At 35.7% G+C, this 70,381-nt stretch overlaps 7 protein-coding genes and 1 long non-coding RNA gene across 10 annotated transcripts; 3 read left to right on the top strand and 5 right to left on the bottom strand.

Annotated features, from left to right (window-relative positions):
- Positions 1-4,458: 4,458 nt before the first annotated feature.
- On the bottom strand, positions 4,459-10,016 carry LOC111500225. Of its 2 annotated transcripts, none has more exons than XM_023151904.1 (4): positions 9,834-10,016; positions 8,930-9,252; positions 7,172-8,306; positions 4,459-7,004 (listed from the first exon to the last, which is right to left on the bottom strand). In XM_023151904.1, exons 2-4 carry the CDS (start codon positions 9,052-9,054, stop codon positions 4,773-4,775), a joined length of 3,492 nt encoding a protein of 1,163 aa, XP_023007672.1. In that variant the 5' UTR covers positions 9,055-9,252; positions 9,834-10,016; the 3' UTR covers positions 4,459-4,772. The 2 variants fall into 2 exon arrangements, with proteins under 2 accessions (XP_023007672.1, XP_023007673.1); XM_023151905.1 differs by lacking the exon at positions 9,834-10,016 and adding an exon at positions 9,730-9,833.
- A 4,529-nt stretch (positions 10,017-14,545) lies between these two features.
- Positions 14,546-20,806, top strand: LOC111500236 (chloride channel protein CLC-f-like). Its single transcript, XM_023151938.1, has 9 exons — positions 14,546-15,257; positions 15,463-15,868; positions 16,008-16,202; positions 18,113-18,567; positions 18,667-18,771; positions 19,319-19,552; positions 19,644-19,850; positions 20,086-20,306; positions 20,455-20,806. Exons 1-9 carry the CDS (start codon positions 14,826-14,828, stop codon positions 20,516-20,518), a joined length of 2,319 nt encoding a protein of 772 aa, XP_023007706.1. The 5' UTR covers positions 14,546-14,825; the 3' UTR covers positions 20,519-20,806.
- A 155-nt stretch (positions 20,807-20,961) lies between these two features.
- On the bottom strand, positions 20,962-24,258 carry LOC111500251 (probable WRKY transcription factor 2). The gene is made up of 5 exons (XM_023151955.1): positions 23,887-24,258; positions 23,020-23,508; positions 21,972-22,930; positions 21,737-21,895; positions 20,962-21,660 (listed from the first exon to the last, which is right to left on the bottom strand). The coding sequence occupies exons 2-5, from the start codon at positions 23,464-23,466 to the stop codon at positions 21,099-21,101; spliced, it is 2,127 nt and encodes a 708-aa protein (XP_023007723.1). The 5' UTR covers positions 23,467-23,508; positions 23,887-24,258; the 3' UTR covers positions 20,962-21,098.
- A 5,723-nt stretch (positions 24,259-29,981) lies between these two features.
- Positions 29,982-36,816, top strand: LOC111465127. 2 transcript variants are annotated; one of them, XM_023109431.1, is made up of 6 exons: positions 29,991-30,214; positions 33,293-33,488; positions 33,855-33,932; positions 35,278-35,486; positions 36,093-36,162; positions 36,506-36,816. In XM_023109431.1, exons 3-6 carry the CDS (start codon positions 33,881-33,883, stop codon positions 36,700-36,702), a joined length of 528 nt encoding a protein of 175 aa, XP_022965199.1. In that variant the 5' UTR covers positions 29,991-30,214; positions 33,293-33,488; positions 33,855-33,880; the 3' UTR covers positions 36,703-36,816. The 2 variants fall into 2 exon arrangements, with proteins under 2 accessions (XP_022965198.1, XP_022965199.1); XM_023109430.1 differs by lacking the exon at positions 33,293-33,488 and having other exon boundaries at positions 29,982-30,214.
- A 2,174-nt stretch (positions 36,817-38,990) lies between these two features.
- On the bottom strand, positions 38,991-43,782 carry LOC111465110 (calcineurin B-like protein 3). The gene is made up of 10 exons (XM_023109407.1): positions 43,623-43,782; positions 41,277-41,347; positions 41,042-41,187; positions 40,724-40,806; positions 40,481-40,540; positions 40,265-40,373; positions 40,077-40,129; positions 39,907-39,987; positions 39,652-39,764; positions 38,991-39,431 (listed from the first exon to the last, which is right to left on the bottom strand). Exons 3-10 carry the CDS (start codon positions 41,154-41,156, stop codon positions 39,374-39,376), a joined length of 672 nt encoding a protein of 223 aa, XP_022965175.1. The 5' UTR covers positions 41,157-41,187; positions 41,277-41,347; positions 43,623-43,782; the 3' UTR covers positions 38,991-39,373.
- A 1,682-nt stretch (positions 43,783-45,464) lies between these two features.
- Positions 45,465-47,600, bottom strand: LOC111465159. Its single transcript, XR_002714157.1, has 2 exons — positions 47,166-47,600; positions 45,465-45,746 (listed from the first exon to the last, which is right to left on the bottom strand). It is a non-coding gene; the product is annotated as an uncharacterized LOC111465159 (long non-coding RNA).
- Positions 47,601-48,035: 435 nt separating this feature from the next.
- Positions 48,036-51,200, bottom strand: LOC111500255 (heat shock cognate protein 80-like). Its single transcript, XM_023151961.1, has 3 exons — positions 50,829-51,200; positions 50,200-50,341; positions 48,036-50,116 (listed from the first exon to the last, which is right to left on the bottom strand). The coding sequence occupies exons 1-3, from the start codon at positions 50,949-50,951 to the stop codon at positions 48,279-48,281; spliced, it is 2,103 nt and encodes a 700-aa protein (XP_023007729.1). The 5' UTR covers positions 50,952-51,200; the 3' UTR covers positions 48,036-48,278.
- A 7,963-nt stretch (positions 51,201-59,163) lies between these two features.
- On the top strand, positions 59,164-63,093 carry LOC111500238 (subtilisin-like protease SBT5.3). Its single transcript, XM_023151939.1, has 11 exons — positions 59,164-59,258; positions 59,344-59,453; positions 59,543-59,640; positions 59,850-60,014; positions 60,109-60,211; positions 60,396-60,936; positions 61,149-61,246; positions 61,579-61,821; positions 62,004-62,118; positions 62,225-62,438; positions 62,514-63,093. The coding sequence occupies exons 1-11, from the start codon at positions 59,175-59,177 to the stop codon at positions 63,059-63,061; spliced, it is 2,319 nt and encodes a 772-aa protein (XP_023007707.1). The 5' UTR covers positions 59,164-59,174; the 3' UTR covers positions 63,062-63,093.
- The last annotated feature ends 7,288 nt before the right edge of the window (positions 63,094-70,381 follow it).

Raw genomic sequence — 70,381 nt, 5'->3', positions numbered from 1 at the left:
ACAAAATTGGGCGAAAAAAATATAGGGTTTGGATTTCCTCTAAAGTTGGATGTGAGGGTATCAAGATCATAACGTCGCACAGTTGAAAAAGTACAACCGTGACACTTTCGGTATCTGTACTAGCCACAGCACTGCTGTCTTAAGAACAGGGTTTAAAAAGTGGAGCAAATACCTTAGCTCCATGTTTGGTTGTTGCTCCTCTTGGTTAGGTTCACAAGCTTGGGAAGAGTGAGAAAGAATCTTCTCTTCTTATGATCAAGTTTGTCCGCGCCCAGAAGACGAACAAGCAACCCGAGCTAAGCTACTACTGACTAAGAGGGTGAACACTCCGACAGTGCTCAAAGAACATAACAACAATCATGTTGGGACATAACCATGCTCCTCAAACCTTGGCAGCACAAAAAACATTAACGATGATCGTTTGTCTTTGGAGCAAGATCTGATTGTAGTTAATAATCCAGGCACTTGGTAAACTAGTTTTGACAGTTGAATAATCAAGTGTTTTACGTAAATTCTAACCAATACAAGACATTAGTTACCATGATAATAATATCGACATACGTTCATGGTGTTGCTTGTGGCCGCATGCCTATATTACGCCAAACCCTTTATTTGATTTCATGTTGTATGTCTTACTATTGTATTTTCTGTTTGTATGATTATTCTGCGAAATCATATCTAGACCTACTAACCTAAATCACCTCAAAATTTACTATAGGGGTAGCATTTATTTGATTTCATGTTGTATGTCTTACTATTGTATTTTCTGTTTGTATGATTATTCTGCGAAATCATATCTAGACCTACTAACCTAAATCACCTCAAAATTTACTATAGGGGTAGCAACTAGTCGTCAACTCCTCCCACCTAGATTTTGTATAACTATTTGACGAAATCATGGCAAAATCATGTCTAGGTCTGTTAAACCTGAATCGCCTCAAAATATACTAGAGGGGATGCGACTAGTTATCAATTATTCCTACTCTCAGTTGTATAAAATTTAAGCCGCGGTGTTTCTTTTCTTTTTGTTTATAGCTATATAACGTTACTTTCAATCTTACTTTCAATCTTTCTTTCAACCTAACTTTCAAACTCTCTTTCGAAAATCTTTTTGTCTCGTTTTCTAAAACCTTCTTCTCAAAATGGGGCTAAAGGTTAGAGCATACATTGTCCAGTCATAAGCGACGAGAATCCAAATTGACTTGATTCACTCGGTGTTGGAAATGAGTACTGTACAATCATAAAATTTAGCTACTAAAAAAGTGTGATTGTGACGCCAACAGAAACCGTGTAAAGGGTAGATGGGGAGTGATCCAAGCATCTTATGTTGGGGTCGTGGGTCGGTGATATGAAATGCTCGAGAGCCCCACGAGTGGTGAATTGTTTAATATTGCAAGCTTTTGAAGAACACAGACTAAGGCACATGTAAAGTGGAAGCAAGTGGTCCACAATGGCTAGAGAGATTGAGAGGGAATAATGTCTTGGGAACTTTCTAGATTTCATTCTGCAAAGTATGTATTGATTAACCCTACCTATTAAGCTTTAGGACTTAGCAATAAATTAACATAATATTAAATCAAGACATCTCAAACCCCGAGTGGTTTGTTGGGCAAATTGAGTTATCATGACGATATTCTGACTATCGGACACCGCAAACGGGTTGCTATGGGAGCACCATTTTCGTAATTTCAAGTAATTGATCCGAGTCTCTTTTGAATCAATCTTTTTAGACTATATATATAAATAACTTCCAGCAAGAAAAGGTGATCTTGTGCTATACTCTGGTGATATCTTTTCTATTCCGAGGCATATAAACTCTGTCAGGCTGTTAAGATGCCTCAGCTACATACATCACTATACTCCCACTTGACACCTATCGTGATGATAAATGACTCATCTTACAGTGACCTTCTCTATCACTCCATCCTCACACTCCTAGTGGTTGGTTCGAGTATAACTCAATTAAGTAAATATCATAAACGAAGAGATCCAAATATGAGTATCTCGCCTTCAAATGTTGTATTGAACTTGAAAAGAAAAATCATGTTGATTTTCAAGCCCACACATGATAGGAAGTATTAAAAAGTTCTTTTGGTCCATGAACTTTCAAGTTTTGAGTTTAGTTGTGTGTTTCAAACTTTTAAAACGTCAATTTTAGTTCTCGTACTTTTGACTTTTGTTTATTTTAGGTTTTATACTTCTAAAAATTTTATTTTACTAGTACTTTTTTTTTTTCCATATATTCTATAAAAACGTCAATTTCAGTTCTTGTACTTCAAATTCAGTTTGTTTTAGTTTTTCTAGGTTCGAAAGGTTTGTTTTGGTCCATGTACTTTCGAGTTTCAAAAGTGAAGAAAAGGGATAGCCCTTCATTTCCATTCCTGTCTCCAAATATTCTCGACGCCCCTCTCCTCTCTCCTCTCTCCTCTCTTCTTTCTTCCCTTTACGTATATATAGTGAGATCTCACATTGGTCGTAGAGGAGAACCAAACCTTCCTTGTAAAGGTGTGGAAATCTCTCTCTACCATACGCGTTTTAAAAACTTTGAGGGAAGTCTAGAATGACAAGTCCAAAGAGGACAATATTTGCTAGCGGTGGGCTCGAGCTGTTACAAATGGTATCAAAGCCAGACAATGAGCGGTGTGTCAACTAAGAAAGAATGTTGGGTCCCCAAGGGGATGGATTATGAGATCCCACATTGGTTAGAGATGAGAATGAAGCACACTGAGCGGTGTGCCAGCAAAGCGAGGATGCTGGCCTCCAAGAGAGTGGATTATGAATCCCACGTTGGTTGAAGATGAGAACATTCCTTACAAGAGTGTGGAAACCTCTCCCTCGCAGAAGTATTTTAAAAACCTTGAGAACAAGTCCAAATAGGACAATATCTGTTAGTGTGTAAGTCTGAGTTGTTACAAATGATATCAGAGCCAGACACTAAGCAGTGTGCAAGCGAAACAAGGACGTTGGGCCCCCCAAAGGGTAAATTGTGAGATCACACATCAGTTGAAAAGGAGAACGGAATATTCCTTACAAAGGTGTGAAAATCTTTCCCTAACAAACACATTTTAAAAACCTTAAAGGAAAGCTCGAAAGGAAAAGCTCAAAGACTATGGACAATATCTATTAGCGGTAGACTTAGACTATTACATATATATATATGATATATATATAGATAAAGGGTCCGCCACCTTTACATGCGAGAACGTGCCCTCTCCAATACTAAAGGCCCCAATAAAAATCCCTTCCACTGCCTTAAATCTTCACATTGAGATCTTTTGTAGCAAGAAAATGATATCAATATACAAAAGCAAGAGGCACCCATGTTTGTTTTCATCAAAATACAGCTACCCTTATGATCAAAATGTGATCTTGACAGAGAAAGATGGGGACTCCATCATGAAGTTTGGCTTCTTCCGTTCCATTCATTGTACAACTAATCTTCATATTAAATACAGTAATGGAAGTTAAGTTAATCCAATGGAGCTTCATTATATAGTGATGGTTTCTGCTACTGATTTGACTATCAAGGAATCTTCTTTTTCCTCTTGTTTGTTTCTTCTTGTTCGTATTGAATCTGTGGAACCTTTTAGAGTAGAGCAATATAAACGGTTCTCATGAATTTAGACGGTAAGATCTCACATCGGTTGGGGAGGGGAACAAATTATCCTTTATAAAGATATGGAAACTTCTCCATAGTACACACGTTTTAAAAATTTTGAAGAAAAACCCAAAGAAGACAATATCACCTGTAAGATCTCAGGTCCGTTGGAGAGGAGAACGAAACACTCTTTACAAAAATATGGAAACCTCTCCCTAGTAGATATGTTTTAAAAATTTTGAAGAAAAACCCAAAGAAGGACAATATCACCTGTAAGATCTCAAGTCCGTTGGAGAGGAGGACGAAATACTCTTTATAAAGATATGGAAATCTTTCCCTACCAAACGTGTTCTAAAAATTTTGAGGAAAAGCCCAAAGAGGACAATATCACCGGTAAGATTCCTCATCCGTTGGAGAGGAGAACGAAACACTCATTATAAAGATATTGAAACCTCTCCCTAGCAGACGCATTTTAAAAATTTTGAAAAAAAATCCAAAAAATCCAAAGAAGACAATGTCACCTATAAGATCTCAGGTCCGTTGGAGAGAAGAACGAAACATTCTTTATAAAGATATGGAAATCTCTCCCTAACAAAAGCGTTTTAAAAATTGAGGAAAAGCCCGAAGAGGACAATATCACCTAAAAGATCCCACATTAGATGGAGAGGAGAACGAAACACCTTTTATAAAGATATAAAAACCTCTCCCTAACAAACGCATTTTAAAATTTTTGAGAGAAAATCCAAAAAAAACAATATCTACAAGCGGTAAGCTTAGACCGTTACAAGACCCATGAAGTTAGACAAAAGAGACTACTACTACTTATTGACTCGAAAAATGAACAGGAAAGACACTTTAAATAGCGGGAAAGCTTTGTTCCATTACGTTTCGGTCAAAGGTTCGAGACGATTCGATTATTCATCGAAAAACCACTTGTACAATATATATATATATTATCTACTCTCTTCATAGCTTTAGAACTGACTAATAACACAGCCCCTCTCTGAATCTCCATTGTATGTTGTATCTCCATCTGGTAAAATGTATCTGTCACCCATTGCTAACGTCAAAAAAACATTTGGCTACCGAAAAAACACGGATACTATCACTGATTCGATGGCAGGAACTTGATAGCATAACCTACAACGACGAGCAAAGATCTCGAGTAATTCTATTAAAAGACTCCCCTCCTGCAGACGTATGGCGGTTCGGAATTACAATCCCATTTAACAGGGCTGGCATGATCTTTTCGAGACGGGGTCGATTGAAAACTAGAACTGTGTATTGTTGCTGGTTTGTTGAGATTTGAAGCATCCTTTGGTTGATAACAAAATGGACTTACAAGGTGTTTTGGATCATTGGCAATGAATCTGGCTTGGGAGGCTGTGTGCTGCTTAAGAAACAATGTGGTAGGTGCTTGACCGTGTGGTAACGACATATTCAGATTCACAGGGCTCCCGAAGCCCCTCGAGGACGTTACATCGAGACTCTGCCCCAATAAGTTACCTGCATTTTGATGTGGCCAATGAGGATACGAACCAGAGGAGGCTTGATTTCGAACATGTTGCGAGGAACCGCCCGAAAAGCTTGGAACCTGACTAAGTTGTGGCTGCTTAAGTGACATAGCTACATCTTCCTCATCTTTGTTTACCACCATCAAGTTCTTTCCCATTAACCTCAGTACAGAATTAGACGTAACTGGACTAGCAGGCTCACGAGGACTCGAAAACTTCGGTCCCGGATAGGACTTGAAAGGCGACTTATTTACTGGGAACCCCATGCTCTCCGGTGTCGTCTGTCCAGGCCCTTCAGCCATAATATCAAAGCTGTTCGGTCTTCTGTCCATGGCTGGCATGGTTTCCGAAGTCATCGCGTGATGCCTCGTCAGTTGTGGTTCGGGATAAGTTACGTTGATGCCGACCCTTTGACAACAGCAAGGCTGGCCGTTATTTACGACGCCAAGAGCTCCCGTTTCAACTGGTAACTTATTGACTTTAAACATGTCACCATTTACATGAGGCAATGCACGAGCTTTTGGAGATACTGACCCGAACTTATCATGAAATACATCGGAAGATACTCGAGATGGATTGTTATGCTTAAAACAAGATCGAGATGCTGTGGTGTTAGAGATAGTTGATGTTGCAGAAATAGGAGAACCTGATGAATCCCCATCAATCAACTCGTGCTGATCGAGGCAGGAATGAACCCAGCTATAGCTCAACGAAGACGTTCCTCGGTATTCTGAGGATCTCATATCCCTCGGGGGGCTCGGCAAGAAAGATCCTGGAGGTCCTGGAATAGATATTGGATCGACCTCGAAAGACGACATTCCTCGCTTGGCCTCGGAATCCAGTTCTCCTTGAACATCATGTCCAATCATGGCACTGCAGTCTTCATCAGTGAAAAACATGTCTTGTCCAATACCGAAACCGCCTTTCGCTCCATCTGATGATCCATAGAAAGTGCATGAACAATTCTGAGTAGATTGTAGCGTGCCACACCGGGTCTTGACATTATTGTTCGTCTTACAAAAACACGTGAAGCTCTCGTTCGGAACTAATTTTGAAGAAGAATCCACACTAACATCTTCATGAAATGAGTTCTGTCTACTACCAAGTTCAAGTCCCTTGATGTTTTCTTGAAACTCGACATCTATTCGAATATGAGAATCCATGTTTTTCAACTCGTGACATCCGCCGTATTCAGGTTCCGAGTCCGAACTACTCAAAGCTATGGCTTTGCTCATTGCTTCTCTATTACTTCTGTTTTCCAATTCACTTACTTTGGTAACCTCTTCCTTTGCAGATTGATCACTTTCAATACTTCCATCTGATGAGCTACGGCTGTGATCAAAAGTAGAAAACCGATTAAACCGAGGAGACGGCTTAGAACCAGTAGACGACCGGCTACTGACATGGAACTCGTCTCGTCGGGAAGAGTTCAAATTTCTAACTTTCACTGCATTTTCATGGTAATTACTTGACAACTTCTTGTTAAAACCAGGTGGAGTTTGATATTTCATTTGTGTTGGAGAACCAATATCAACCATTTCACCAGAAAACGAACTTCTCAGGCTCCTCCGCACGGGAGACCGCCCTTTCTTGTCTGAAATATAGGCTTCATACTCCATGTTGTCCGTTCTCTCGCTGCTTTCAGGAGACGAAACACAATGCTCAACTTGACTTCTGTCAAACAAAGAGTCAGCTAAAACCGAGGGATCAGTATCAACATGCCATTTAAACGTAGAGGGTTGATAGCCTTCCTTTCTGGTGCTCACACTTGCTCTGGTTCGTTTCGAGCACGCCCATTGTCGTAAAGTTCCCGAATCGTGGGGTTTCGCTTGCTTCGTTATTTTATGTACCTCCAATCTACTACATCCATTCCGTTCAGTGTGTCCTTGAACCTTATCAGTCAATCAAGGATAAGCAAACTCAGTGACCATACTAGGATAAACGAGAATGTCGAAGCTATTCTAAAATAACGTTCGAGTTTAAGCATTGCATGAATCGTAAATAATTTATCATGACATGAATATTTCGGGTTCGAATAATGTTAAAACTCCATGAGTACCTGAGAAATGCACCGTTGAGAGGGAACTTTTCTACCTTCAGCAGCTACTTTAAGATACTTGTGATGCTTAGTTGAATGACCTTTCTTCTTTTTGGCTGAATGAAACTTCCTTACCGTTACTCCGTTGAGTTTCTTAGAACCAAGTTCATTTTGCGATATCGACAACGATGACGAAGAACTAAACTTGGACAAAATTCGAAGTTTCGTGCCATTGGCATCAATATAAACTGCACCTGCACTATGATCATCAATGTCCTCTGGATGAACTGGCATCACTTTCTGCTTTTTCCCTTCATTAATCTGACAATTTTCGATATTCTCAGCAGGAAAGCCCGACGAAGTGGCCCAAGCGGTACCATTTCGTCTGTCAAGCTCTTCCAACGTGCAAGAACGAGCTGTAGCGTAGATATCAACCATCAATTTCGTCTTCCTCGGCTTGATCCTAAACCGTGTGAGTTTGGAGTCTGATGTACACTTTGGAGTTGATGCTATAGAAAGACACTGATCAATATGAGCATTTAAAGTGGTGTTTGATGAAGAGGAGAACGTCTTGCAGACAGGGCATATTTTCGAAGCCATCGACTCCGATACCGTACTAAGACTCGCAGCAATATCTACAGTTGATGTTTGGTCAACGTGATTGGTCGATTTTCTGATAATCTTGCATCTTTTACTTGAGGTTTTGATCTTACTTTCGTTCTTTTCAGATGCTGGAAAACAAGTACGCTCCACTTCGGCCGGGGTTTCGGATAAAGTATCGGTTTTTAAAGATGAACTAGATGGTCCACTTGTGGAAACCAATTCTTTTTGGGGTTGTGAGATGCTTGTCATGGTGGAAGAGAAACCATTTTCTCCTTCACATCTGCATGAACTCGATTCCGTGCAAGTTCTTACTAGCTTTTCGTCGAACTTAGCATCCGATTGCTCTAGTTCTACAGGTTCTTTAGGCTCAGAGAACTCTCCATGAAGAACACTTGATGTTGAACTTTCACCCCGCTGGTTTCGGACACGATTCGGAGACTGAAACGGTGGTAGTAAATCCTTTACACCATGTTTCAAACAAAGCTGCAAATTCTTGAGGGAAAACGGCCAGTTGTTTTCGATATCCTTGCTCCGACAACCAAAAACATAATCTCTGCATCAAAACCATTCCTTTCCATTAACAAACTAGCACAAGCTCGAAACCTCGTAAGAACATAAGCTTTCAGCTTAGCAGTATCCAACCAGAAAGTTCAAGAATCAAAATCTTAAGACATTTGATCAAGAAATCAAATGAATGGTTCCAAAAGAGAGGTAGAATCAAATGTCATAGACCACTCGAGCCTGGTGATTACTAATTATCGAGTTCGTTAAACACACGACATGGTAAGAACAAAGAAAACAGATATTAAAAGTTTCCAAAGGCAGATCTAGAGAACCCATTGAGAAGCAAAAGTGTACAAAAATAGTAACAATACGAGTTCATGAGCCAGGCCCCATGGCGGGTGTAACGGCTCAGACCCACCGCTAGCAGATATTGTTCTCTTTGGGCTTTCACGCGTCTGGTAGGGAGAGGTTTCCACACCCTTATAAAGGGTCTTTCGTTCTCCTCTCCAACCGATAGGACTAAACCACAAGCAAGCAAGCGAAATTTACAATATGGATCTACCCCAACAGAGATTTTCCAAGATGGGTTCATATGACTTTGAGATCATCAAAGAGAAAAGAACGCACACAAACATGATATCTGTTCATCAAGCCAAAGTGTGAAGGGAGTACCTCAAGGAGAAGTTAGGGAAGGTGGAGTGGTCAAGAATGGCGGCGTTTTGAGTAGGCCTCTCATCATTGTTGATACTCAATGGCTGATATGAGGGATCTGGTGGAGGGTTTTCAATGGATAACATCTGATGAAAAGCTTCTCTAATGATTTTGTGCTGTTCTTAAAACAGTCACAAGCTCTTCCACTACTACTACTACTACTACTAGTTCTTATCTTTAACTTAGAGTTCAGCATATATATATAAAAACAGAACTACAGTTCTTTCACCCAAAATCAGTAGAACAAAGGTGAAGCAAACCCACCAGAATCATTATCCATTAACCTACAAAAAATGAAGAAATCAACATGAAATCATGAAATACAAGAGAGATCCAAGCAAAAAAAAGCAGAATAGAACACTCTAGAATCAGGTAGAACGTTATTTCATGTGATGCAAAGAAACAAGAACAAAATTAAGTGGGTTTTGAGTATCATTTCATGTGGATTCAACCCAGAAAAATGCTCAAAGTCATCAAAGGTCAGATGGGTAGACGAAAAATGACATGAAATTTGAAGATCAAAAAACAAACCCATCAAAGAACATGAAAACAACCGATTAAAGAAACCCATCAGTACAAGAACAAGAAAACCCCCAAATCTTGGTTTCTGAACAGTAGAGGTCAGAAAAAGAAACCCAAATCGATGAAAAACAGAACCGAGTGAGAGACAGCCATGAAATAACCCAAAAACAAGACGATTAAGCAAAAACAAAGAACACCCAGAAGAGGATCCACATAAACAGAGGAGGTAGAACACAAACCTAAGAATCTGATGATGAAATTAGCAGAAGTTCATGAGAAAAAAAGGGTGTTTGAAAGGGGGGAATGGAGAAAAAGAGAGAAAAAAACAGCACCACCCACTCACACATCAAACGGGCATCAGGTTCTTTGTCAAAAGCAGGCTTTGGAGCACTAAGCAAACCACGATTCACCCCTCAATCTGTGAATATGCGCCAGGAGACCAACTTTTTGGAGGAGAGAGAAAATTGAAGCAAAGAAAACAATAATGAAGAGAGAGAGAGAGGGAGAGGGAGGGAGAAGAAAAAAGTGTGTTTGGGTAATTGGGTGCATAATTTTTCTTCATTTTCTTTATCTCTGTTCAGTTTTGTAAAATACAGAGGAAAGCTGCCTCTGCCACTAACCTTCCATTTGTAACTCAATTAATTATATGTTCTACAAAATGATTTATTTTTTGGAACTAAAAGTAATTAAATTATTAAACTAAGTAATTTTTTATAATTTTAATATTGATAGGACGCATTTTCATTTATATTCTAGTAGATTAATTTTGACCGTCAACAAAAATTCAATTTTTTAAAAATATTTTGTGTCCGATAATTATTTGATTTAAGATTTTGATTTTTTATAATTAAATTTATAAACTCCATTTTAGTCGTATCTAGGGTTGGATTGAACTGTAACTCTATTTTTAAGTTGGTTGGGTTGACCCAACAAAAATACGTCAATAAGTGAACTGGCTGAATTTGTTGGTTTTTCAAAAATTCAACTCAACCCAAACTCAAAAAAAAAAAAAAATCCTACACGATTTTTTTGTTATCACTTTTTCGGAATATTTTCGCAATTTAAATTTTAAATTAAGTTTAAAAAATTAAGAAAAGCAGTTTTAGAATTTTTATTTTAGATTAGTTGATTATTAAAAACTGATAAAATTAAATTAGAAAGAAAAAAGAAAAAAGAATTAAAAATAAATCAAATAAAATAAAATAAAGATAGAAGAGTGACGGCTCCCCCGAAATGTCGGTTTTCAGTCAGTTCTTAGGGTTAAAATTGTCACAAAACATAATGGACACTACACGACAAAACCCTGTCTCTGTTTTGCCTTCCACTATTCCCTTTTTACCCTCTCCCATAACCTTGCAATTTCCTCTCTTCCTGCTTTTCTTTGGGCTTTTCTGTAATTTCATACTTCAAATTAGTTTAATGTCTTCCCTACATTAGTTAATGCCATTAGTTTATTTATGATAGTTTTTTTTAATTATTATTTAAAAAATTATAATTATTCACCTAACCTTTACAATCCGTTAAAAATTATAATTACCATTAAATATTTTTAATATTTTATAAAATTATGATTAGATTGGGTTCGGTGTAATTCTATTCTCAAGTTTATCTCATTGATTGGATCAAATAAACGTTAACCTCCAAACCAAAATAAAATTTAATCCAACCTTATCTAACCTTTATAATTTGGGTTGGGTAGTCTGAATTGGTCGGATTATCTCGACCAAAAAAATTCTAACTCATAAATTGAATTTAATTTCCAATTTTCTAAATTGGGTTAGAAAGTCTTAGTTGCTCGAGTTATTATATCATATATTACATTATAAATTTGATTCTAAAATTTTAAATTTATGTCTAATAAATTTCTAAACTTTCAAAAATATTTAATATGAAAAGCTTTTGGATTGGTGGTTTATAGAAAAGTACTCTCTCCAGATTTCCGGGAAAAGCATGAAAAAAAAGGCTCGAATGGTATGATCCCTCCGTCACCCCAGAATGAAAGGGGCGATCTCGTAGTTCTTGGTCTGTGAAGATACGTTGTTAGGTGCTCCATTTTATTTTCCCATTGAGGCCGAACCTAAACCTGTGCTCGAGAGATAGCTGTCCATATACTGATAAATGGATTCTCGAGAAGAGAGGAGCCAAGGTGGTCCCCCCGGACCGCCCGGATCCCACGAGTGAATAAAAAGTTGGATCTACATTGGATCTTACCTGAATCGACCCATCTCCACTCAAATTTTAAATTTTTAATGTTTTGTCTAATAAATTTTTTAGCATATTTAACTCAATAAATTATATAATTCAAAAAAAAAAATTCTAAATGATTTTCATGATCAATAATTGCAAAAATGAATATTCTAATAATAATTTCAATAATGCAATATATATATATATATTTAAAATTAGGAGTTTAAAAAAGGAAAAATGTGAATAAACTTTTTATTGTAAAATGAAATTATAATGTTTGTAACTAATAAGGTAGTTAAGTAAGATTTTTTTAAAATAAAATAAAATAAAAAACGGATAGCCGAACTCATACCAAATGTATTGGGTCGTGAACTCTATTTTAATTGCAACCCAACACCACATTTGATTGATTAGTCTTCGGCTCCATCTTTTTTGACCTCCAATCATCCTTCGCAGACCCACCATTCGCCATACTTTGTACATACAACCTCATCTTCTCCAACAAAATCGATTTCCTCTTTGCCAACATAGCCTCTTTCATTTTTTTTTCTTCCCAATTGGCACTTTATCCTTTACAAATTCTTTAACTTTAGGGATCCTCATCAGTGTTTTCATCAGAAATATTTGGAATCTCGACAAGTCAATCGATCTTCTGCAGAGATTTACCTTCAGAATCTGAACGCTGCATTGGCCTATTCGCCAACTAAGTCGCCACCAGCCTCCTCACCAAAATTGACTCTTTTACCCACTATGGCGACTCTTCCGACTTCAACATTTCTTCGTATCTTGCTCTGGGGGGGCGTGGCTCCATCTACGTCCATTGAAACTTCACCACCTGCTATAGCGCTGACTACTTCTCCATCGGCTCCACCTAGTGTTCCTTCGGAATCACCAACGTAAACTCCAGTTGCAAAATATGCTCAAGATATTCTTACTCGTGCTCATTTGCTAGATAGAAAATCAGTCCACAAGGCACAGACCCCATTTCGTCTCTGCCCCTCTCTTTCTTTCTTCGTCAAAAATACACCCTAGGGTATGCATTCTCTGTTTCTTCCCTATTCGTCATCTCTTGCTTTGACGGTCACCAAGTCCACCCTTCCTTCTTCACAGCCACTGTCGAACACTCTCTCTCTGTCTCTGCCCTTTTCTCGTAATATAGTCATCGCTCTAATTTTGGAGCCTCTACCTTGAGTCTCTATAGCCCACAACCCATGGTTATTTTGCAACACGATGATGGTTCTCTTTTCTCATATTCTACTCTCTATTGACCTCTCTTTGAATTTTTCAGATCCAAGCTTCACGTCGTTCAAATCTAATGCTCAGTTTGCAGGGGGTGTTAAAGGATATTTAGCATTCAATTACGGTTCCCATATGTACCATATTTGATATTTTATTGAAGGCAAATATATATTTGTCTTCCATTACGGTTTACCATAGGTATCATATTTGACCTTTATTATATGCAAATATACTGTATGATGTTCCTTCCGTTCCATTTCCATTTCCATTTCCATTTCCATTTCCATTTCCATCTCCATCTCCATCGTAATTTATTTGATAATTATAAATAGAGAATTCACTACCATTTCGGTGCGGTGGTTTTAACAAATATTTTCATTATGTGTCACAATTTCACCGTAAAGACAGTAGATCAACTCTCATATGTGGACAGATAAGGTGGCTACCCTCAAGTGGCGCCCATTGGGCCACGTGAAGACCAAGACAAACAAGTGTCATGATGCCACCAAGAAAGACGATCCATCATCCAACACACCTAGAAGAGTGTGCATGAAAGCCAAGTTGAGGCATAAGTGAGGTTGGAGAGAACAAGACAACACGAGTGTCAAAGACAAGCTTAAAGAGGGCCGAGTAAGGTTTTAGACCATAACCTCAGAAATCGAGGTTTCAATATAAGTTTTGACATGCTGCTCTAGAGTTAAATAAGTCTATATGAAAGATGAAAACTCACCAAATTTAATGTTAATAAGATATTTGACGGATGCTCCACAGAGCCATATGATCGCTTGCCAAAATAATGTCTACCAAGAAAGATTAGAAATGACTCAAAAAATGTACTATAGGAGAAGCATAGTGTTAAGTTCTCTACCACCTTTGGCCCTGTAACCTAAGCAATGTACTCTATGGCACACAAATGTCTCAAGTGACTTCCCTTGAAATGGGTCTTTCAAAGACAGTGTCGAACGACATAGGTATGTCGACGTTGTGCCCCTACCCATGTGTTGGAGGTTGATATATGCACCCGATATTCAGTACCAAGTCCATAAATGATATGACATGGACATGAGAGGATCCAATGGCTCGATAGAGCCAAGAAGAATGGATGTTCAAGGTGTCCCAATGATATGAACAACACATGGGCTCGTCTCAATGAGCATGACCAAATGAGCTACGATGGCCGATGACATCCCGGGACTTGAGATGACATTAAGACATGTGGGTCGTATTAACTGGAAACCTAAGATAACAAAATGAGATGTGACGTTGCATGTGAGAGACCTTGGCCCTAAGTAGAGGCAAGGTCCAGGCAGCATGTGTGACCAAACAAGGTTAGATTCTGCATGAATTATTTTTAATTAGTGAATCGAACTTCACATAAAGTCCAACAAAACCACAAAGACGGACAAAAGTATATATGAGCTTTAGATTTCCCATAAGAGCGTATCAAGATCATTACGCTCATAGTTAAAAATATACATCCTTGACACGATGCATCAATGAACTGACCTACTAAGACATTCATATAAAACAGCTCACATTTAGAACATGCAATCTGGCACTTTCAATTCAATTAACACATTCCAATCCAGTACCTACCCAAGGAAGAAACTCACCAGAATTTATACTAATTTGAAATCCAATACGGAACGTGAAGCGGCCTTGTTCTCTGTTTACGCGTCACTTCCTTCCGCCGGGTTCCTTCCCGGCTTAGCTCGCCGGAAGTTGAATTCCCAAATTTCCCCTTTGAAATTCGATTCCATTCATTACCCAATTCACCTTTTTCGTTGATTTTCCCGTTTCGATTCGTGGGTCTTTGCTAACTAACAAAAGGCTCACCGTCTTCGAACTTGGGAGTTCTTGGGCTATATCGGAAGGGGAATTTTCCGGTTATAATCGCCTTCTTAGATCTATGGAGGATCACAATGAGGAAAACCATGATTTAGAATTGCAAGATGGCGATGAACTTCATCCAATGAGAACTAACAGTGGAAAACGCGGAGCGTTTCTGGATCTGTTTCATCATCTCAATCGAGGCGGCAGCTTTTCTGGTCGTCGTCTCAATTACAAGCGTCTTGAAACGGAGAATCATAGCGTTAATTTCAACCCTTCTTCTGTTAATATTGTCGGTAGAAATCGTACGGCTTCTTCTTCTTCTTCTTCATCTTCATCTTCTTCTTCCGATCGTCACAACAATTCGCATTCTCTTCAAACCCCAACTGTAATCGATGGCGAAATCGACGACAATATCGATGATTCTGCCCCTCCTGAATGGGCTTTGCTCCTTATTGCCTGTCTTCTTGGTCTCGCCACCGGTCTTTGCGTTGCAGCTTTTAACATTGGGGTTAGTTTCTCTGTTCTGTTCTTAAATTTGCAGCATCTAATTATGGTTTAAATGATCGTTTGGTTTCTTGGATGAAGTTTTTGTAATCCCCATTGGGTTGTTCTGAAATTAATGATTTCATTTCGTTGTAATCTTCATTCTGTCAATGAAAGTATGTTTTAAAAAGAATGATATGAATGTTGCTGATGCCATGGTTCTGAAGTAGGTACATGTAATCCATGAATGGGCTTGGGCTGGCACTCCAAATGAGGGTGCTGCTTGGCTTCGCTTACAGAGAATGGCTGATACATGGCATCGCATTCTCTTGATACCAGTAACTGGAGGTGTTATAGTGGGTATGATGCATGGTTTGCTTGAGATACTCAGCCAAATAAAACAGTCAAGTTCTTCCCAAAGGCAAGGATTCGATTTACTTTCTGGAATTTTTCCTACGGTTAAAGCCATTCAAGCAGCCATCACTTTAGGTACTGGCTGTTCATTGGGTCCTGAAGGGCCTAGTGTAGATATTGGGAAATCATGTGCCAATGGATTCTATCTTATGATGGAAAACAACAGTGAAAAGATAAAAATAGCATTTGTTGCAGCTGGTGCAGCAGCTGGAATTGCTTCCGGTATTCGACTAATCTTTGTATATGCTATAACTCGTACAATACATATCCCCTCCGACCCCCGAAGTTTTGCTGATCTTTCCTCTTTGTTGAGGCGTCTACTTGTTCTGTGGCTAATTTGTTTTATATCCTTCTCTTTTAGGCTTCAATGCAGCTGTTGCTGGTAGCTTCTTTGCAATCGAAACTGTATTAAGGCCTCTACGTGCAGAAAATTCACCTCCTTTTACAACTGCGATGATCATATTGGCATCTGTTATTTCTTCTACAGTCTCGAATGTTTTACTTGGTGCACAGTCTGCTTTCACAGTACCTACTTATGATTTGAAATCTGCTGCTGGTATTATGTCACCCACTCCCTTTGTTTGGTTATTTCAATTATCTGATGTCGTCTTCTGTTTAGTAGGAATTTGTTGTTGCATGATAGTATAGGCATGTCGTAATCTATTCCATCCTATATTTCTTATTATTATCCTTGTGACTTTTAGATTTCATGAGGAACATTACAAGTTTCATGAATCTTGAGTAACAAAAGAGGTACAAAATAAAGGAAGGGGAAAAAGACTTAAATGTCACAGGTTTCTTAAAAATAACCACAATCAAGATTAATAGATCCATAATTTGTCAATTTTATGTCTAGTAGATCGGTAAGTTTTAAAAAAATGGAACCGAATAGACACAAGCCTCAAAGTTCAGGACTAACTTTGTAATTTAACCATATGTTCTTCGTAAAATGAAATGTAACAAGGGAAGGAAAGGCCTTCCTTTTATGGAAGGTGGATTACAAAAGACTTCACCAACCAACAGGATAAGTAAAGCTGTGAATTTGGAAGGATGTAAGCATTTACCCCAAGAAAAGCTATAAAAAGAACTAGCTGAATAATGCTATCAAAAGGTGGGGGTAGTTTGTTGAACACCCGATTGTTCCTTTCGCACCAAAGGTTCCCAAAAAATGCTTGGCTGATGTAAAGCCGTATAGTCCTCTTCTCGGCTTTGAGTCGATGGCTTAGGAAAACATGTGCAAGGAAGTCGGATGCATTTTGTTTTTTTTTTTTCTTTGTCGTGTAACTTAATTTCCTCCAACAAAGGAACAACTAGAAGTAGATCATCTTTTATTTGTACTTCCTGCCCAATCTACACGAGTATAAACTTTTGGAAGATGGTCATGCTCGTAAAATAGTATACTTCTAGAATTCCATTCTTGTATTTCAAGATTCTATACACAGCTTCAAAATGAGTGGTCTAGATAAGTGTATAAATAACTCACCATACTCGTTGCAAATGCAATATCTAAGCATATGTGAGATAAATAACTTTGTCTAGTACATCGACAAATCTTTGGTATCGATCTTTTTCCTCTTACTTGTTCAGCTTTTGTAGCTTGTAATTTTAAGTTGGTTTGATAGGAATTTCTACGGTTCAACATCCAAGTAAACTTTTCTCTTGAAGTAAGTCGATAACATATTTCCTTAGCTTAATGAAGATACCTTTTTAAAATCTTGAGACAGTGTGCCTATTAAGTACTTTAAGGCTCCCAAACTCACTTGCAAGCTTGTTCTTAAGATCTAGTAAACCTTCTTCATCATTACCTTTGAGAATAATATTACTTTCTCCTTCTGCTGTCGTATGCACAATTTTTTAAGTTTAAAGAGGACCAAAATTACATCCGCTGTCATATGCCACCACTTTTTTCTCATCTCTTTTTTGCTTTCCTCTTATTTTCTTTTCCTTTCCTCCTCCTCTATCCGGATTTAAAATTTTGGCTCTATAAAAGAAGTTTAATAGATACAATAGTCGTCTATGTAAGTAATTTTCAGATTTGCCCTAACCTTTTATCTTTAAACAAGAAACAACATGGCTTGTCCTTGATCTTTTATAACACGGGTTTTTACCTTGAATGCATTAGTTTTAATTAATTAGGCTCCATAAGGAAACTATTAAGAAAATTAGTGATAAATACATTAATTTTAAATTATTATTTTGTTGATAGCTTTAGACATATGGTCATGCCACTTCGAATGTTGCTTGAACATGTGGAAATGCCCACACAAATACCAAAATGGACCTACATGTAACCTGATCTGCCCACATTATTCTATTTGTGTGAAACCCACGAACATAAAAATAAAAACCACTCAAATACCCATTGTTTCGTTGTAGAATTGCCATGGCACAAGTGTATAAACTGATTAATACCATATAAGCCTATTAATTTTGATTCATTATTGATTACCTCGTGTTTCATTGTAGAACTTCCATTGTACTTGATATTGGGAATGCTATGTGGCGTTGTGAGTGTAGCAGTTACACGTTTAGTTGCTTGGTTCGATAAATCATTTGAATTCATCAAGGAAAGGTTTGGTCTTCCTCCTGTTGTCTGTCCTGCTTTAGGCGGTTTGGGAGCTGGAATAATTGCTCTCAAGTACCCAGGAATACTTTATTGGGGTTTTACAAACGTTGAAGAAATCCTTCATACTGGTAACCGTCCTTCAGCTCCTGGGATTTGGTTATTAACTCAGATAGCAGCTGCAAAAGTCGTAGCTACTTCTCTGTGCAAAGGTTCCGGGCTCGTGGGTGGCCTTTATGCACCCAGTCTAATGATTGGTGCAGCTGTCGGTGCTGTATTTGGGGGCTCAGCTGTTGAACTTATTAATATTGCAATTCCTGGAAATGCAGCTGTTGCACAGCCTCAAGCATATGCACTCGTAATTTTCTTTTTCGTAGTTTCCTTTTTGTAATTTTCTTTAGCTGGTTTCTTCCTACATAACTTTGTTCTATTCCTTAAATTTGATGCCATTATACAGGTTGGAATGGCTGCTACGCTGGCCTCGGTCTGTTCAGTGCCCTTGACATCCGTTCTACTTCTGTTTGAGCTGACAAAGGATTATAGGATACTCCTTCCTCTCATGGCAAGTATTTCGTGATATCTTTAGTACACTCTTCTACAGATGCATTTTTTTAAAGGAGATCCTTCAAGTAATTTGCTCATAATGCTTTAGAGAACAAAATTTATGGTAATCAAGAATCTAATAATGTGGATAGTGCCTGTATTTAGTATTTAATTCATCCTTCGTAATGGATGCCATGACAATATCTTTCGGAGTTATCTTAAAGGCTTCCTTTAGGGATATTTGTTTTCGAAATGTCGATTTCTAAACCTCTTGCTCGGTCTTGTCGTCAATTTTTAATCCAAAACCAAGAGTTCTTTTATCAAACTAATGATAAAAAGTTAAATCTTAGTGTGAGTTGTAGTTTTTACGCATTAACAGGTATGCAGTCGTTACTACACAATTCAAACTTAGGGAGCATACCAGTTGCAATTTTAAAACTCTTTGATATCTCATTCTTCCAACATGGTTCGATTATATTGGTTCATTATTCCGATCGCTAGACATTGTGAAGCATATACTTCTCGGGGACTGGTTCTTATTTTCCTTACTGCTGTCATATGAGTAGGGGGCCGTAGGCTTGGCCATATGGGTTCCTTCCGTTACAAAACAGACCAAGGAAATTGAATCATCCAATAAGCGGGGTTTCGCTAGAGGTTATACGCCTCTTTCACCTTCTGAACATAAAGATGGGGCATCTTGGAGATATGATAATATTGACAATGGCTTGGAGCTCTCTGAGATAGCAAATCCATCTGACCATGAATCTACTTATGATGATAATCTTCTCGATGACCTAAAGGTACTTATTTCTTCTCTCCCCTTACCTGCATCTATCCCTTAGCAACTTGCTATTTATCCTAACTTTTATTCTTGACACTCCTGCCTTTCAGGTTTCTCAAGCGATGTCGAAGAACTATCTGAAGGTTTCATTTTCCATATATTTGAAAGATGCATTAAAATATATGAAAGATAACCAGCAGAACTGTGCATTAGTGGTCGATGATGATGATTTCCTCGAAGGGATCTTGACATATGGTGACATTAAACGATATTTCTTCAAGAAATATGGTGATGCTTTGAAGGGTGATTCCCTCAGTGTATGTATCCATTATCCGTGCATTTTTTGTTCACTTTTATTTGCTCATTTTGCTAATACTTCTTGTCTCCAGGAAAAACTCCTTATCAAACATAAAATCATTTCCGTATGCGTGCATTGTTTTATGATCTGTACATTGACTAATGATCTTGTGTTGATTCTCAATATAATTTCTTCTTTTCGTTTCATTTGTACTCTTCAATACAAATAACAAAGAACCCCCAAAACCTTTGCAGGTGGATACCGGCCTTGTGTCCTCTATTTACACTCGAGGGATTAGGTACCGTGGGCGAGAACGAGGAATTCTAACATGCCACCCTGACACTGATCTCGTAACTGCCAAGGAACTAATGGAGGCTAAGGGTATAAAGCAGTTGCCTGTTGTTAAGCGTAGTAAAGAAAGGAAGAAAAGAATCGTAGCTGTTCTCCACTATGATTCAATCTTTAGCTGTCTCAGGTTGTTAATGAATCTTAAATTTTGTTTTCTATTAATAAATTATCGTTCACCCGGACGGTAATGGGTACTTGGACTTGAGTCGTTTCTCGAGATTTATCGTTTATGCATCTGGATTTTTATTGTAAGAGGCGTTTTTGTTTATGTGCAGAGAGGTCTTGAATCAAAGGGAAACTGAGAAGGTTGTCCAGGAGAGTGTTGCAGATGGTCATTAAGAAGCTGCGCAACATATTCAGAGATCAAATGTTGAACTACAATGATCTGATTTGGTCTTAAGAGAAGAGATATAAACTATATGGTGAGTAGATTTGTTATGCAATATTTTTCCAAGTAATTTAGCAAATTGTATCATAATACACAGATTAATTTAGAAGCGGAGATGAACCTTCATAGTCTGAGGAGTCCATTTGGTTTATTAGGGTATATACGAGTCGTCATACCTGTTCGGTTAGGTTTCAATGTAGCTGGTTCATTTTTTGTTCTCCTGATATGTAAGTTATAGTGGATCCATTTCAATGAATTAGCTCATTCCCATTTCTCATGATTTGCTTGCTTGTATTGTTTTCCGAGTATCAAAAGAGCTGCCTCATCGGTCGAAAAGTACAAAAGTTATAACAAAGTTCTAAAACATTTGTTTGATATTGACATAAACCAACTGTTTCCACAAGAATTATGTTGCCCATCGACTCATCGATCATCATATATGTGTATTCATATTATGATAACTGTGTGTACCAGTAAGAGGTTTTAGTTTCCTAGAGAACAAAGATTGGGAACAAAAGGTAAAATAAGAACTCACATCTCAGGCCCAAGTGGAAGCCTACTCATAATTTGCTGATACACTGTTGAACCATTGGAGAAGTTCAAGCCAAGATCAGATGTAGGTTCTAGATTGGGCTCACCTTTAGGCAACAAGAAACCCATTTCATGAACATTGTGTGCTTGTGCTAAGTATGGATGCATTGGTATAACAGGAAGCTTGGCTTGACCAGCTGATGCCATGGTCATGGTCAGGTTTAGATTTCTCAGTCCAGGTTGGTTCATACCAAAACCGAAGCCATGGGCATGGGCAGTGCCCATCGGTTGTCTTCCAGCAAGGCCGAAGGCTGGCCTTCCGACTCTTGGCATGTTGTTTTGAGGCTGTGGTGGCCCTGGCCTGTGAGCATGAGTAGCGGTCGAGTTTTGACCCGTTACTGGACTGGATGTGCATGAACTGATGTGGCTGCTATTCCGAGCAGCAGGAACATCGTGATTGTGCTTTCCTTCATATGTGGTTATCACTGACTTCAGGTCATGTGACGCTCGCTCGACATGCTTCCTCACTGTGCAGCCGGGATTCGTGCACTTGTAGTAACTCCTGTACACAAGCAACTTTGTCAAAGATAAACTTAGTGACAGGACGAGAGCGCACACAAACATGGAATTTGATGTACCTAGGATTCGGATTTCCCTTCACCACCTTCTGTCCGTATTTACGCCAACGATAGCCATCATCGAGAATATCTACTTCACTGGTAGTCTGAACAACAACTCTAGGCTCACGGATAGCTCTAGTAGCCCCACTCATTTCCGTTACATAGGCGTCGAGTTTCCTGATAGATATCGAAGCAAACCCAAGTTAAATTTCATGGTTCTTTTCATATGATTCATAAAATAAGATGGCTATACCTTTTCTTAGACTCAGATTCATCTCCTTCCCCCTCATATCCCATTGTTATACTTCCATGTGTTCCTCTATCATCTTCATCTTCATCATTAGAGAATGTGGATGAGGCATCAATGGCCTCAGCTGTTTCAATATGATTGCCATATTCAGGACCCAATGATGCTGAAGAACTCACCTCAAGGTTGCTATGCATCCAATCAGGAGTCCCTTTTTGTGAATCTTCCCACAGGGGAACTTCAGCATTCTGTTGGCCTGCTTGTACAGGGATGTCTAGTTGCATATTGATATGGGAATCCGATGCTCGTCGATTCGGTGAGGGTTTTACATGGTTATGCGTTCCTTTATAGATGATCTCTGTTATATGGCCTTCATGAGATCGCTCGACCTTCTTCTTGACCTGACAGTTCGGATGTGTGCACTTGTAATAACTCCGAGGATACTCGCTTCCTTTAACCTGTTTTTGTCCATATTTTCTCCAGTTATATCCATCCTCCGAGGGCGCACCACAACCACCACTGGCCATCGAATCCCCAGTGCCACGTTGCTCCCCTTCATCCGGTTGTTCATCGAGCGGTGACGAATGTTCACCACCACACACAGAATCGAAGGGTCTTTGATCATTCAACAAGTTCTTACCCCCATCGTCCCTCTCCGTGCACGACGTAGAGAGCCCCATTTGAGGATGATGATTGATTCTATTTTCGGGTTGATAAGAATTTTCTGAGGGTAGGCCCGGAACCTCAATTCTTGGACAAGATTGTGGAAGTGAAATTACTTTGCTTGCTGCACCATGAAAAAATGATGATCCTGATTCCACACTGGGTCTGAAAGCAAACGCTGAACCGTTATCATCGAATGGATTGTCGTTGCCTCTATTGTTCGCCTCCAACATCATCGTCGAGCTACGATAACTAACGTTCGCTACAAACGGGAACTTTCCCGTTGTGGGAGATTGCTGAGCCTGCAACAAGACAGATGAAGAACAACAAGTATAAACAAATTTAACATGAAGATTAGATATAAACTTCATAAATCAAGTGTTCAGCTTACCAATGAATTTGAAAGAAAAACTGGAGAATCAAGCAATGTAGTTGGACTCAAACCAGGCGGTATGGTCAAGTAAGGAGACTTCACTTCCTCTGTTGATCTAATGTTCTCTGTATTCAATCTTGGAGCATTAAATCCAGCTCTTGCTGCAATCCTTTCCACAAGTCCCCCACGGAATTTCTGCTCCGATACCGTACCGAACTCCGTCGACCGATCGCCAGAGTTTACACCAGGGATCCCGCCTCTTGCAATGATGTTTTTAGACACCGTGTGTTCTTGAGACCCGAGAAAGATTTTTTCGGGTTTATCAGTGCTGGTAATGTCCATTGTAGGTCTAGAACCAGCAACATCCTCCTCTAGGATTTGCATTGCTGAGAAGAAGGTTCTTGGGCTGGGACTTGGAGGCACCCAATCCTCAATAATAGCAACATTATCATCAGTCCTCCCCATTACTACTCGATCGATCCCGACCTCGAAAATCTCGACGAAATCCTAAGAAACAACACAATCATTTAACAATTTGAAGTTCAGCTGGTAATCTAATCTCCTTCACAACGAAATTAGGATTTTCATTATCAATCATAGCTCCCAAACAACACAGCTAGCTAAAATGTTGAACAGAACATCAACATGTCTGTCTGTTCTTGTTATTACTATCATAGTTTAAGAATCAAACCCCAGAAACCACCAAGAACATGAAAATCAATAGAAACAGACATATCAAATATGTCGTAAAACATCCAAAATGGTATCAGATCCGAAGATCCCGCGAAGATCTAAGCATAAAACATCGAAGCCATAACAAAATAGAACAGAATCAAAAGCAGACAGAATTGAGAAAATCAAACAACAGATTCGGACATGGATTACCTGAGTGAATTAGCGGTCGGAAACGGAAATCAAAACAGAGAAGAACAAGAAATGGGTTCCGACATCGAAAATGAAAAGACGGCAAAATCCCAGAAGATGAAACAAGGTTTAGGGATCATTGAACAAAAACAAAAAACAATCAACAATCCCTGCGGCTGTTCTTCCCTTTTTCTTTTGTCTGTCTCAAATTGGCGTTTTGTGATTGTGGTCAAAACTCAATTGATGAAGAACAATGAACATGAGTGGAGTGTTTGTATTCCGAGACAAAATTACAGAGCTGCAAAAACCCAGAAACGAAGATTAAAAAAAAAATGGTCGGACCCCTCTGAAGAGAAAAAGGCGAAGAGAAGGGATTATGTTTGGACGACAGGAAATGGAACGGAATCTTTCAATTTCAAGAAAGAAAAAAAGAAAAAAAAAAAAAAAAGTGAAAAGAAATTTTAAATATTTTTTTAAAAAAATATATTTATTTCCAAAAACTTCTTTTTGTATTATTGTCTGTCTTTTTTAAAAAAAAAAAATAACTAAATTATTCCATTTTAAAAAATATATATCCTTTTTTTAAGGGCCCATTTTTTAAAATATATTTTTAAAAAAAATATTTATTTATTTCCAATACTTCTTTGTATTATTTGTCTCTCAATTAATAATAATATTTTTTTGTGGGTGTTTTTTTCTTAAATTTTTCGTCAAAATAAAAAATGAGAGAAAAAAAATATAATTAATTATTTTATAAAATATACAATAATGGAATTGATTTGGTGCCTTAAAATCAGCAATAATATTATTTTTAATTAAACAAGAAAGTCAATAATACAAATATAATGTAATATAGATGTCTTAGGTCAATGGCCTAACACATGTAACCTATAGTTTTTAAATATAATTTTTTTTTAATTTTTAATTTTACTTTTTATTTTCCCTCTAATTACCCTTTTTTAGGATCCGCAACAGGCTGGGTCTGGGTCGAGATCAGTATTGTTAGATGTTAAAGTTTGTTCGGGTTGTAATTTTTTTTCAACTTAAATAACTTTTATTAAATAATAAACCCAACCGTAACTTTTTTGAGTTGGGTTCGAGTCATTTTATTCAAATTTTTTTTAATGAAAAGTAAAATATTAGTTCATAAAACATTTATTTATTTGTTCTCCGATCCAATTTAAATATATATTTTAAATAATTGTTAAAAAAATTATTTTTTTTAAGGTGGAGAGAATAAATAATTAAAAAGTAATTACGAAATTAATGTAAATAAAATAAATATATGTGTATATAATTGTATTTTTTAAAAAAAAAATTACAATAAATTTAGTTTGTTCAGTTCAAGAAACCCCGAAACCCAACTCAACCGAAATAAACCCGACCCAAATCATATAGATTGGGTTGAGTTGATCGAGTTTCTTAGGTCATCAAATTTTTTGAACATCCATAATCATTATCGAGAATATAAATTTTTAGTTATTATATCTCGAAAATTGGGTATAAGAGCTTAAAAAAAACGATATCTCCTTTGTTCCAGTGGTGTAAATTGGGGTGAAAGTTTTTTTTTTTTTTAATTATTTTGTAAATATCAAATACTTTAAAATAATTTAAAAGTTATTATCAAAATAAATTTAATTTGAAATTTAAAGAATAAAATAGAGTGATGTAATTAAATGTAAAAAAAATAATGAAAAAGTATTTAATTTATATTACAATAATTGAAATAATTGAAAGACATTTAATTTAAGTTATTATTTTAAAAGGGATAAATAAATATTCCCCTAGAGGAGGTTTGTTGGGTAAAAAATAGATATTCAACCACCAACATAATTAACATCTTTTTAGTCAAAATAAAAATTATCCAAAACTTGGAGGACCTATCATAAATTTAATGCTCTCGGTGAATATTTACCGCTTGAATTCATTTGAAACTTTTAGTTTCAATTGGTTAAGCGTGCGCAAGCTCATAGTCAGATCTACGTTTACGAGAACGATATTTACCTTATGTAGAGAAATACTATGCGTTCAATTTTACCTAAAAATGAAAATACAACACAAAGTCAGGACATCGATTTAAGTCCCACTTGACATGTTAGACATTGCATATGGCAGTATATTCCGACTTATGAGATTCTTCACGTGTATTTTAAATAACAGATTATTGTTCCGATGATAGATTCTGATGTAGAGACCATAGAATGATAGTTTTTAAATAGTTTTTCGGGTTGAATAACATTTCTTTTTATTTTAGATATTCATTGGTTCAACTAGTCGTCGAGTTGAAGTTAGATTTCATAACTTCCAAAGTTATAGTTTTAACGGGTTTTATAAAAATTGATAATTGATATTATAAGCACTATTTCCAAGTTCCAGATTTTTAATTTTCAAATAATATCTAATATTCATCGGTCACAACACATTCTGTTACGACTAAAGTATATTAGGATTGAGTTGAATTATGTCAATTGGATCCCATTTTTAATTTTAAAAAAATTCAACCCAACCAAAATAACTAATTTTTATGATTCGGGTCAGATAGTCCAGATGGATGAGATTTTCGTATTAATTAAAAAAAATTAAAATTTAAAAAATGGAAGGTAAGTCACTCAACTAAGATATATAAAAAAATATAAAGTTGATATATATATATATATATATATATATATATATATATTCTATATTACAATGATTGAAAGAATGAAAATGAAAGAAATTAAAAATACTTTATTCCATAAAGAGCAAATGTCACTATCAAAAGTTTGAAATAACAAAGTTTAGCCTTTTGTTTTAGGCCAACTCCCACCGGACAACGACACAGCCGGTGAACACAACAAATCATCATATATATTATAATAAATATTAAAAATGACAAATATTTGTCAAAAATTATTTTAAAAAATTAAATTCGCACATTAGAAAGTAACAATAATAAAAAAAATAAATGAATTATTTTAATAAAAATGACTAAATTAATAAATTATCTTAAAACTTTATACACTAGAACTTTTAAAAAAAATTAAAAAATTAAAAATATTACTGTATTAATGATGTTTCAAAAATACCTTTAAACTTTACAAAATTTCATTAATACCCTTCAAATTTTTTAAAAATTCAAAAATACATTTATCATTACTATTATAAGTATAAAACCATCTATAAAGGAAGAAAACTATTTAATAACCTTTCATAAATTATTTCTAAACTTTTAAATGTTACTCGGAGTATTTTTAAATTTTTTTTTAAAAAAAGATATTAATGTTGAAACACTCCAGAAAATTAAAGGGTATTTTAACAAAAAAAATAATAGTTTAAAAATATATTTTAGAATTTTGTTTATTTTTTAGACAAATTAAAAAATCAAATATATTTTTATTACTTAAGCCTAAAAAAAAATTGTGTTTGTCTGTTTGTGTGCCCGGTCGGCAAGCAAGTCGGTCGGAGCCGGTCAAAAAAGGAATTGGCAATTTAGACCAAGTCTCTGTCCTTTCTTGCTAACGTCACGGACTGTCACCAAACTTGCATGAACGGCCACATGTAAACGCGTCACGTGGAAGCCTACGCGTGGTGTTCAGCACATAGTTAACCACGCGCAGTCACCTATGTTACATTATTACCAACTACTTGCCAAAACTGCTCCCACTTTGCGACCGTTTTACAATTACATGATTTTTTTTTTATTAATGATTTATTCATTTTATTTTTTGCAAAATTTAAATTAATTAATAATTATAAAAAATATATAGAGCAACATGGTTACGTTACCTCTTCCAAAACAAGTCTAGAGTGATACCTCTCGTTGTAAGAAATATTTTGAGCAATTCTATGTTGGGTGATCTTCTAGAAATTTTCTTGAGATGCACGTGAGTGAGGAAAAAAAAAAGCATATTGGAATTACTCGTCTTGGTCTATGGGGATAGTTTTCATTCGTAAGAATAAAGGAATAAGTAATGTAACCATGTCGTAAATGAGACAGGAGAATTTCGGGATTATAAGTGTTAGATGAAAGTCCCGCATCGGCTAAGTTAGAGAATGATAATGAGTTTATAATCAAATAATACTATCTTCATTTGTATGAGACATTTTGTGAAGCCCAAAGCAAAACCATGAGAGCTTATGTTGAAAAGGGACAATATCGTACGATTCTGGAGAGGACATGATCTTGTTATTTTTGCCTCGAAAGTATGCTAAATCGAACCGTTGAAAATCCAACCATGCACTTTGAAAATTTACAAAAGTGGGTTATTATACATTAAATATAGACAGTTACATTTTTGTACATCGATTTCATATTATAACTCCTATTTATTTCAAATCCAACCGTTGAAAAAAGTTCAACTTAAACTCAAATTTCTATGAGTTCATCTTGTTTTTTCTAATCGGTATCTTTAAACTTGCTATCCATTTTGATCGAAAGGTAGCCATCTTGTTTGAATTCTAAGCCTTATGTTCGTTTATATTTTTAGTATTGCAAACTATTTGGGCTTGAATGAACTTCGTGTTATCACGTAGGTAAGGGTATAATTGGTCATTTAACAAATAAAAAAATAAATATAGAATATTATTTTAATAATTTACAGGGAAAAAAAATTCATTAAGGGCAGTTTTATTCATGGATGAATGATATATAATTGACTATAAAAGTTTTGAATAATATAAATGTTTCTTAAAAGCAACATTATTTTAAAATAACTTAAATATTAAATAATGCAAATTTAAAACTCACCATTTAATTAACCAACCATCTCTCCATAAAAATAATAAAATTAAAAATTTTAAAATTGCATTTTTAAATTTTTTTAATTTCAAATTCAATTTTCATCTTGTGCTAATTTTTTTTATTAATTTTCATTATTTTTCGGAAAATTTCACATCATAATTATTTTGAATTAATAAATTAAAAGGCGAAGTACTTATTTAGTAATAAAAGTATAATCATAAAAATTCGTAGAATATTTTGAAATTTAGGAATTGAACAGAGTTAAAATTACATTCTTTTTTCCTAAATAATACAACAGAAAAAAANAAAAAAACAAAAAAATGCATATTCTATATTAAAGGTAATGAAATTAATACAAAATAATAATAAAAAAAATTATATTTCTCTTAATTTTTAAATTTGGATAAGATTAAAACAAAAAATAATAAACAAATTATTAATTGAAATTTAAAGGTTTAAAACGTTGATTTTTTTTTTTTGGACAAAATTCAAAAAATAATATATGCAATAAATTTATTTGTAACTTTTAAAAAATGGCAACCTCAATAAATATATGTCCATTTATTCCCTCTTTTTTTTTTTAATAATAATAATAATAATAATATATAAATATTAGTTAGTTTAAAAACTCTATATTTAGTTCATAAAACTTATAACCCACTTTTAGATTACCTTTCTAAACAAATTTATGAATCTATAGACACAAAATAAAAAAAAATAATTAAATCTATATACCTAACATATAAACACGAGTGGTATATGCATGTCATACAAACACGACAATACAATCGATAATTGTGTAGCCGAAAAAGAAGATTTGTAGTTAGACATATTAAATCTATATACCTAACATATAAACACGAGTCCTTCTAGCATGTTTTATCCTCACTCACATGCCCACTGGCTTCTGCATTGGTTCGTCCTCGAACTAAATCTTACTGAGAGAGGTATTTGCTCTGATACCATTGTAACGACCCATGCTTAGTGTCCCTTACTCGTATTCCCATGATATTCTCTTAATTGATACGAGGCTTTTTAGGAAAGTAAAAACAAAACTACATACTCAGAAGAACTTTGTTTTACTTGAAGTAATTTTATCATGAGAATTTTGTTAAAATGCATTTGAGTGAGAACAAAATATATTGAAAAGACTCGTGTTGGTCTGTGAAGATAGTCTAAGTTAGGTATCGTGATCATGTTAAAGGGGAATACCGAGGACATCAGGTGCTGAATCCGATTAACCGTTAGAAAAGGTATTAATGAAAATTTTGAATATTGGAAGGTATTTTTAATTTTTTAATTTAAAAATAATATTCAAGAAATTTGAGAGTTATTTATGTGAATAGAAATTTAAGATTTATTTATTTATTTATTTAAATAGGAAATAATTTCTATCCATAATCCTTGCGCCAATCGGAGTGGCGAAACAAAGGGAATTTATATTTGACCGCCTCTTCCTGCCTTTATCTCCATGAATTCTCGCCAGGAGCTCGCCGCCATCTCCCTTCAAACGAGGCCTTCTGCTGCCTAACCACCTTCTTCTCTCTCTTGAAAGCTTTTGGCGTTACGGATTTTCGCTACTTTGTAGGGACGAATCGGGTTGGTCATCGGGCCTGTCGTATCTTCAAGGTTCGGTTCCTGTAATTTCTGTTCTGCTTCTTTGTATTGATAGTTTCCCGTTGTTCTACATTGAAAAATTATGTTGTAAGTTCTCGTGGTATAGCCAATTCTTCTCCTGTGCTTCGCATTATTGTTGAATTGGAGAGGTTATTCTTGCTTTTGTGTTGGTATTTTGGAATCGATTGAAGTGCGTTTCTATGTGAATTTAGAGTTATTGCTTGAATGCTAGAATTTCCGTGTGACCTAAGGGTTCTGATTACTTGAAGGCGCTTCTGCTTTTATTTCCGTGTGACCTAAGGGATTTCTTGGTATGGAGAATACTTTAGGGCAAGGAGAGGGGATGAGGGAGCCATCACTATCTCTCTCCCTTTTTCTTCTCCCTCTGAAGTCTTTATCTCCATCTGGACTCCTCGGTGGAAGTGTCATACTCTTTTTGAGGCTTTTTTAGGTGTAAATAATTTATGTACGACGAAGATTATAAAAAAAAAACAATGACAATTTTAAGAAATTAGAGTTTGTGTTAGAAATCGCGTTTTTGGTGTTCATTTGATGTCAAATTAGTTAATATTATAAAAAGAAGTTAAAAGAGATAAAAGGACACCAAGTGAAACTAGACTTCGGTTTGATGTATAGAATATTTAAAAAAAAACCTTTTTGGTCTCGAATAGATTTTGATTGGCTTCAAGTTCAAGATAACTGAATTAGACCAATAAAACAGTGGCATTCTTGATCATCTTTATATTTCTGTTTTAAAGTTCATGAAACCCACGAAGTCAATAGAAACTAGAAAGGCGCATGTTAAGAGTTTACTTGGCATGTATGGGGGTTACCTTGTTATGTAAATTCATAGAAACATTCATATCTTGTGATTTTGAAGAATGTAATGTAAGGAGTATTTAATTTATGTTGGGGTATGTCTTGTTAAGTTAGTTTTTCTCTTTCACTCAATCTGGACTGGACATAAACAAGTTCTTCCCTTTTTTTCTTTAGCTTTGGTTCAATTGTGGAGATGCTTGCCAGTAAGGTGGCCAAATAGTTTTGATTTTTTTACTGAAAATTACTTGAATTTAGGAGAATGTGGATCAAATATACTGTCTCTGACTATCTTTTAGACTTACCTCTTGTGATCTTTTACCATGTTCTTTTAGTTGTTTTCTTTATCAGTAGATGAGTTCCTCGTTCTCTCTTGACATGACACCTCAAAACTGAACTGGTTGATTCGTTCCATTCAACTGGTTCCGTTTGGACTTGAAAAATTAAGGACACATGAATTGGGTTGGTTGGTGGTTCAAAATAAATTATATCAACCAAAGAAAACTGAACCGAACCAATTATAATATAATTATGCAATATAATTCATATAAGAATGTGAAGAATTTTATTTTTTGCAAGATATAATTCTTCTCAAAATACTCTCAATTGAATATTTTAAATTATTAAAAAAAATCGTCAATCAAAAATCTGTTTATCTGTCTTATATTAACAGACCNNNCCCCCCCCCCCCCCCCCCTGTCGTTGTTGCTTTCTCTCCTCCCACCCTTCCAGCCTCCCACAAAATCCTCTTTTGAATCCATTCTAAAATCATCCTCTTAAATCCCTTTTGGTTTCTGCTGTCGCACCATCATTGTTACTGGCCTCCACACTTTGCCTCTAACTATAAGGTAAGTAACCCTTTCTCTCTTCCTTGATCGTTGCCCTTGCTTTTCAAAAGGGAAAATTGATAAATTGATCGTTTAATTCTTTTCAATCTGTTTTGGGCAGAAGCTTTGTTTTTTTATTTAATGGAGCTTTTCTGGTATAGAATGTAGGTCTGGGAGGCTTGTTGTTCGATGAGATTGATCGGTGTCGAATATGAAGTGTTTTGTCTTGGATAAGAAATAGGGTACCTTTATAAAATAAAAACCTCACATAACAACCTAAAAGCCATAATGAGAGGCGTTTCTACACTGTCTAATAAATTAATATACAGAATAAATTCCTAAGGTACTAGAGAATCCAATCCTAGCGAGCACTCAAGGACTGCTCACTTGCAAAATGTGTACTACTTTACAATCACATTTCATTTGAAGCTCATTATGGAATGAGGTGAGTCTCTCTCTCTCTCTCTCTCTCTCTATTGCATTTGAGATCATAACTATTTCAGTTAACAATAGGAGCGAGAACTAATGAGGATAATAGCTTAAGGCTATGGTTTTGGCCTTTGGAAGTTTTGTGATAGTGTAGAACATTCCACCTCATGGTGATGTTGTTAATGTTTGGAAGGCTCTTATTTTGCAGTCCTTTCCGGGTAGGGTTTCCTCTACCCCTCCCCTCCCGAGAATGGGAGGTTTCTGTGACAAGCTAGGTGGTATAGTTTTGTGAGGCCTTTGGCATGAGAGGAACCATATAACATTTAGAGGATTTGAGATGACTTCAGTCATGTTTGGTTCTTTGTAATGTTCCATGTTTCTCTTACACTTCAGTAGCCAAGTCTTTTGTAGTTATCCTTTAGGTCTTATTTCAATTTGAGCTCCTTTTTTCGTGGGATTTGTTTTTGTATGACTTGGTATTCTTTCATTATTTTCTCAAGGGAAGTTCTATTATTCATAGAAAAACAAAAGAGTTTTGGTGATACAAAAAAGGGACTAAAGTGAGTTATACGACAAACAATCATCAATACCATCAACAAGTCAGAATAACTTAACACTGTAAATGCCTTTCTTTTTCTTTTAGGTCAGTGAGGTCTGTGATGTCTGTGAGTATATGGGTCAAGATGATTTAGCATCGTAAGTACCTTTTAGGGATTCTCGTTTCAATCCAGGATTTAAAGATTTGAAACTAGATATTAGGTGCCTGAACAACCTTCATGGCCTTTTTCTCTATATTATATAAAATCACAACAAATAAGAGGGGATAGATCAAATCATCTGAACATATGCCAAAATCAACCTAATGACTAATCAAATAAGATTTACCTACTGTTCATATCTACTGTATTGCTTCTCAAACTCCTCCTTATGTCTGCAGTCGGCCAAATCAGGGCTTCATTGTATTCAATTATCTCCCTTTATTTTCTCCAAAGTATTCGGTTGAGTCACCTTTTTTTAGGGTCCATGCTTGTCAAAGCCACCCTACAGGGTTTCTAGGTTGCTTTTGGAAAGAATTTCCTGTTTTGGAAAAGTATCCCAAAGATCCTCCAGCTCTTACAACAATTTCTGGGTTCGAATTCTAGCCTGCGGCTTCTGACACCAGCTCTAGAGTTTAGGGATTTGATTACTATCTTATACTTTTCATTCATATAGTGGTAATCTTATAAAACAGATCATTATTATCCACTTTTCTCATATAGCTTCTTCTTATTCTTCCTTTTTTTTTTTTGCTGTTACTATTTTTATTTTATAGGAGGCAATTTCATTTATGTTTGAAATTTACAAAACCTTGTTATTTTATGTTCTGTTCGGATAAACTTCCTTAACTGTGCATTGCATAGGGTTCGGATAAACATTTTTTTATTTTTTTTTATTTTTAATGTTGAGTTATGATTTTATTCTTATATTCACATTCTTAATTACATAACATGCAGTCTTTTAGGTTGCAACTTGTAGTAATTAGGAAATTCAATTTATTCTCATTTTATTGGCGCTTTCATCTCAGAAATTCTTGTTTACAGTGTCAGGTTGTCATCTACCCTCGAAGATGGAGATGCTTACTACAAATTCTGGTGCCATGCTAACTCTTCTACCCCCAGGTACAAGCAACTAATTTTCTTATTGTTTCTTTGATTTGATGCAAGTGGAAATGAATGGATTTAATTATAATAAAAAAAAGACAAGTACAGGAGAAGGGAAGCAGGATATGGCATTTACCTTACCTCAGAAAGGAACACGTAAGAAATAAGAAGCAACCCATATCTAATTTGATTGGAGAAGTAAGTTAATGTTAGCATTCCTACCATTCACTCCAGCATGAGGTACTGTACTGTATAACATCCAAGAAATTGTCAAAAGTTTTAAAGATATCTTTAAGGGATTCCATTGTTCCTTTCAATCTAAAATTAGCCATTTCATAAAAATAAAAATAAAAAATAAAAAATAAAAAATAAAAAATTAATAATTAGCCATAAAACAGCTTTAGAAGGAATTCCATGTAGAAATCGTCCTTTCTTTTCAGTCACCAATGCACAAACTTCTGAAAATCAGGGATCTCATTCTTCAGGAAGCTCTAAGAATGCCAAATTTGACATGATGAAAATTCCACCTTTATTGGACACTCAGTAGAGGAATAGATGGTCTATATTGGGAAAAGTTGACTTTTGTGTGGGCCTCTTCCTAATCAGGTTAGCTATGTTGGTAACTGAGGTTAGGGTTTTTGTTAGTTAGGTAGAAAAAGCAGACTTCCAAGAATATGTCCCCAAATTATCAAAATGCCAAATGAAAAGAGATGTTATATGCTCTCTCATACTAATATCTATCATGGTTTATTAAGTTTGGGAACAAATAATTTAGCTGGTATAGATCCACTCAAGCAATCTGATTGTCGAGATAACATTTCCTTGCAGTGTGTACATATGAATGGTGTATATATATCTCTATATATTCTTGAAAGTAATAGATAACTGTTGTAGAAATAATCGTTCCTGGTACAGCTGTGAAAGGTCACAGCTTTTCACGGTTTTGTGGTCTCAATATTTTGTCAGCTGATGCTGGTTGGGAATTTATTGATGGACCATAACATCTTGCTCATTCTTTGGAATGTATATTTACTTACACTCGGTTGATTGGAGCAGTCGATTTTCATGGCTGCTAATTGTGATAAACTATGATTTATCAAATGCCTCTATCTTCGTAACATAATATATATCCTTTTCTTGTGGTTTTATGTTGTCCTTCATGCTTTAAGTTTTAATATATTTCTTCCCAGACTAAAAAATGGAACTAATTAGCTTATATTATCTTTTGTATTGGAATACCGTTGTAGTTACATTGATTTCTTTTCAGTTGAAAAATATTGGTTTCTTGCTTAAATTAGTGTTATATTACCATTAATTTGAGATTTCTTTGATCTTTAGTTGTAATATTGTCTTTGTAAAATAGTGGGTCAGCATTGGGGAAAAATGAAGGTCAAAGACTTCCTTCTTAGAAGGGATAGTGTCCAACTTCAAACTCCTAATGGGAGGAGACAATCTGTGATTGCTAAAGCAGGACCAGTTTTTCTCAAACCAATTCCATCTACTGGGACGAAGGGAGGCTTTCTGTATTCTACTAGAAAGAACAACAACGCTTTCATATGTTTTGCTGCATTGGTAATTTGGTTCTTATTAATTTGTTTGTCTTTTAATGCTTCCTTATTTCAACTGTTCTCTGTTTACTTCAAAGCCCTGCTGGTAGTAATTGTTCTATATCAAAAACATTACTGTACAATCCTAAGCCTTAGATGCCAAGGTAGAGTTTTAAAAGTCTTCCGAATCCGAATTTTTAGTGGGGTGAATTTGTGATAGGTTTAATTAATACCTTGATTTGGGTCTCTATGGCTAATCCCTTTTGTAGTATCAGTTATGTCTTATTCTTTTATGCCTTATTATTTTGGATGAGAGCCCCTTTTGTACTTCCTTGGGAACTGTTTTTTTATATGCCCATATAAGCTTTCAGATTTCTCATTAAAAGCTTGGTTACTTGTAGTAAAAGAGAATGTTTAATGAGAAATAGTTGAAGCCACATTTTTTTTTTTCATTTACCCAATCAATTAGTTTCTGGGTGGTGGATTTTCAAATGGATTTGAGTTTTTTGTTAAATAATCAATAGCAAAGAACAAAATCGAGTTTTAAGCGTAGTGAAAGACTTAAACACAATATTTGTAGGGGTTTATATGTGTGTATATATATATATCTAATGACGCTGTCTCTCTGCAGAATGCTAGGTGTGCAGCGGAGCAGACCCAGACTGTTACAAGAGAGGCTCCTACAATCACTGTTCTTCCCGGTAACAATCACTTGCAAATTTTATGAATAATAGTAACTTTAAACTTCAAACTTCCTAGCAGCAAGTAGCATATGCACATGTTATCGCCTTGCAACCCGAACATCATGTATTCATCTAGCAGCATGTTGTTTCCCTAAAATTGCTTACATAAGAACATTGTGTTACCTCCCCCAACTCTTTGCATATGCACATGTTATCGCCTAGCATCAAGTAGCATATGCACATGTTCTTATGTATTCTTCTCTCCCTAACACGCACGGGATTGTCCTATGTTATCATAACGTTGCTGTTGCTAAGCCTTATTTTTAGCTATACATTGTGTTACCTAAAACTAAAAATGCAGGCAAGGAGAAGTCACCGCAACTGGATGATGGCGATTCTGGATTTCCACCTCGTGATGATGGTGATGGCGGCGGTGGAGGTGGCGGTGGTGGAGGAAACTGGTCTGGTGGATTCTTCTTCTTTGGCTTCCTTGCTTTCCTAGGCTTTTTAAAAGATAAAGAAAGTGAAGGGTCCTATGAGGATGATAGGAGAAGATAAATATATTTTGATCAAATTTATAAAATGTAGATTCAGAGTTATACTTGGAGACAATCTCAAAATAAACATTTGTTTCTAGTAATGTTAATCCAATTTGATTTCTTTCATCCACTTTGTTGAAGATATTACCAAGTCAATATAGTGATTCTTCCTCTCACCCTCTCTCCCCTTCTATCCCCACTTCGTCCCTACATGCCACAAAGAATGCTACCTTTAAAGCCATCGTAGTAAAAAATTGAAAAACCAAGTTTTTGCTTGGAGTTCGATGGAAAGACATCTTATAGGTTTCAAATTCCGATGCATCCTATCATTGCCTAATCATCCCGACCCCAATAACATCGTTTGTAATCAATAATTATGACTCTTCGTCACGACGGTTGAAGATGATACAAAGTAATAACTTAGTTGGTGACTTATTTATTTATTTTTAAATATTTATTTATTTTTAAATATTTAATTAAGATTTACAAGTGAGAATATATATTTAGAAAAATTACATTTCAAAGAGTTCATAACTCAACAAAAACTGTTATTTGAGTCTTTTGAACATCTCTAGTCCAATGGTAAAATGAAAAAAAAATCAATTTTTTTCTAAATATTGGCATGTGTGAAATACATTTGAAAACAATACATTTAACATTTTTTTTAATATTGTTTTCAGCGGGATATAATAGTAATAATGATTTCGAGAAAAGAAATAAGGGCTCGAAAAGAAATAAGGGTTCATAGAATTAAAAAATACGGTTTTAACTTAATTCACTAATGTCATCATTTTAACGTCTCAATAAATTTTTAATAAAGAATTTCAGTTTACTTTTTTTTTATTAGATATTATATATTTTATATATTCTAGAATATAGAAAATATATAATAAAATAAAAAATCAAAAACTTTTTCGATTATTGGGACGGATTCCTATTTTCCCCATCCCGAAAATGATAATAAAACAAAGATATGAAAAGAAAGATCAACCCTCTTTAATTATCGATGAAAATTGTTTTTATCTTCAATAAAATTAATGAAAAAATTTGCGAGAATGGAGAACGAAATAGGATGTGAAGATGGAAAAGGGTCCTTGGTCCTTGTCCCACCTTGTACACATCTCTACATTATCGAATTTAAGGTCGTATTTCTCCACTTTTCGCCTTTTACCATCTAGTTTGGTCTTATGGCATATGGAGAGCAAAATTTTCATGAGATTTTTCATATGCTCTTTATCCTTGGATTCATAACGTTAACCTCCTCCCCATCTCATCATTGTTTTTAAATGAGCCTCATTTCGCTTTTTGTGGGGTGTAACTTATCCCCCAAGTAGAAGGCTCTAAGCCTAACTTCCTACACATTTCTCAACTTCTCAACTTCAATTGGGTTGGAGTTCGTTTAGAATTATATATTTTACGATTCTATCTTAACGAGAATGTGTTAATGTAGTAGGAAGAATGTGTTAATGTAGTAGGAAAATTTTCATCATAGTGGATTTTAGGAGCTAGTTTCGGATGGTAGGCATGCCTATATAGACTTAATAGTTACAATAATTAAACTTTTTCTAAGCAAGACCGAAAAATATAATAGGCAAGCACAAATGAACAAACTCAATGGAAGGAATGACCTTAGCGAATTTAGTTACTATCAAAATTTTCAATCTCAATTCCACTAGAATCAGGGTCGAGATCTAGACCAAAGTAAACTAATAATAATAGCCCAAAACCAGATTCTAAAATCCAACAAAGAATTACTTGGAAACGATTCAAAATCGACTCATTAGAAGAGTAGAAAACAAAAGGAAAATAGAACTTTGAGGAAGGAAGGTGAGAAATTTGAATTTTGCACAACTGTCTTTTCACATTTCATGGGGTAAAAAAAGAGCCCATTTTCCCAAAAGGAAAGCAAAATGAACAATATTCTTTTACCCCCATAGATGGAAGGTGGAAAAGGGAGAATACATAAGCATCCAAGAGGAGCCTTGGATCCCAAGAGCAGCGGGCAAAAGGGCAATAGCATGAGCATTCCCTTTCAAGGACTTGCCCAAACGCCCTCTCTTGGGATCCAAAATGATCTATCTAATAAATCCCTGCACCCACAACAATTCTTTATTTTACAAGGAATTTAGAGAAGTCCTGGGAAGGGAAGAACCCACCTTTGAAGATCGAAGCTGATTCCCTTGGCGTTATCAAGCTTCCTCAATGGAGCATTTTGGTGCCTGTTTGAACATAACTTATCCAAAACACACAGAGTATTTATGCCCCCATCCATATTGACATAAACAGAACGCACTCAGTTGGTACCAATTACGATCAATCAACAACTGGAAATTGAAAGGCGACAAATATCATATCACATCAATATCACTATTAATATTGAATTTGAACGAAGAAAACAAATGATGACTGCTGATGAAACATTGAATACTTTCTAGATGAGGGATTAGCTTCATCAGCCTATGCTCAAACTCAGCCAAGAATGCAAACAAAAGCAACCAGAGTTCTGCTTGTCTTGTGCTTAAAACACAAAAGTTCAGTCACTGAAGAAACTAGACCGAAAATGACCAAAGGAGCAACCCATGCGAAGTGAAAATACTATATTAGCCCCTCCTCTGAGAAGTGGCCAACAGCATTTACAGTTGGGCAAACCATGATCCAATAAGATCACGAACACGATCACAGTCACAACTTCAGGTATCGTCGACTTGTGAATGAAAGACAAAGCTTGGGAAAGTTGTGGTGATGTCCCTGCCCAGAAACAACGCCCAGCTTATATAACACATAGCAAGTGCCAATAATTTCAGTTATAGTTCACTTTATGAGACCGTGTCTTTTTACGACAAAACAGGATGTGTGACAGAGTTCTCTTTCATTATTCCCAACGACGTTACACAAAAACAAACAAGCACTGACTTAAGGTATATGATTATGATTTTCCAATGTTTCAGTTCAACAAAAATGGACTTACTTAAGATATTGAAGGGTCATGTTCTTTAAGAGAGATGGATGTCGCGAAACAAGGTTTCTCCACTCTTCCTTGTCAATCTTTCCGTCGTGTTTTGTATCAGCTTCCTCAAAGGTCTAAAACATACTCCAAGGTTTAGAAGTATTAATAAAATTAAAATTTTCTATGCATACAACACAAAAGCTCATAAATAATCTCGAATAAGACCTCTAAAGTAAATTCATCGAACTTTCGAGAGCTAAATGGATAGAGGAGTACCTTATCAATTATACTCTCAATAACATCATCCGAAAGATTCATACCAGATTCCGCAAGGGTAGCCACAACCATTTGCTTCACCTAAGTACAACAAAAAAACCAACTCTGTAGTAGGAAAGTTGGGATAAAAAACCGGAAACCTAACTTCATCACTAGGAAGAAAGTATTACCTCTTGTCTCTCAATAAAACCTTGCTGCTTAAGATCGTACAATTGAAAAGAAACTGAAAACATGGCATTATAAGGTAAAGGCAAAAGGATTTAGTTTGACATAAGGGTTCCAATCATAGTATAAACGTCTTAACAACCAGCTTGACAACTGCTCCAGATATTTTATCATTTTACTATACATAACGTACATTCAACTTTATCATCAATTGGGGCATTCGGATGAAATACAGATAACGCACGAGCAAATTCTTCGAAGCCTAATATTCCATTGTGTTTTGTATCAAATAAGTCAAACACCTTCAATAGAAAACAAAAAGTATAAGAAGTTTATACAAGAGATATTGGTAAAAAAATGAGTTAATAAATCTAGTCCATGCAACAGAAAAGGCAATATCAAAAAGTACCCTGTCAGCAAATAAGCTTTCTTTTTTATTCGTCTTGAACAATGCCAGTTGAAACTCCTCCTACAGTATAACAGTACAACAAACAACTTCAAGAAAGAACCAACGAAAATCAGCAAATACAAACGTACAAGGATTCATATATTGTATGAAGAAAAGATGTCAGGTCCAAAATATGGTAAAAGTTTTGCATAAGCTACAATTCTTAATATCCCTAACCAATGGCAGAAAAGGATGCATATATACCTTGTTGATCAGGCCATCATCAATCACGGCACTGCTTATCTTCTTGAAGAGTTCATATAGTGCCTCTATTTCACTTACACTGACTGCATGTTGTAGAAAACTAGCATCATTTACTAAAATTTACGGTTTTTGTTTCTGAAAAGATAACAGATGACTAGAGTTGTATCACACTTCATTTTGGTAGCCCAATTCATTATGGTCACCAACTTCCAATTTTAGTTTTAGGTTCACTGGACATCAAGTAGATGTGACATTATGAATTGTGTGCATTTCAGAGGTATAAATCGACAAAAGAAGGAATGAAAATTAAAAACATACACACAGTCTCCCTCGCAAGAAGTTCAGGATCGTCGAGACCTCTTGATTGCTTATACAATTCAAGATCACAACATCTTACTAGGGAAGCAAAAAATCCCCCTATGCACTGCAACATGATATCGCTTGATAATCAAAACACTCCATGCCTGATTAATAGAAGTTGTATATAAGAGTTTCTTATCAGTGATATCAGAAAATGAATAGAAAAAAAAATGCATGGAAAGAGAGTATGAACCTTTTAACCATTCTCTGCTTCTAATGACTCGCTCAAATGCCAAAACTTCACATAACAACAGGAAACCTATTCTGCTTAAGACAATATTTTGAGTACATTAGGAATTAATAGAACAAACGGTAACAAGTGAAGTACAAAAATATTTTCGGGAAAAAGAATAGATGGCTCAAGTAGCTTTTCAATGTTACATAACTGCAAGAACAGATAATAATAAGTCCATAACTAACAAAACAAAAACTAGCATCAACTGGATGCTTAACGACTTCCCAACCCAAACTTCCTCCTTGACTATCCCTGCATTAACGTCTTCTTCTCTCTTCTTCTTCTTTCTTTTATTTTAATGTCACAATAATTTGATTATCCTTGCATCAACGTATTGGAGAAGTTTTTTGTAATATCTTAAGATGGGTTTACTCCCTTTTGAATCATTTTATTTAATCAATGAAATTGTTTCTTATCCAAAAAAAAAAAAAAAACCTTGATCCAAAAGGTGTTTTCGAGGTGGATGCATCAAGCTGGTGCTTTTCAAGGTGGCTCTATCAAGTAAGATGATCATGTCTAGGTGCTTCATGAGTTTCATTATTTAATACAAAAGTAATTATAAATTCTCCATTTCCAACTTATATCAAGTATTAGCCAGTAACAGAGAAGCATAGACATGGCATGGGACACAAACAACGCACAAGCACAATGACATGTCATTGTCTAATGAACTAGGACATGGAAACAGCCATGACACATTTACAACAATATCTTTTAGAATATGCCAGACAATATTAAAAAACTTTTCACAGCTTATAAAAAAAATTATGTCAATAATGCTTATGCACTTATATGCTTCTCTTCTGCTATCAAAATTTATAATTTCTCTTTACTTTTTATGTCCCTTAATATTATTTCTATTTTCTAGATTAACACTTCAGTTCAAGTGTTCAGAAATTATTTGACATTCATTGTCGAGTGTCAGCCAACAGTCACCTAACACATCCATATTCGAGTATTTGACAAATGTCTATTGCACTTAACAAGTACAAGTATCAATAGTTTCAGTACATGGCAAACATGAGGACGGTGCCCAAACTAACGCATACATGCTCCATACAGCTTGAAATGTAGCTAAACAAATAGGCTAATCAGCCAATTTAAATAGGCACAACAAGTAAGCTTTAAGAACTAAACAAAACTCAGTAAATAGTTAGTAAGATACCTGTTAGTCCTTATATAAAATTAGTTTTAAAAAAGAAATCTAAATGGAGAAATAAAGGGAGATTGTAATTTCAAATTTCCCCGTGGATAGGATAAAACTGAAATAGTCATAAAAGAACAAACTGCAAGAGAGTATTTGGAGAAAAAAAGGAAGAAATAATACATAACGCGCAAATTCGATTGGTGTTTAGCTACATAAGAATTCTGTAAAGATGCAACACTTTTTATCGGGGAAGCAAGCTGCATATTCCAAAAAGAGCTTCCAAGCATTCAACTGGCAAAGAAAATATTCACAACATGCACTGATAAACATACATGTATAATACACATAAGTGTCCCTCTCCTAGAATCCCAAAAAGGAGATCCGTTGTGTTTTTAGGTAAACTGATGAGAAACCCATTTATAATCTTCAATGAAATGCGAAAATACCATAGTTAAACTATGTCTACTCTCCTGAACAAATCCAATATAAGCAAAAAATCTATTTGCTACATCTAGAACAGAACTAGATTGCAGTCATTAGACAATGATGATGGGAGTTAAAGAATTATGGTGATGTATTTCTTTCATAATCTTTCTACCACATAATCATTAAAAAAATAAAAATGTTGTTCCCAGATCAGAACATTCTCTGAAGAACATATCAATTCGGAAAAAAAAAGTGAACCAACTCTACTTCCACACATCCAAGTTTTTTGGGAACGCGGAAAACCTTCCAAAGGCACTCTAGTCACCACAAGCATTGCCATGACCAATTAGGGAGCTGAATTTGAATATAACAAAAGAAAAACAGCCACCGAAATTTCCAACCAATGGGATAGAACCCATAGAAAATTAGCCTAACAACTTCCTAAAGAAAAAGAGGCACAACAGCCATCACAAAATCCCTCCCAACCACAGATCTCTAAATCGGAAACAGATCCGGTCGCGCAATTAATCGTTAAAGGCCCCACCAAACAACAGATTTCAAATTCCAAACCTTCGATTACACAAACATAAAATTCGGAAACGATCTGGTGAAGATAAAACGCAATTCAATTGAAAATGATGAAGCTTCCACACAGCAACAAAATCCAGTAATCATACTGTGTTACAAATTTATGCATGAAAACAAAGAAATTAAAATCAACCGTAGTATACCGTATAAGGAGAGGGGGCGACGATGGAAGCGAGGTTGTTCCGGTGAGGTGATGCGATGGCTGTCGACGAAGAAGAACGAAAGTGACGAATCCAGAGAGAGATGAAGAAACGTTCTTATAGCCAAAAGATACGAACGGAAAACCAAACCAAAAACAATAATTTGGTTTTTTTTTTTTCTCGAAGAAATAAATAAAAAAAATAAATATTCTGATGTTTGTAGCGTGGCGATGAGATGGGAAGGGTAAGCCCATAACCTTGGAGTTGGCTGATAAGACCCACACAAAACGACCTCGTTTCACTGGGTTCTATATATATATATATATATATATATATATATATATTTTTTTTTTTTTTCTATATAGTAATTTTTCAAATAAAAACTAATTTGTGAAATATGTAAAATATATTTTAAAATTCAATTGATTTTGTCACATTTTTTAGTTATTTCTCTGAAAATTGATCAATTCAGGCTATCTAACTATAATTATAAAAATTTTCTTGAATTATTATTATTATTTTTATTTGGATTAGGTTGAATTTTTAGAAAAAATAAAAAATTCCCGTGTTTCCTTTAATTACAAAAAGTTATATAAAAAAAATTCAAAAATACTTTTATAGTTAGAACTATATTTAAAAAATACTCATAAAATTTTAAAAGTTTTTTTTAAAAAAAATTAAGAGTATTAATAAAACTTTTGATTCCTTATGCTATTTTTTAAATATTTTTAAAAAATTTAATGTATTTTTGAAACTTTATATAGAAAAATTAATAATTTGGGTAGTGAAAAAATGGTTAGGAATTATCATTCAATGCTTTTATCTCTTAATGTATAAAAAAAATGATAGTAGCTAGGGATAATAATTGTGAAAATTATTTCATTAAGATATTATTTTGAGGAAATAATTAAAGCTACGAATATGACTACGAATATGACTGTAAGATCATTTATTATATGTATTACTCACGGAATCGGGTCGAAAATTTAAGTATCTTGATATAAATTCAAAGTTCGTAGAATGGCTTAGATCGTTCAGTTTTATGTTGACAATCTTATCTAACCCACGTAGGTATTGATTAAGTGAAAAAAATTAAATACGACACGAGTTAGTTAATATCTATCTTATCAAGATTCAGAGTATTTGACCGTAAAATAATATATGAAATTGATTAATCTAATTAAAAGGAGAAAACCAGTAAGAATTTAGAATTAAAGTTGAACGAAGTATTTGAGATTTTTTAGTATTAGTATCAACACCAATTATTAATTTCAACAAATACAACGAGCTTGAGTCGTGAACATGTTCCCAGTTCTTAAGAGTATTGATAGAATTACTTAGTAGAGTTGAGGTGGACTAAAAGACGACACACATAAGTTATTAGACAAAAGTTTCACATGTCGTAATGTTTTTTTTAGTTGGCGCGTTAGCTTCGATTGTTAAGAGGAAAGAATTAGTTTAGGAATTAATCAAGGGAGTGAAGAAGAACATGTATTTTTTTCAGAAACAAAAAACGATTAAAGGAGGGTAATGTGTCTAAGATTTTTTCGTTATGTATTGTTTTTGGACTCACTAGTGCTCACATTTGGTTTTTATGAGCAAGATGTTCGTGGAATTTTCTACGCTGATTTATAGTGGTGTGTATATTGATCATAGGAGGTTAATTAAAGATTAATAAAGCCATTTTAAGTAATTTGACAATTTTTATGTAGCATGTTAGGTAGCAAATTCTTTGCGTTTGAATCTTAAATGAAAAAAAGTTCTCTGAGCGGTTAACCCTTTTAAGGAATATAATAACGATAGACTTTTCGAGGAACTCAAACCACATACTGGTACTCACTAAAGTGGGAATAAGTAAAAATGCGTAAGATTTAAAACTTTTAAACGTGCATGCACATAAAGAAAATTTAAATTTAGTATGACATTGTTTTGAAATACAGCACGACCCGCACGATATACACACAAAAGAACGAACATGACACACGTAATTCGTAAAATCCAGAAATACAAAGACATAAAGGGTTAGTAAAGGAAACATATCAATAGGGTACACAATATCGATTTAGCCCAAAACTCCAGCCTTTAGCTCGTGTGTGCCTCCGTTGTGTCTACTCCATCATGTCTCATCTGAAAGAAAGTAGTAGGAGTGAGTATATAAAATATATTCCGTAAGTAGTTTGTTGGTAGTTCATAGTTTGTCATCAATTTTTATTTATTTTAGTTAGCTCGTTTGGTATCTTATTCTCATCTGGGGATTTGTTCCCCAATATAGGTGTCTCCTAAGCTACACCCTAGGTTTACTCATTCTATTTCTTGGTTCTTGGTCCTATATGGGTCTCCGACGCTCAGAATATTTTAATTTTGTAAGTCGTTTGGTTAGTTATTTTTGTTACATCTTGACTTCAGTCTTCACTTGATGAATAAGAATCAAGATCAGAGAAAGAAGGTGAAGGAAGTAGTTCAGGCAATGAATGGGTTCAAGTCTCTCATCATTATTGTATCTCTAAGTCTTAAAGTCGCATCCTTAGTGCTCAATGTTCCTGCATTCTAGGATTTGACCAACTCTCAAGTATACTACTATAGATCCTCGCCACTCGTGACAAGTTCACTTAAAGGAACTAGCGGTCAAACTTCTCAACAATAAAATAGACCAATTTTATAGTTATTCGGACCTTGACAATCGAATCAGGTTAACGATGAGAGGTTAGTTGGCGAACCCCCTAATCGTCTTCGTATAACCACTAACTTACATGCATGAACAATAAATCAAAAGTCGCAAGATCGACCAACTCTAATGTACCACTGTGAACCCTTGCCACTCATGACATGTTCACAAATAGGAAATTAACCGGCAAACTTCCTAGAATTCCCCACGAGTTCCATCAACAATAAAATAGGCCAATTCTATAGTTCCTCGAACCCCTAAAATCAAGTCAAGTTTACGACTATGGGTTAGTTGGCGAACCCATAATCGTCCCCGTATAACCACTAACATCCCAACATATGTAATAGAGACATAGGATCTAAACATGAAAACCTATCATAAATTTTAATGCATAATAAAGTGCGTACACATTTTGTAAACAGACAGAATAAAAGTCAATGAATGTCATCTCAGCTCATTTTATGCTCAAACCTTTAGTACCTTATATCATACTAAAGTCATGCATGCATCGTTACGTTTAACCTATTCTTACCACGTAAAACCAATTCATTTCATGCTCAAATTTCTTTGACATGCTTATTATATCACACTCTCATGCATACGAGCATAGCTAAATCCAAAGTTTCAAGATGCCATTTACTTGAAAAGTGTCTTCTTATATCATAATCTCATGTATACTACGAGCATAGCTAAATCTAAAGTTCCAATATGTCATTTAATGGGTAGAATTGAAATCGGGTCAACCCATGAAAGATAGGGGGCGATTCTAACTGTAGAAGCTCTCCAAACCCATGAACGTACCTAACAACTAAAATCGAGTCAACCCATGAAGGGTAGGGGGCGAATCTAACTAGAGAAGCTCTCAAAACTCATGAACATACCTTAGCGTTCTCCCTCCATTCAACTTCCTGCTTCAGTTTGTTTTTGTTCGAAATCGACTGTCAAAGGCCTGTGGATCTATAACTCGAGTTCTTCTAGCAAGCGGGGGATTTGGTCTCCAACCTCCAGTGCTTCTCCCTTCGACAAATTCGAATCCCTTATCCTTCCTCAACTGGCAAGCAGCCTATAATCAACTCTCACCCCCACTTCTATTCTCGCGTGGTCTCGATGAGGGATAGGATGGAGGTCTTTCGTCGCATGCCCTCTGTACGTGCTGTCGATGAGCAGTGTACAACGCGCCTGTGATTTCCCTTATTCCTTCTTGTTTTTTTTTAATTTATTTACTCCATTCGTATTTTGGACAGCTGGATATTACAAAGTCAATCGAAATCCATACATAAACATAAATTTGTGAGTTCTAATGTAACATTACAAACAGAGCTTTCAAAAGTTAAAAGTTAAAAGTTCAATGGGAGCTTGGAAATGGTTAAATCCGAATTTTTATTTTATTTGTAATCTAAGGTTACTGTATGGTCCATGACTCAATTCGAAACGAGTCATTGTTACTGCGCTACGGTCCATGACACAAAGAAACGTACGACAGTCCATGATCCGAAGAAACGAGCCACTACAATATTAGTTGTAACAAAACAAAAAAGGTCTTGTTATCACACGGAAGAGATAGTACGGCATATAATTAAACCTAACTAATACGAACAGTTCAATTTCTCACATTTAGCTTTCCACTTCACGGGATAATCGATTTTTATCTCTAAGTGCATCCACATTTCATAAACGACAGCAGAAACACAATGCATGCCGTGCTTGTGTGCATACATATCTATATTTTTATATCTATACTACTTGGAAAGTGCTTTCTTCAACTCTCATATCTATCAAGGAATTCTCAAACGGAAGAGTCTGAATCAGTAAAACATCTTTCGAGAACAAGAACACTATGATATCCATTAGAATTACCACAAAACTTGGGGGAAACGAAGTTAAAAGCAATCAGAAATAACAAAGACAAGAAAAAAGACAGTCACCTAAGAACGCAGTAAAGTGAGAACAAGCTTTAAAGAAGATGCTTACTACTAGTTTGTTTCAAGTTCAAATTAATCAACTTCCTCCATCTTGCTACCCTCCTCAGCATCAGCCTCAGCATCTTCTAGAGGAGGCATCTCGGAATCCACCTCACCCTCTTCCTCGTCGATGCTTAATCCCAGCTTCAACATTCTGTGGATCCTGTTCCCGAACGTGTTCGGGTCGTCCAGGCTGAAACCAGAAGTGAGCAGGGAAGTCTCAAACAGGAGTAGAACAAGGTCCTTCACGGACTTGTCATTCTTGTCCTCATCAGACCTCTTCCTCAGCTCTTCTATGATCGGGTTCTCCGGGTTGATTTCCATCGTCTTCTTGCTAGACATGTACCCAGCCATGCTGTTGTCCTTCAACGCCTGAGCTTTCATGATTCTTTCCATGTTCGCTGTCCAACCGTATTCACCAGTTACCAAACAGCACGGCGAATCAACAACCCGGTCAGATACCACGACCTTCTCCACCTTGTCACCCAACACGTCCTTGATCACCTTGCAAAGACCCTCAAATTTTTCCTTCAAGCTTTCCTTCTTTTTCTTCTCATCTTCGCTCTCCTCGAGTTTCAGACCTTCCTTGGTTGCTGATACGAGCTTCTTCCCTTCAAATTCCTTCAGTTGACCAACTGCGTACTCATCGATTGAGTCGACCATGAACAGAACTTCGTAACCCTTCTTCTTGAGCTTTTCAAGGAAAGGAGAGTTCTCTACAGCTTTCTTGCTTTCACCAGTGATGTAAAAGATGTCGTTCTGACCTTCCTTCATTCTGGTCACATAGTCCTTCAGGCTGGTCAACTCATCGCCACTTTTCGTGGAGTGGAAACGGAGAAGCTCAGCAAGCTTAGGCCTATTCTGCGAATCCTCGTGGATACCAAGCTTCAAGTTCTTGGAGAAGGCCTCGTAGAACTTGTTGTAGTCTTCCTTGTTCTCAGCTATCTCAAAGAAGAGCTCAAGGCACTTCTTGACCAAGTTTTTGCGGATGACCTTCAAGATTTTGTTCTGTTGCAGCATTTCTCTGGAAATGTTGAGGGGAAGATCCTCAGAATCGACTATGCCCTTCACGAAACCAAGGTACTCAGGAATCAACTCCTCACAGTTGTCCATGATAAACACACGTCTAACATACAACTTAATGTTGTTAGGCTTCTTCTTTGTGTCAAAGAGATCAAAAGGAGCCCTCTTGGGGACAAAGAGAACAGCCTTGAATTCCAATTGACCTTCCACCGAGAAGTGTTTTACAGCGAGGTGCTCTTCCCAGTCATTGGTAAGGCTCTTGTAGAAAGCAGCATATTCTTCCTTGGTAATCTCCTCTGGCTTCCTCATCCAGATGGGCTTCTGTTTGTTCACCAAAGACCACTCATGAGAAACCTCCTTAATCTTTTTCTTCTTCTTTTCTTCCTTCTCCTTCTCTTCATCAACTTCCTCAACCTTGCCTTCCTCGTCCTTCTTCTCCTCTTCATCCTCATCATCAGAGATTTCCTTCTCAGTGGTCTTCTCAACCCAGAGAGAAATTGGGTAGCTAATGAACTCAGAGTGCTTCTTAATCAAGTCCTTGAGACGACGCTCCTCAAGATATTCAAGTTGATCTTCCTTGAGATATAGGGTAATCTTTGTACCTCGGCCCAGATTCTCACCAGAGGTATCCCTGGTGACAGTGAATGAACCTCCAGCTTGGGACTCCCATACGTACTGCTCATCATCATTGTGCTTTGTGGTAACAATGACCTTTTCAGCTACAAGGTATGCTGAGTAGAATCCAACTCCAAACTGCCCAATCATGCTCACATCAGCACCAGCTGCAATGGCTTCCATGAATTCCTTGGTCCCTGATCTCGCAATGGTTCCAAGATTGTTCACCAAATCTGCATCAACATGATAGAGAAATGAGATACGAGTATCATATAGGCTAAAAGAAGATTACACATTAGCTGTGGCAATCACTCACCAGCCTTGGTCATGCCAATACCACTGTCAATAATCGACAATGTATTGTTTGCCTTATCAGGAATGATGTGGATAAAGAGTTCAGGCTGGGCATCTAGCTTGCTCTTGTCGGTCAAGCTCTCGAACCGGATTTTATCTAGAGCCTGAAATGAAGTTACAAATTATTAATTTCAAAACTTCGTCTAGTGAAATTTCTAGCTTCATAATCCAAGAAAGTACATAATGTTTCATGATTCCACGAAAAAGTAAATTCACACGACTACCGAACAAGATTATACAAGTCAATTGACCTGATACTAAGAAAACTCGTTCAAATTGTAAATCATGGTGCAAGTAAAATCCCAAAAGCTAACAATCGACCAATTTTAGATCGATAAACCAAATAAAATTACATCACTATAATTCACAGAGTATGTCTAGAAAAACATCGTCAGAAACCACAAATCTGAACAAAACCTACCAAGTTTGGATCAAATAAATGTAAAAGAAAACGTGGTTAAATCAAACTTCAAATTCAAGAAGAAATGCACATACGACAGAAGAAAAACAAAAAGAAAACGATTTAACTCCTAGAACAGCAGATACGAAGAAGATCAAAGAAAAAGTGAAAGAAAAGAAAAGGAAACGTACATCAGAGGAGTTGCTAATAAGTTCCCGGAGGAAGATCTCCTTATTGCTGTAAAAGGTGTTGATAATCAGACTGAGAAGCTGATTAATCTCGGCCTGAAAAGCGAACGTCTCAGCATCCGCCATTGTTGAAGACGACGAACAAAGTTAATCGAAGACCAGCAATGGAGGAAATGGAAACGGAGGAAGCTTCGAGAGAGCAATTCTAGATCTACGCAGGAACCGCAGGGTTATATAGAAGAGGGGTTTCTACTAGGGTTTCTGGAACCTTCTATCAGTTTGAAATTTATTACGATTATTACTTTTTCTTTAATTAGAATATTATCGAATTACGTGGCTGGCTGTAATGAAAAATTCGAGAAAACGGGGTTTGGGAAAACCTGATCTAGGATTGGAGCAAGATAATCCGAATCCCAGCCATGGAAAGTCCGCAGCCAAACAAGCCTCTAACCAATTAGTTGGGTTCTTTAATCCCAAAAGAAAATTATAAATTATAATGGATAATTTTATTTTATAAAATATTTTGTAAATATAAAATTTGATACTTTTACAGTTGGATTCATTATATTTAATAAATCTAATCATAAATTTTTTGAATTTAATTTTTTCATTTTTAATAAAAGCATTTATTTACTCATTTTCAAACATTTATTTTAAATAGTTAAAAATGGATGAAAATAATGGTCTAAAAATAAATAATCATAAAATTAAATAAAAAAAAATAAATATATATAAATATATTTAATAATAAATTTAAATAGATCGTTTCAACTCATTCTAATTTTGGGCGTAATTATAAATCATTCTAATTTATATAATTTTTTTTTCTAACTTCAATAAAACTCAAATAAATTTATAACTCCAAACAATTATTTTTTAATTCTTTTTAAAATTTTATTGCGATTAATTAGCTTATTATAACTTATAATAGTTAATTAATCTATATACATATATTTCTTATATTCTAAAATTAATAATAAATTCAACTAATCCATGCCAATACACGGTATATATATATATATATATGTATATATTTTGCTTATGATAATAAATTCAAGTAATCCATGCCCGTTATAAACGGTAGATTAAAAATAGAAGTGATTGTTTGAAGGCATGGAGGAAACCCCCAATTTCAATCGAAACCCCTAATCCAAACTCTTCCATTCAAATTCCCCACAGATCCAGAACGGATCAGGCCGGAGAAATCCGCCATTGGAGTTTCCTCCGGCAGACGCGAATCCGTACAACAAAATACAATAAACAAAAAAGGAAAAGCCCTAATTCAGATTTCGCTCACAAATGGAACCGATCAGCGCGGAGCCAAAACAGGTAACGACGAATTGCAATTCACCGACCTCGAAATCCGCGCAGCCGGAGTTGGAACTAGACGATCAGAAGAAGAACGCGCAGATGACGAGGTCGCCGAGCGCTAAATCGACCTGCCTCTGCTCTCCGACGACGCACGTTGGATCTTTCCGGTGACGGCGTCACCGGGGCACTGCCATCTCCCGCGGCGGCTCCGAGTGATCCTACCTCTCCGATCTGGCTCAGAAATCGGCGGCTGTGGAGGATTCAATGGAAGGTGAGTAGATTCATATGTTTGGGAGTGGTGTTTGTTAGACGAACACGACTCTCCACAATGGTATGATATTGTCCACTTTGAGCATAAGCTCTCATGGCGCCTCCCCTTAATCGAGGCTCGACTCCTTTGGAGTCTTAGTCATTTTTGACTGCCTTCGTACCTTCGAGGAGGCTTGACTCCTTTTGGAGTCCTTTGTTCGACATTTAAGGATTTGTCAATCTATTGACACGGCTAAGTTTAGGGCATGGCTCTGATACCATGTTAGACGAACACGACTCTCCACAATGGTATGATATTGTCCACATAAGCTCTCATGGCTTTGCTTTGGGCTTCCTAAAAGGCCTCACACCAATGGAGAGTGTATTCTTAGATTATAAACTCATGACCATTCCCTAAATTAACCGATGTGGGACTTTCATCATCCAACAGTGTTGAGGTTTGTGGGGGAAACTTCAATTGGTTTTCTGGTAAAACTGATTTTATGAATATTTAATGGAGAATTAACTCTATGAAAACCTTATAATAAAATAAACTTTAATCTTGCTCGCTTCATTTGTTACTTTTTGAATAAAACTAATACAAATACAAATAGCATCAAACAAAAATAATACAAAATGAAATGCTCGGCTAAAAATTAAATATGAATTTATCCTAACCGATGAGCTGTCTTGCCTTTATTTGAAAAATAGAGTAGCACATGATTGGAGTTTTTTTTAAGAAATACTAGTAATGACTAGTTATCTGGGTTATAATGCAAAGACATACCATATGTCGAGGTTGTATTTCATGCTAGTTTTTGTTTTGGAACTCCCGACAACACAAGGAGCAACTTACTCAAGTTTAGGGAGAACGCCGGTTAAGACCAACTAAGTAAGTGGCCTTACTATCGGTGTGATTATATTTGATGATTGACACGTGCCTCGTGGTTCTGCACGGGTCATATATATTCAATATGTGTGAATTGTTTATGAATTGATATGATTATGATATAATATGTATATATTATGATATGTGAATGATATCCCCCTAAAGTGTTTGTTGCTGCCTATAAAGTATGTTGGCTTCCCGTGGCAATTGATGGGTGCTTTGAGTTCAACATTCTGGCTGGCTTTGATGCTGCCATTAGTGATGGAGTTGACGTTCTGCCGATGGAGGTCCTCTAGAATTTTATGATGATCCAATAGCTATAGCATCCTTCCATGCAATGAAGAACGAATCACTGTTGTTTGTTATGTTGGAAACTCAGGACCATCTCCCATCTTTAGGCATTGTTGAAAATGTTGCACCATGGATGATAACCGTGGGAGCTAGCACAACTGACAGACTTTTTACCACTTACATGGTGCTCGGAGACAAGAGACACATTAAGGTTCTCTTTTAAGAAACACAAACACCTTAATTTAACTAACATGTTTATGTCTGACATTTGTTGGACATGTATTAACACTTGTTAACGCTAGATAATTATGTATCTAACGATGTTTATATAAATTCTAGACACATATTGAACACTTATTAAGCATGCTATATATTGAAGGGTCACTTGGGAAAATTGTGGTTGGTCTTAGAGGGTGCAGTGCAAATGTGGACAAAAGTTATGTGACAGCTCAAGCAAGTGCGGTTGGAATGATTCAGCGAATTTCTACATCCAAGACTATGACGAACTTTTCACCCATTTTCAATTCTGTATCCACCTGTGATGGCGCAAAACATTTCAACCTCATGAATTCTCTTGCATAAGCATCGACAAAACGTCCATTTTGTGTCAGGTGGGTGAACTCCCGTTGTCTTTGGAGCCAAGCTGTCTTCAAATAATATTGTTTTGAGAACACCTCTTTAAACCGAGACCATGGTATTATACTTCCGTCTGGATTGAGAATTTCTATGTTATCCATCCACCATAATTCTACGTCCTTTAGCATAAACAACGCACATGACACATTTTGATCATCCAAACAGTTCATTAATAAGAAAATGGTCTTGATTGACGATAGTTATAACTGTGCTTCTGTTGGGTACCCCGCAGTTCCGCCAAAGGTACGCAGGTCATACCGCTTGAAATCTAGTAAATATCTTTCCTCTCGCATAGATTTGCGAGTTGTTGGCTTGTTAGGTGACCACCATTGTTTACATCACGGTCTAGAATAATTGCCATATCAGATTTTTCGTGGGGTCTATTCCAGCTGTGTCTATTCAAGTTACGGAGATAGGCTCTCTCTACCTCTACCCCTTTCTCTAATAGGGGGTCGTCTCCTTCTTCGACGTCATTTTCCACATCCTCTAGGGGACATGGTTCCAAAACCAAAATATACTTTTTTTTTTAACTCTACTATTTGCTAACATAAATCATGCCATATTCTATATTATAATAAACCTAGAATAAAGCTAACCAATCAACAATAATACAATTAATGATGTTATTTTCATTCATGAATTACATTTAATAATGGCCAAGCAATAGTACATAAGCAATCAATCACATTTAAGACAGTGATGAGGTATCATCGGGGGGAAATCTATAAACTAGAGCTCTGATACCAACGATAATGACCCTTGACCTAACTTCTTTATGCGGAAAACCTTCATTTAAGACGATTTCATCAAACGATGCCAAAGACTTATACATTTAGAAAAGGGTCTTAAAACAATACAAAAGCAATATTCGAAATAAATAAAAAAGAAACAAACCAAAATGTTAGAATAACACTGCCCTATACTAACCATCTACTAAAATAAATGAATATACCTATGCAAGTTCCATGGTCTTAGATGTGATGTCGTCTTCAAGCATACAGGTGTGCCTTGATTTTACCTGAAATATAAAAGTAGCACATGACTTGAGTATTTTAAGAAGTCAGGAATGCAGACACATGCAATCATGATTAGAAACCTATCGTTGAAAACCATCATAAATGTGAATCTATTTTGAACAAATTGGATGTGCAGTACTTCCCTATACACACGACCCACACATGCGAGCGTTGGCCCACCAGGTGGGCTCGTACACCCCTTGGGTCTACATGGTCGGGCTAGTTAGCTATAGTCATCTGGATGTACAACAAACCATCGATTATCATGCAATATTTTGAAGCATCAGTCTATTTGTACATTTTACTTTTACTTTTTATTTATTTTTTTAATTTCATCTTGTAAGTCACATCCAAGATATGAAGTCTCCAAAATGCCCCACCTAGACGCGGCCATCATAAATTGTTCCGGCGGCGTAGGCAGGTTCGGGATAATCCATTCAATCTTCTTCTTTTTTTTCTCTTTTTCTGAATTTGCCTCTCTCCGTTGCTAATTTCCCGAAATGCGAAGCAAAAATATTCTGATAAAGATGTTCTTCAGTAATATCATCATGACTTTCGAAGTCATGCGCGGTAGCAAAAAGTACTACCCACTTTCTGTTACCCTTTAGGGATAAAAATAATACACAAGGCCAAAACATGTGTGCCGGGCGTGCGACCCATCAACCTACTAGCAATGGGGGAGAAAACATAGCATGTCGCAACAAAAGCTTGATTCGAGGCGTCAGCAAAACATTGCCGTCTGTTCCAAAAACAAAGCCCCTTAGCGCCCCGGGACGGGAGTGGGGGACGGCCCTATGCGCAGGCAACAGCAGCACCAGCTCTACGAAGTCAGAATCGAATCTTTCTGTTGGCTTTCCCAATTCTTTCGTGAATCAGAATGAAAGGGCTAGAAGCTCTAGCTTCTAGCTACTTCGCCTGCTTATTATTATGGCGGAAATGAACGTGCTATTTTCAAATCGATTGATAGGTAGCCTGATCTGTTCTGATAGATCGAAAGAGTCGAAATGTCTCGAGAGGGGATCCATCAATAATAAGGAGAAATCTCCTATTTCTATCTATTCTTGATCCATCTGAAAGAAATCGATATGTATCTGATGGAGTCTACATGGTACGTAGAGCGCCCAAGCGCTTTTTAGGCCTGCTCCGTTCTCTTATCCATCGGTCCAATGCACTGGGCTCATCTCGTGGAGGGAAAAGCCAAAATTGAGTTGTAGTCTTGTTGTTCGCCGCCTTGACGCATTCCCTTCTCTCCCCGGCATCGTCCCACACAGAAAGAAAGAGTGCAGAGCCCCACAGGTCCATGAGTGAGGTAATCCCACCCAGCAGCTTTACCCAGATCGAAACACTCAATTTAAAGTGAGTAAACAGAATTCCATACTCGATCTCATAGATACATATAGAATTCTGTGGAAAGCTGACTTTCCCTGATTCTCATCCAGCCGCTTGACTTACCTTGCTTGTTCAAGAGTGAAATCAGTCTAATTCATCCTCCTGACCTGAGGATTCACTCCTTGAGTAGGAAAGGCAAAGCCTATTACCCACATTGCTTTTGAGGATTCACTCCTTACATATACCATTCCCTTAATATTTTTTCCTTGTAAAATAATTCCCTTACTAATTTTCCAATACAATATTAATTTTATCATAATCCTTCCCAATTATGATAAAAAAACCTTTATTATGTCAAAATTCCTCTTCAAATTTTTTTACAACTATGTTTGTACTCTTTTAGAAAGTTCATAATAAGCAACAAATCAAATTTCTATTTTTAATACATGATTATTAAAATCCAAAATTATGGAAAAATTTCCATTCACAAAGTTGTTTTATTTTACTTTATTATTATTATTTTCACACTCGAAGATCGTACACAAAAATTTCATAAATTTTGGAGCTCCTAATATGCAAAAAGGCTAGCTCGGGAAAATATTTGTCATCTAAGTAACCACACGAATTCTAGAAAGTAATACTTGGGATCGCTTGTTAACACATGCATGTTAGTAAAACCAAATCTTAGATAGATAGATTTAATTTGACCTAAATCTAGGACGATTGGATAAGCATGAGAATAGCCAATCTTGTTAGTAGCATACCTAAACATGATGTAACAAACTGTTTTTTTTATTACTGGTACATAATTGTGCTAAACGAGAAGATGAAAATTTGTATATCTTCCCTTCGAGTAATTGATGGATATTATCACCCTGTAGAGCATATGTGACTATATGCATGGTTTATAGTACAATAACGGTAGGTGATGGATGTGTGATTCTCCCTATCGTAAATGGCAGAAATAGAATAAGAATAAGGTGTGAGGGTTAGTTTGGTTAGACAATACCTAGGATGAAACACCTCTGGTAGTCCAAGCACATTAGAGAGCTGTGAGAGGCGATCATAGAGTGTAGCCCTAGTTCTCTTGACGTGCTCCCGATTGAAAAAGACTCTAGTAGTCAGAATTGAGAAACCTGGAGACATGAATCCATGTCAAGCCCTCTAAACTACCCTGGGAGACCTAAACGACCATCATGACAACCTCGAAACAAATGTAGCCACCTAGGCCCATAGTAGTCGGTACAATGTTTGTAGAACTTCTACTTCCCATTTCACTTTGTACGATATTGTTGAGCTAGGCGTAAGGTTGGTGAGGGTCTTGTAACTGGATAGTTCGCTTGGATTAGCTTGCATGATGGATTTTTCCTATGGGTAGGCATTGATCATGTGGGTTGTCAATGAGCTTGCACGTATTGGGGTCGCTCCCCCTAATCTTGAGCGACTACATGAGTTGCCATCTAACCTCCTATGGATGACGAGTAGACTAGCACTCACCATGTTGTCCCCACCTAATAGAGAGAGTTCTTTAAGTTAGTACCTAAACAACAGATACAGAGTACTGCTATGTAGGCTAAACTAGTTATTCAAGTCTGTGAACAGCAACAACTCTTCACCTAGAGCTGAGAGTAAAGTTTATGGTCTCCTATTAGATCAAGGATGCGATGAGAGCCTATGAATAAGTTGCTTATTGGGTATATTTTTATACACACCCTCTTTCTTCTTCCTTTTTCATGTGTTCGCAACTTGCAAATCAATGGATGAGTATCCGAGAGCTATGCAGTCACAGAGGGAAACGTTTCGAAGCGTTAGTCCATCTTTGTGTTTGAGTTTTTTGTATTTTCTTTTGTACTTGCATCTCAATCCCATTTTTCTCATTTATCATAAATTTGAATAGTACAATCTTATAATTAGATGTAATTTAGTATTTTAATGGAGGGCTCTTTTTCTTCATTTGATTTTAATTTTATCATATTTTTTTATTTTATTATATTCTTATTTATTTTAGCTTTCATAACCCTTAAATTCATGTTGTGACAAGTATTCTTAGTAATCAAACATTTAATTATAGACGTGGGAAGATCATTTTGGGAAGTAAATTCTTTCAAACAATTTGAAAACCCTTTAACGATTTATCAAGTCAACATGCCTAGAGCCGCACAATAAATGGTTTCTAACCGCACAAGAGGCTCGACTAAGAGTCTCATTACGGTGGTGTATCTTGCTTGCACGGGTCAAATTGAAGGTATGGAAAATTGAATACTCCATAAAAGGTCGAGAAGAGCTTCGACCTCCTAGGATTAATTGGATTGGTAATAACAACTATATCATCTTAATTTTCTAAAGTCTAATATATTTCTTACTTGGATTCTACCTTTTTGGTGCAGGGTGTGTTATTAAATCATTTTCATTTCCTTACCAAACTAATTTCTTTAAAATACCATGAATTTCTCCCATTTTGAGTTATAATCTTCTCTGTTATCTTCAAATGGAAGATTTCTTCATCACTTTCTATACATAAAAATGAAACCCAATCATAAAACATCGATCAACATTATAAAAAGGCACTAAGGAAGTGAGAGTATAACATAACATTTTAACAAAACAATTATTTTGAGAGAAAAAGAAATGGAGGCCTTCAATCTTCCTCCTTTACTTCTCCCCTTCTTTCTTTTTGCTCTCTTACAAACATCTACCATTGCAGCCAAGAAGGTTACTCAATCATCACTTATAAATGCTTTTTAATGTTTATATCACTCGGATTTAGACATTGAAATGTTTTGTTTATGTTGTGCAGTCTTATATTGTTTACTTGGGATCACATTCACATGGTTTGAATCCTTCTGCTCTTGATCTCCAACTTACAACACAATCTCACTATAATCTACTTGGATCCGTGTTAGGAAGGTGAAGCTTTTACTTTCAAATAATGTAGTTCGGATTTGTTGAACTCTCACTCTTCATTTACACTCTTATGTTTTTGTTTCCAAGTACAGCAATGAAGCAGCTAAAGAAGCAATCTTTTACTCATACAATAGAAATATCAATGGCTTTGCCGCTGTTCTTGATCAAAAAGTTGCAGAAGTTGTAGCAAGTAAAATGATTCATCCATATCTATGACGATGACTATCATATTATTTGATAATGATTATCTTTCTTAATAAATCATACTCAATATTTAGTTTCCAAAACTTTGTCAGTGGAAAGTAAGCAATAATCCCAAGCTTAATTTTGAGAAGTCAAATTGTTATAAAGCCAGCCTAGTTTAATAATATAGTGTTTTCTCCTTTTTTTTTTTTTTAGAGCATCCTGATGTGATATCAGTATATGAAAACAAAGGACTAAAACTGCACACAACACGATCATGGAACTTTCTTGGAGTTGAGAATGATGGTGGAGTTCCTTCAAACTCACTTTGGAACCTTTCAAGTTTTGGTGAATCTACAATCATTGGCAACATTGATACAGGTTGGACTTCTTTCCCTCTCATAAGTTCTTGGACATTTGGCAACTTTTGTAATAATTTGGGTACCTCTTCTTATTGTAATTGGAATCAATACAGGCGTTTGGCCAGAATCAAAGAGTTTTAGTGATGAAGGATATGGACCTATCCCAAAAAGATGGAAGGGAAGTTGTGAAGGTGGCTCCAACTTTCGTTGCAACAGGTCCCACCATCAAATCTCTTATTTCCAAGCATACAAATGCATAAACTCATCGACTTCTAAATTTTCTTATATAAAAATGATAATAGATCTGTCCTTGTCCTTTTTGCGTTCTAGCTATTCATTGTATCAAATGCTTGTATTGATACTTGTAACATAGATGTAAAATTGAAGATTTTAAATGCAGGAAGCTGATTGGAGCACGATATTTCAACAAAGGATATATATCCGTTGTGGAACCTAAACCTCTCAACTCAAGCTATGAAACAGCAAGGGACCATGATGGGCATGGAACACACACCTTATCCACAGCTGGAGGCAATTTCGTTGAAGGAGTAAGCATTTTTGGAAATGGTTATGGTACTGCAAAAGGGGGTTCCCCTAAAGCCCTTGTTGCCGCCTATAGAGTATGTTGGCCTCAAACGTTGTATGGTGCGTGTTTTATCGCCGATATTGTAGCTGGCTTTGAAGCTGCCATTAGTGACGGAGTTGATGTTCTATCGGTTTCACTCGGTGGAGATGCTACTGAATTTTCTAACGATCTAATGGCTATAATGTCTTTCCATGCTGTGAAGAATGGCATCACTGTTGTTTGTTCTGCTGGAAATTCAGGACCAACTGAAAGCATAGTCACAAATGTCGCACCATGGATGATAACTGTGGGAGCTAGCACAATTGACAGGCATTTTACCACTTACGTGGTGTTGGGAAACAAGACGCGCTTGAAGGTACTCTATCCGACACTTGTTAGTACTATATAGTCATGTTCTCGATCCTATTTATACAAATATTTAGGTAAGAATCGAACCATTTTTAAATATAGTTAATTGTATTGGGCATATAATTTTTTTCGTATACATATCTCTATATTTGTCGATTGAGTTTATTTCTATGTACTACGTTTATGTTGTCTTAAATAATTTTTCATGGTCAATATCAGGGTGAAAGTCTTTCTAATCAAATATTGCCAGCTAAGAAGTTCTATCCGTTGATCCATTCTTTAGATGCAAAACTCAACAATGTCTCTACTTACGACGCGTGAGTATGTTTTTATTTAAATTATATAAAATCTTTAAATTAAATTTCAAATACATTTTAATCATCCCCTAATTTTTAACATTAACACTTATAATTAGTTGAAATAAATCATAAAAATTAATCATGTTTTTTTTAAGTTAAAAATGATGTTATGTTATATTCTTCTATTCTTACGTTAACAATTTTTGAGGATGGTTAAAATAAAATTTTTAAAGAGGTAAGAACATTATTTAAATCTATTTTAAAATTTAAGATTATTTTATATAATTTAATCGACATGTTTCTATTTATTAGCCATATAATATTAACAAAAATTTATTGTGATCTTGTAGTCAAACATGTGAGAAAGGAGCTCTTGATCCTAAAAAGGTACAAGGAAAAATTGTAGTTTGCGTTAATGTGGGCGACCCTATGGCCAAAAGTTATGTGGCTGCTCAAGCAGGTGCTATTGGGATAATTCTTGTTAATTACGAGGATATTGGGGATGAACTTTTGCCTGCTGCACACTTACTTCCTGCTGCACATATAAGCTACACCGATAGGAAATCAATCGACCAATACATCCAGTCTACAAAGTAATTACTCCATCTTATTCCATAAACTTCCACGTTTATTCTCGAACTCTTTTAAACTTTATGATCTAATAAACATATACTAAGAACTTAGGAATTAGGAATCTATTAAACATACTTTTTAAGTTAAAAATTTATTATACTTTAAAGTTGTAACTTATAGTCGAGTTTTGTGGTTGAATCAGAAGCCCAATGGCTTACATAACTCGCGTGAAGACTGAGTTGGGAGTCAAACCAGCCCCAATTATGGCTTCATTCTCGTCAAGAGGTCCTAACCCAATTGAGCCCTCAATACTCAAGGTTGGTGAGATATATGTGTTGAGTAATTTTATAGTATAAAGTTCAATGTGTCGACGGCCAACCATCGCAAAATTTGAAGTATTCCATTTTTCTTTTTAATTTCCAGCCTGATATAACAGCACCAGGTGTGAATATACTAGCGGCTTTCTCTGACGAAGCATCACCAACTGGTTCACCCTTTGATAAACGTCGGATTCTATATACTGTATTATCAGGCACTTCTATGTCATGCCCCCATATTTCTGGTGTCGTTGGCCTTCTCAAAACCCTTTATCCAAAATGGAGTCCTGCCGCTATCAGATCTGCAATCATGACCACAGGTCTATTTAAGATATATTATTTATGAGATTTTCATTTTGACTTAAATCTCATAAGCTAATGGTTTTGTTTTACAGCTGAAACCAAAGCCAATGACTTGAATCCAATACTAAACCCAGAAAAGGAGAAAGTAAACCCCTTAGCCTATGGTGCCGGCCATGTCCAACCAAACAAAGCAGCAAATCCTGGGCTTGTTTACGACCTCTCCACCCAAGACTACTTGAACTTCTTATGTGCTCATGGCTACAATAAAACACAAATGAAACTATTCTCTAATGATACTTCATTCGTTTGTTCAAAGTCAGTCAAAGTAACAGATTTGAACTACCCATCAATCTCGATGAATAATCTGAAATCAAAGGAAGTAGAGGTCAAAAGAAGAGTAAAAAATGTGGGAAGTCCAGGTACGTATGTTGCCCAAGTTGAGGCACCGCCAGGAGTTTCAGTTTCGGTAGACCCAAATACTTTGAAGTTCACCAAAACTGGTGAAGAGAAGGATTTCAAAGTTGTGTTGAGGAGGGTGCCAAATAATCAAACTGATGGGTATGTTTTTGGAAAACTTGTGTGGTATGATGGGAAGCATCGTGTTAGCAGTCCAATTTTTGTGACATTAACGAGGGAGTGAAAGAAACACATGAGTTGGATTGAGTTTAACTTGTTTTAGCTCAATAATTGAAATTTTATTTTCAGTGGATCGATTCGTCAGATTTTTCTATTATGGATCGATTTGTGCGTACATTCAGAAATCTTTATAATTTCCTACCTTAAACGACTTCAAGTAAAATGTAGAGGAGGGTATTAGTTTTGACCCATTATCAAAATATACTTCAAAAAAAAAAAAAAAATGGAGCGTGCAAAAATTGTTCCTACAAACAATTCTCAATAAAACACTAATCCTTTTCATAAACATACTCACATTAATAACTATTTTTACTAAATCAAATTTATTGACTCATATTCTCCTAGGTAAACTTGAGTTTACTCCCAATTCTTTGCTTAGAGCATGGCATATTTGCAAAGTTTAATCTTTGCTAGGGCTTTGGTTAGAATATGGTTGTTGTTGCTATGTAATTTTAATGTTGCTTGGTTGCTTATCAACTTTGTCTTCTTCATTAAAAAAATTTAATTCTACAACGTGTAATTTTTTTAGCTTCTCTCTTCTGAATAGGAATTTCATCATGTCTTCTTTCAACCTTGTTATTGTTGGAATTTTGTTTCTTTTTAGGTTTGCCTCTAGGCCTTTTTGGTTGAGACGGTAAGTTCGATGAAGCACAATGACTTGTAGGTTGCTCTTTCTTAATTGAAGTGGCCTTCGATTTATTCTTAGCTATGTTTGTTGGTTTTTCATAGCTTTGTTTTTTGGTTCCTTCTTCTCCTGACTCACTAATCTCTTCTTCTCTTTCTTGCTTCCGGTGCTAAGGTCGGGAAGATGTTGAAGGTCTTTTATTATTATTTTATACTGGCGGTTTTGTGACAATTTTACATTCATCGACAGGGCTCCGTTTCTATCGAATATCTTGATAAACGAGCCAACTAACTTCATTCTACTTCCTTCTTCGGTCATTTGGTCAAGTCTAATAATATTGCTCTGCAAACTCAGGATGTAATATACATTGGTCAATAGACATTGATCGTTGTTCTTACACTAAAAAAAAGTGGATCATTTGCCTTGGATCGATACAATCGTTGGTTTTGATCCACGGTCGAAATATACCAAAACAAATAAATGAAGTAGAAATAACAACTTGAGGAGATGATTTCTTGGACTTAGAACCTTAAGTGCTATACTTTTTAATTCTATTATGTTGTTGTGAAAAGAATATACCTCTAATGAGCAATTATTCTTACCGAAAAAGACCTATGCCATTCTTTCTTTTTTCTCTTTTTGCTCTTTTGCAAGAAGGTTAGTCAATGAGCACTTCTAAAGGTCTTTTAATATGATCACTTACTTGGGATCACATTCAGTGAGTCGAATCCTTATTCTGTTGATCTTCAACTTGCAACACAAAACCACTACAGTCTATTTAGAGCGTGTTAGAAAGGTGAAGCTTTTAGTTTCAAATGATGATAGAGTAGATTTGTTGGAAGTAATATTTTAATCCTAGAATAGAAATATCAATGGCTTTACTGTTCTTGATCGTAAAGTTACTAGCTAGTAAAATAATTCATCCCTTTCTAGACTATGGCCATCATTTTGTTAGATAAGATTTCATTTCTGAGTAAAATCATACTAGTTAGTTACTAGTATATTGAATTTTCATAGAAAAATTTCAAAAAACAAATTTTTTTTTTTTTAGTTTTCAAAAGTTTGTAGGTTAAAAGTAGTATTCACGGGCTTAGTTTTCAAAAGTCAAATAATTATCACGCCCACCTCGTTATTCTAATTTAACAATATGGTGTTTTTCTCATTTTCTTTTTTTAGAGCATCATGATGTGATGTGACATCAATATATAAAAACAAAAGACTAAAACTACACATAACTTAGACCATGGAACTTTAGTGGAGTTAGAGAATGACGGTGGAACTCCTTTCGAACTCACTTTAGAACCTTTCAAGATTCGGTGAGTCTACAATATTGGCAACTTTGACACATGTTAGTCTTATTTTTCTCTTATAAATTCTTGGACATTCTACAACTTTTGTGTAATTTGGGTTCCTCTTGTATGGTAATTGGGATCAATACAGGTGTTTTTCCCGAATTAAAGAGTTTTAGTGATGAAGAATATGAACCTATCTCAACAAGATGGAAGAGAAGTTGTGAAGGTGGCTCCAAATTTCATTGCAATAGGTCCCAAGATCATATCTCTTATTATTAATTTGCCTTTATTTAATTCTTTTATGTTAAGAAACACAAGACGCATTCATTTGACTAACATATTAAGTACGTATTTGATAATTTTGTTAGCTAAAAGTACGAATTTGATAATTTTGTTAGCATAAAAGACAAACAATTGGACACATTTGTTAGATGCTTATAGAATCATTGTTACCGATCCTAAATAGACACATAAACGCATATATTTTAGAGCAAAATTACTTAAATCTATTTTTCTGGTTAAATTAAAAGTAGAGTTCCTAAACTTTCACGCTTATGTTTAAGATATCTTTGACATTTAAAAAGTATTGTATTTGAACCTTTAACTTATTGTGTTGAGAAAACTTTTAAAATGTGTAATAGTTTTGGAAATTCAATTTGAAATCTAACATGGTCTTAGACATATTCAAATATTTAAAAGTTAACTGATCGGTTAGATATAAAATTAAATTTTATGTCTAATAGAACTTTGAACATTCAATTTATTGTCGGGTAAGTTCGAGAATTTTAAATAAACTTCAAATGTGTCAATGATTTATGAGACATAAAATTGAATTTTAAGTTTGAAAAACTTAAAATAATTTTTAAAGTTTAAGATTAAAATAAATATAAATCTAAAAGTTTAGAGACTCATTAGACAATTTAGACATTTATTTTAGTTCATATATATTTTTAAAAAAATTACAAAAAAAAAAAATAAAAATAAAAATAAAAATAAACATAAAATGCATAAACTCATCAACTTTAAAATTTTATTTTTATATAAAAATGATAATAGATCTATTCTAGCTAGTCATTGTATCTAATGCTTGTATAGGTACGTGTGACGTAGATGTAAAAGTGAATATTTTAAATACAAGAAGCTGACTTGAAGCATGATATTTCAACAAAGGATATGCATCCATTGTAGGACCTCTCAACTCAAGCTATAAAACAGAAAGGGACAATGATAGGCATGGAACACACTTCAAGGTACTGTAATTAACCCTATTTAGTACTATATAGCTATGTTCTTGACACTATTTAATACAAATATTTAGGTAATTATCGAACCATTTTTAAACATAGTATATTGTATTGGGCAAATAAAATTATATCGTATATATGTCTATATATTTGTATTGATTGATTTTACATAACGACCCTAAATTTTCTAGTTAACCTAAAGTCGCTTAAATGCTTATAAACATTTAAGGCAGAATAAACTCTATTGATACTTTATAATAAAATCAACCTTAAAATTGCATGCTTCATTTATTACTTTTGAATAAAACTAATACCAATAGAAGTAAAATGAAGAAACCATATAAAAATGAAATGCCTGGTACTAACCTACAACTACTAAATGAAAATGCAATTAACCTATACTAACCAATAGTCTACTAAAATTCAAATACGAATCTATCTTAAGCATGTGCTACGGTCTCAGGATTGCGATACCACATCCGCCTTACAGGTGCGTCTTGCCATTACTTGAAAAATAGAGTACACGTGGCTTAAGTATTTTAAGAAATACTTAGTAATCGACCCCATATCGAGATTATGATGCAACGACATAAAAATGCATGCATGAGACCAATCATAACAGTTTGTTTTCTTATGGAAACTATCCTAACGAGCAACTTGGATGTGTAATTAATTTCCTACACATGGCCTACACGTGTGATTATGAACCCACCAGTCGGTTCGCACACCTCTTGGGCCCCTTTCTGGTCGGACGAGCATACTCTGGGAGCTGTTGATGCTGGACACCCGTTAGGAGTAGCGACCGTCACGACACGACAACACTATGTCAAACATAATGATTGTTTTCCTGCCTATAGCGTACGCGTTTGTAATATTGTGAAGGAATAGGGGTGTCCCTCAATGCATGAACACACAATAATACATGAGGTCCCTATATCTTTCCCTTTTATTTATCCTTAGTACAACCGTGCTAGCATATTTTTCATAATATTTCTCATAATATGTATCGTATCATTTATCATAACTTTCATACATATGCCGGAGTTATATTTCATGTTAGTTGTCGTTTTACATGTCAATCATATCATGCAGGCAACATATAAGTCATATCATAACATTTTCATGCTTTCAGACATAATATTCCATATCGTGCATATAACATATTGTTGAGGATATTTAGTACTAAATTATAGTTTGCCATATATATCATATTTGATATTTTATTATAAGACAAATATCATATACATCATATTGTTGAGGATATTTAGTACTAAATTATAGTTTTATATTTTATGATATCATATCATGCATATAAGATGCTTGTCTTCTTACCATAGGAATCTTTCTATTTAGTGTTATTTCCATTTATTACTCTTTCCGTATACTTGTAGTTTATTTGATCATAAATAAATAACTTTCACACCATTTATGTGGTGGTTTTGGCAAATATTCTCATGTTATCAGATCCCTTTCGGTTTAACAATCCCGATCCTTTCTTTCATGGCTTTTGAATCTTCTATTGTTCTTCCCCACTACCATTGTCGGCTTTGACGCCGCAGGGGCAGTCTCCATGGCTGCCACATGTGGAGCCGATTGATTACTCTTCGGCTCCACCCATTTGACCTCCAAATCACCCTTCGCCATACTCTGTATATACAACCTCACCTTCTCCAACACAATCGATTTCCTCTTAGCCAACATAGCCTTTCTCATTTTCTTCCGAATCAACCCTTCCTCCTCACATAAACCCCAATCTCAAGATCCTCATCAGCCTTCTCTTCAGAAATATACGGAATCTCGATAAGCCTTTGACCTTCTGTAGAGATTTACCTTTGGACTTTGGGCGCCGCACTAGCATCTTCACCAACCAAGTTTCCGCCACCCTTCTCGCCAAAATTGGCTTCTTCGCCCATTGTGGCGACTCTTCCGACTTCAACATTGTCTTTGTCCCTTGCTCTAGGTTTCCCCTTTGGGATAGACATATTCTCACAGGAGCCAAGACAACATCGTTGCTGAGCGACGATCTCTCTTCATGGGTTAGACATATTCTCGTTGAAGCCAAGGCAACATCGCTACTGAGTGACCATCCCTCTGCAGTTTTCAATGGCCAAGAAAGTCTTTCTCTACGCCTCCTCCGAACCAGGTTGTCGACTTCTTCACGAAAAGTGTTTCTCGACCTATGTTTAAATTTTTCAGATCCAAGTTTCACATTCGTTCAAATTCGACGTTCAGCTTGCGCGGGGGGAGGGGTGTGTGTGAAGGATATTTAGTACTAAACTATAGTTAACCATATATATCATATTTGATATTTTAGTAGAAGACAAATATCTCTTACCATAGGTATCTTTCCATTTATTACTCTTCCCATATCCTAGCAATTTATTTAATTATAAATAGATAACTTTTACACCATTTAGATGTCGTGGATTAAGCAAGCATTCTCACATATCATATATCATAACAGTCACATAACATATTCCGAGCACTCAATAAATCACATCATAACATATCATACCATACAACATATCATTCCATCGAATACAACATAACAATCACATCGCATTGTAGTTACGTATTATTTCATAACAGTCTACATATATGGTTTATAACATGTGTGAAACCGCAAGCATGTGTCACTATACAACATTCAATTTATAACCTAACAACGGTAGGGCCACTTACTTGGTTGGCCTTAGCCGGTGTTCTCCCTAATTTTATTACGTTAGCTTCCACTCCTTGAAAGCATTCCAAGTTATGGCCGGTTGTCGTTTCATATTAGATCGTTCGTCACTTTTCGTTAGTATTTCACAATTTTGATATAATTCCAACTAAAACTTGTGAAATATGACATTAAACTTACCTCAATTACCTTAATTAGGGTAAAAAACAAGTTCTAAGAGTCATATGGTGGAAATTAAGCTAAAAATGGAATCCCGAGCTAATAAACCAAGAACAGAGCTGCAGACTCGCTGGAACCAGCCCAGCAATTTGAGCCATCTAAGGTGAGGGATGTGTTGCGCTATAGGTGTGTCATATGGCGCAATGGAGAGTCGTTGCGTATGCAAATCCTTTCAGGTCGAGGCGCGTGGATCACGAGTTGTAATCGCAGGTTGCTTTCGTATTAGACTGACTATGTTGGTGTACCAAGTCGACTGTGTTGATAACCCTCAAATATCATGAAAGGCATGATGATAATCATCATCATAGTATATGCATCAGTACTCATACAAGTAAGTGACCTTTGTCAACGTTCTCTTTTCAACTTAGTTTGCTTTTCATTCTTTGAGTTGTTTCTCATTTTATGTCTTCACCTATTTAAATATTTCCTCAATGACCTTATTAAAGTCAAATTCATAACTTAATTTAATTTAAAACTAAGAAAACGGGTCATATTGAACTTAATTACCTTAAATAAGAACAAAATCATCTAGGTTGCTACAATGTGCTTGGGCTGAGGCTTGCAGACAGGTTGTTGGTTCGAGCGTTCTAGTATGCTCCGAATCTGGATCCGACAAGACCCGTGGATCGATTCCCCTTAACATGATTGCTCGAGTCCCTTAGTCTACTTTTCTCTCTCCTCCTACCACCTTTTAGTTTCTTCTCCATTGCTCGTTCGTTCAACTTCCATCTGCCATGACTTTCTATGTCACAACCTCTTCTATGTACCTACAAATGCAAATCCATTGATATCTTAGTTTTTCATTACACGAATCTCACTGGTCACGGAGGCAAAACACGATGAATTAGTACGAAACGCAAGTGGCTTACCTTTTGTGTACTTAGGGCATCGATCATAGGCGTTGGATTGACTCTTTCTATCTCGCTGACGTTGTAGTCTGAGGAAAAAAAGGTTAGTTCGCTGTCTCTCCCTCTCGGTGTTCACACGTTCTCAGAAGGAAAGTGGGTTGTTTGTGATCGAGTTGTTGCATGGGAGTTCTTGTCTAGGTCGTAGGTTGGTTGAAGATGCGGGATCTCGTGCGAGGAGCTGGAAATCATGCGTTTTTCGGCGACTACGAATCTTTTTGTACCGTTACCATTTTGAAGCCTTAGTCTATTTGTACATGTTAAAGTATTTTGTATTTTGTTTTATAATTATATCTCAATCCCATTTTCTAGGTAGTAATATTTTGAATTACAAGATCTTATAAAAACTTTGGTTTATA

Source organism: Cucurbita maxima, unplaced genomic scaffold (genome assembly GCF_002738345.1).
Source record: "Cucurbita maxima cultivar Rimu unplaced genomic scaffold, Cmax_1.0 Cma_Scf00028, whole genome shotgun sequence".
Taxonomy (NCBI): Eukaryota; Viridiplantae; Streptophyta; class Magnoliopsida; order Cucurbitales; family Cucurbitaceae; genus Cucurbita; species Cucurbita maxima.
This window is presented reverse-complemented; position numbering and strand designations above follow the sequence as displayed.

Bases quoted from the DNA above. Each gene is read 5' to 3' on its own strand.
- LOC111500225 (XM_023151904.1), bottom strand. From the start codon at position 9,054: ATGTTATCCATTGAAAACCCTCCACCAGATCCCTCATATCAGCCATTG. The intron at 8,307-8,929 runs GTACTCCCTTCA...GTTTTGATGCAG, and splicing joins TTCCCTAACTTCTCCTTGAG to AGATTATGTTTTTGGTTGTC. The intron at 7,005-7,171 runs GTACTCATGGAG...TTGACTGATAAG, and splicing joins CTCAACGGTGCATTTCTCAG to GTTCAAGGACACACTGAACG.
- LOC111500236 (XM_023151938.1), top strand. From the start codon at position 14,826: ATGGAGGATCACAATGAGGAAAACCATGATTTAGAATTGCAAGATGGC. The intron at 18,568-18,666 runs GTAATTTTCTTT...GCCATTATACAG, and splicing joins AGCCTCAAGCATATGCACTC to GTTGGAATGGCTGCTACGCT. The intron at 19,553-19,643 runs GTACTTATTTCT...CCTGCCTTTCAG, and splicing joins ATCTTCTCGATGACCTAAAG to GTTTCTCAAGCGATGTCGAA.
- LOC111465127 (XM_023109430.1), top strand. From the start codon at position 33,881: ATGGAGATGCTTACTACAAATTCTGGTGCCATGCTAACTCTTCTACCC. The intron at 33,933-35,277 runs GTACAAGCAACT...TTTGTAAAATAG, and splicing joins GCTAACTCTTCTACCCCCAG to TGGGTCAGCATTGGGGAAAA. The intron at 35,487-36,092 runs GTAATTTGGTTC...GTCTCTCTGCAG, and splicing joins TCATATGTTTTGCTGCATTG to AATGCTAGGTGTGCAGCGGA.
- LOC111500255 (XM_023151961.1), bottom strand. From the start codon at position 50,951: ATGGCGGATGCTGAGACGTTCGCTTTTCAGGCCGAGATTAATCAGCTT. The intron at 50,342-50,828 runs GTACGTTTCCTT...ACTTCATTTCAG, and splicing joins TTATTAGCAACTCCTCTGAT to GCTCTAGATAAAATCCGGTT. The intron at 50,117-50,199 runs GTGAGTGATTGC...ATGTTGATGCAG, and splicing joins TATTGGCATGACCAAGGCTG to ATTTGGTGAACAATCTTGGA.
- LOC111500238 (XM_023151939.1), top strand. From the start codon at position 59,175: ATGGAGGCCTTCAATCTTCCTCCTTTACTTCTCCCCTTCTTTCTTTTT. The intron at 59,454-59,542 runs GTGAAGCTTTTA...TTCCAAGTACAG, and splicing joins CTTGGATCCGTGTTAGGAAG to CAATGAAGCAGCTAAAGAAG. The intron at 61,822-62,003 runs GTAATTACTCCA...TGGTTGAATCAG, and splicing joins CAATACATCCAGTCTACAAA to AAGCCCAATGGCTTACATAA.
- LOC111500251 (XM_023151955.1), bottom strand. From the start codon at position 23,466: ATGGGGAGGACTGATGATAATGTTGCTATTATTGAGGATTGGGTGCCT. The intron at 21,896-21,971 runs GTATAGCCATCT...GATATCTATCAG, and splicing joins GAATCTGAGTCTAAGAAAAG to GAAACTCGACGCCTATGTAA. The intron at 21,661-21,736 runs GTACATCAAATT...GCTTGTGTACAG, and splicing joins AAGGGAAATCCGAATCCTAG to GAGTTACTACAAGTGCACGA.
- LOC111465110 (XM_023109407.1), bottom strand. From the start codon at position 41,156: ATGTTGCAGTGCATAGGGGGATTTTTTGCTTCCCTAGTAAGATGTTGT. The intron at 39,765-39,906 runs GTACTCCTCTAT...AGTATGTTTTAG, and splicing joins TTGAGAGTATAATTGATAAG to ACCTTTGAGGAAGCTGATAC. The intron at 39,432-39,651 runs GTAAGTCCATTT...GTTTCTGGGCAG, and splicing joins ATGACCCTTCAATATCTTAA to GGACATCACCACAACTTTCC.